Source organism: Schistocerca serialis, chromosome 6 (genome assembly GCF_023864345.2).
Source record: "Schistocerca serialis cubense isolate TAMUIC-IGC-003099 chromosome 6, iqSchSeri2.2, whole genome shotgun sequence".
NCBI classification, from domain to species: Eukaryota; Metazoa; Arthropoda; class Insecta; order Orthoptera; family Acrididae; genus Schistocerca; species Schistocerca serialis.
This window is the reverse complement of record NC_064643.1, coordinates 596217355-596289443: the sequence shown is the minus strand read 5'-3', so window position 1 is coordinate 596289443 and position 72089 is coordinate 596217355. Positions and strand designations below refer to the sequence as shown.

The following is a 72089-nucleotide window of genomic DNA, read 5'->3' as shown; positions in this document are numbered from 1 at the left end:
TGCGCTACTAACAAAACACATCACACTTTCTCACCTGTCAAGGTTTCCAGTAGCTGCCCGGTGGTTACAAGAAACATGCACTTTGCCGCCATATGTACTGTATGGATAAAAGTGAATTAATTGAAGAATTCAATGTTGCTAGCCAACACCCAACCGAACTGTCAGCTTTGAATCTGACTTAGTACTCAGTCTACACCACAGAATGGTATGCCACCACATCTATGAGTTCATGTTCAAATTTGTTTGCTGTGACAACTCACAACCTGTCACCTTCCGACCTATCCTATACATTGGGCTATGCTATAGATCAGTCTATCACCACAACCTACATTTCAAAAACTAATACAGACACAAATGCAGTTTGTCAATCTGTTCCCTTTTGTTGTGCGCGCATGGAGAGCTGCATCAAACCAGTCTCAGGACTGAAGACAACAACAACAACAACAAAAAACCTATGGTGGCACATCCAGAATGTCATTATGTTACGGGAAGAAAGCAACATAGGGTATCAGTAGGTTCAGCTGACCCGAAAAAGCCCTCTGGCTGGTGGTGTCCCTATTCTAGATTTTTAATAATGTGATCAGGCATCTGCCATTTTTCATTCTATATATTTTTGTATCAGAATGGTATGCAGTTACTGGAATCGAATTACCAGTAGTAGTCTCATTCAGATCATCTTCTCTTATTTAGAAATGTTAATAAAAGAAATAAGGTAGGTGTTGATCTCGCCCTGTGTTTAAGATTTTTATCTGATTATGAGTTGGTTTTGAAATCTCAGTGTTCAACTACCTTTAGGATGTATCGTCATGCACTTTCTTCTGGGCCTCAAATTTAGGTGTGTTTCTTGCTGTTGCCGTGTAGTTAAATGTATTCATTAACAGTAGTGTTCCTGTATGTGATTTGTCTGCGCAACTTTCAATGTTGAATTCACCAAAATTCAGGGTCAGACTCAACCCCATTTCAGACTATCTGAGCGACAAAGGAATGATGTTTTGAAACGCAGAGTAGTTAATATGAGTAAACTAGCTCTGCAGGAGTTGATGACTCGTGCTAGGTCATAGTGATTCCACAACCATTTGCCTCTCCGGTCAGTGTCACCACTTACTTTTGTGCCATGAGGTCTGTTGTTTTTTGCACAAAAAATTGGGGTCCCTTGCTGTACACTGAAGTATACAAAAAGAGATTCACACTCTTTGTATAAGATCATGCACTGCATAGAACAGAAAAGGAAACTGAATTAAAACTAAGGCTCCCTTTGAATGCAATAACTGGTTTGAGAGGCCCAGCCCCTTGCATTGCTAAAGGACCACTTATCTCGTGGCAACAAGAACCAAGTTTGTAAGAATGTGTTGTTTCTGGAGGATTATCTGACAGGTATAACACAGCAGCTGGTATTCCATGTTATGCTACAGATTCTTACATACAAGCTGTTTGATGTAACAGTGTCACATAAGTTTCTGGACACAAGTTAAAAAAAAAAAATTTTAAAACGATGATGTGACTTACCAAACGAAAGTGCTGGCAGGTCGATAGACACACAAACATACACACAAAATGTTTGTGTTTGTTTGTGTATCTATCGACCTGCCAGCACTTTCGATTGGTAAATCACATCATCTTTGTTTTTAGATATATTTTTCCCACGTGGAATGTTTCCCTCTATTATATTCAAAATATTTTATAATCAATTTAATCAGTAATGATCATCATCAGATCAAGTCCCTGATAGTGTAATTATATAAAAGCTGTCATTTCTATTAACACAGACTGATGTCAAGATGATCATTATAGACTGAAACACATTACCAAACAAAATTTAAAAAAACTTTTTCATGATCGGGCTGATGTAAGTACTATAATTTGAAGCATTTGTGTCACTGTATCTTCGTCATGATGATACCACAAATTTGCTTTCCTGTATGCAGTTCTGTAGCTATAGGGGTTGGACAAAAAAATAGAAACACTGCAAGAAATGCACATGTGAACGTAAATGCCAATGATAGCCAAGCCTCAGGTGGACATGTCATTTTTGACCACTGATTGCACTTGTGCAATGTCCCCAATATGTTGCAAGGGATAGTTGTGGTTAGAACACAGTGCTCTGTGTAGTTGTGAGTGCATAATGTTGGAGCTAAGTGAGTTTGAACATGGGCAGACTGTTAGTGCTCGAATGGTGGGTGCTTCCATAAACAAGATAGCTGAAGTATTTGGTATATCAAAGATTTATACAGCATATAGGGAAAGCACAAAAATATGATATGCTAACTCACAACGTGCACAAAAGTGTGTGATGAGAAATTGTGAAGGAAGGTCATTGAAGAAGATTGTGGTGAAAGATATAAGAGCATGACAGAAACAAAAATCACTTCAGAACTGAATGTCGCACTCGCGAACACTGTCAGCATGAAAACACACGAAGGGAGCTCTGTAAGCAGGAAACAGTAGGGTGAGCTACAATTCCAAAACCATTCATCATTGATGCAAATGCCCCTAACGACTAAACATAAAATCTGAAATGCGAAGAAATTTTGTCATATGAGTCTTGTTTCACAGTATTTCCAATTCCTGACCAAGTTTATGTCCCAAGAGTGAAACCTGGTGTGGGTACGGTTATGATTTAGGCAGCCATATTGTGGATTCCATGGGCCTGTAGTTACTCAGCAAGGATGCATTACTACCAATGATTATGTGGCCATTTTGGCTGGTCTGGTCCATCCTATAGTACAGTGTTTGTTCACAACAGTGATGCTGTGTTCCAAGATGATAGTGCCCCTGTTCTCACAGATCACATTGTCTGTGACTGGTCTTGCGAGCACCAGCATGAACTATTATATCTCCCTTGTCCACCAGTCAGTCACCAGAGCTCAATATTGTTGAGCCTTTGTGGTCTATCTTGGAGAGAAAGTGTGTGATCACTATCCACCCTCATCATCGTTACCTCAACTTGGCATTATGTTGCATGAAGAATTATGTAAGATTCTCTTGAAAACCATACAGGACCTGTGCTTATCCATTCCACAATGGCTGAAAGCTGTTTTGAATGCCATCACGATGTGTTGTGTTTTTGGTGTTCACATTTTTGTCCAATCCCTGTATTTAGCTACAATGTAGTTACTATATTGCAAAGAAAATTGAGGTTTAATAGTTGAACAAAAATTGCATGTACTTTGCTTTGATGGGAAATGTATAGTTATAATGTATGCCTCTAGATTTAGAGTTATTGTGAGTATGACACTTTACATTTGTTGAAATGTAGATCAGCACCATGTAAAATATGGATTCAACTAAAAGATGTTGCAAATGCCAAGTATCACATAAAAATCTGAGTACAAGCTTCTTTGTCTGATATGGTGTAAAAGAAACCACTGTACGATCTAATAAGAAAATGGCATCATACTGTCTAGCGGAAAGTCCATTCTGCATAGGTGGTTTTAGGATGAAACACAAAGAAGTTGTACAATGTTGAGATAGCGTTACTGCTGAGAATGAACACTATCCACAGTGTTCAATTTAAGTGTGACAAGAGTAAGGTGTATAACTGTAATGGTCATCAAGATTTTCAAATAAGATTTATGTAAGTAAAATTAGAGTCTCAAGTAAAATACAGTGACTGATAACAGATTTTCATTTCTTTTCAGACATGGCATTCAGTGGCAAAGTGGTTTTAATTACAGGTGCTAGTTCTGGAATTGGTGCAGCGACAGCAATACACTTATCACGGCTTGGAGCTTCTCTTTCTTTAACAGGCCGAAATGAGGAAAACCTGAAAAAAGTGGCAAAGTCCTGTGAGGTTCTTCCTGAGCATCCTCAACCATTTTTGCAGACTGGGGACATCACCAATGAAAATGATACAAAAAATATTGTAGAAGCAACATTAAAACATTACGGCAAACTTGATGTTTTAGTGAATAATGCTGGTATTATAGAGACTGGAAGTATTGAGAATACATCATTAGATCAATATGACCGAATCTTCAATACAAATGTTAGGTCTATGTACCACATTACTATGTTAGCAGTTCCCCATCTTATAAAAACAAAAGGCAGTATAGTCAATGTATCAAGTGTGAATGGTATACGATCATTTCCTGGAGTACTGGCATACAATATGTCTAAAGCTGCAGTGGATCAGTTTACAAGGTGTATTGCTTTGGAATTGGCAGCCAAACAGGTTCGTGTTAACAGTGTCAATCCTGGAGTGACACTAACAGAGCTGCAGAAACGGGGTGGTTTGGATGAAGAAGCTTACTCAAAATTTTTAGAACGTAGCAAAGAAACACATGCTCTTGGTCGTGTAGGGAAACCTGAGGAAGTGGCTGAAGCAATAGCTTTCCTAGCCGGTGATACTGCAAGCTTTATTACTGGTGCAAGTTTGCCCGTGGATGGAGGCCGTCATGCTATGGGTATACGATAAGCCCAAATTTTGTTGAAAGTATTCAAATACTTGAATGGGGCTTTCATGGTTTAATACTGCAGCCATTTATACTATACAATAGATGAAGTCATATTAGGGAACCTAAGCATTTATATATACATGTGATACTTACTGTAAAAATTATACTATGAATAAATGTAATTTTCACCAATGCAATTCACTTTAATCACCTTTCAACCAAATCTTTTGAACTTAAAAAATGCAGACAACACATAAATTAACAAATATTCTTTTAGTGAGGGAGAAATTTGCTTTGACCAATCAACAGTTTAAAGGCCACCAGTGGTAAATACCATAATTTTCATAAAGTAGGTAATATTAATGAAGTTATCCAGAATTAACTAGACATACATTATTTGTAGTGAGTTTGATGATAATTTTCTCTCCGATAGTAATGACTGAGGTCACTCAGAGTTGTCATCCAGCTTTGGGTTATTTCCCACAGTTCACCAGGAGATTTGTGGTCCATAGAGCATCAGCTACTAAAAACTTGTTCATACACTCAAATAATTCCAGTGATTTAAATGTAAAGTAACAGTAAATAGTTTTCTCTCAGCATGGTGGTCAAATATTGCCAATAAGACTTGCAAAGGTCACCTTCAGATTAGAAAAGAAAAATTGTGTATAACAGAAAAATAAGCAATTATTTTCATGATAAGGGTTAGAGAAAACTTACAGGAAGATCATTGGAGGGGGTGGGGTGGGGGAGGGAGAGAGGGGGAGAGAGAGAGAGAGAGAGAGAGAGAGAGAGAGAGAGAGAGAGAGAGAGAAAACCCTCAACAGTGTGTTAGTGTCTTGATGAAAAAAATTGACTTGTCGGGTGCAGCCGAGTTTCTTGCAACAATAACTTTATTTATTGGTAAAGTGAACAACTGCATCCAGCTCACTTATAGCAGTCAGGAGAAGCTCAGCAAAAAGAAAAGAATAAACACACTATTTCTGCAGTGTCATCTGTGGTGGCATGCACAATTTCACTTGACAAATATGCCAACAATACTCAGCAGGCAACAGTAGATGATGATGATGATGATTATGATGATGTTGCTACATCAGCCCCCATGTTAGAACAGTGTGTCATCTGTGAAACATGCAGGGAAGTGCACATGCCATCCAGAATGGTTCGTGTGTGTTGGTTGGGAACTGTGTCGGTTGGTTGTTGAGCTTGCAGGTGAGACTGAGTCTGAGGTCATGGTCGCAGTTCTGTCACATTAGCTGACGATATGTCATGACGTGTCTGACGTGGTCAACAGAGAGAGTGATGGTTATGCTGTTGACACAAATATCTAACGTCCATGAACCTCTTTGTAATATATGGCATAGGCCTGTGTGCAGAGCTTGTAGCGAAGGCTTCATGCCATCTCTGTGTAGCATCATGTTTGAACAGCTGACCAAGTCGTGATATATGTAATGGATGTGTGCCATGTCTAGAACCTTGACGATGGTGAAAAAAAAGCTATGTACTCATGCAAATGAGTAGAAAGTCTGGCTGATCTTGTCTGGTGGATGGCAGAGAGCTGGTGTCAACAAATTTGCCTGGAAGATGTATCACTTTGCCGAAAACCAGCTCTGCCAATGAAGCCTCTAGGTACAGTTTGTAGGTATTTTGTGAACCAAGTAACATGCTAAGCAGAGCAGTTGTCTGGTCATATCATGCCACATGAGAGCAGCTTTTAGTGAACAGCGCTACACACTATCAGATTGTTGCTTGCTGGGTGATAAATTGTGGTTTTATGATTGACATATCCACAGAAAATTGCAAGCTTGGTCAGTAATGCTGATTCAAATTGCCTGCCACAATCTGCTATGTCCAGTGGGCAACCAAATCTTGGTAATTTCATGGACACGAAGGTGGAGGTTAATATTTCCAGGCTGTGTCCAATGGTACTGCTTATGCCCAGCAAGTGAAACAATCTACAATAGTCAACTGGTATCGCAGAGCACCTGATGGAGGTAAAGGACCCATGATGTTGAGGTGTACATGTGCAAAATATGAGGTGTGTCAGGAATTTGTGCACTGATGAACGTATGTGGATAGACACTTTGCGGCACTGGCGTGGTGCACACGTGCAGGTCCACTCGTGGCAGTCCTCCTTCATTCCCGGCTGGACAAAGCGCTTGGACATCTAACAAAATGTCAGAAGGTCTCTGGGGTGAGACAAGTTGTTTAAGTTGCACAAAGGCTTGCTTGCAACATTGAGCAGGTAGGGTCCTTGCAGACGTCACCATATATTTTAGCACCTGTGCCAGGCACACTAACAAGTTGGTAGCTGATGATGGTGATAAACTGCATGATAAATTCCAGATGATTATATTGTCTTGTTGAACAGTTGTTACTATTCTGCCTGAATGGATACATTAATTGTTTATTGTCTGCATAGATACTGAAATCTCTCACATCTATCTGTGCCTGGAAATATTCAATGGCTTCATACAAGGCGAGAAGTTTTCCATCACAAGTGCTTCACTTGCATTGCAATGGTGACAGTTTATGAGAATAAAAGGCTAGTGGTTGCCACGAGTCATCTGTCCATTGTTGTAATACAGCACTTATAGCTGTTTGGCTTGCATGAGCACACTGCCTCTGGCCACTGCACTGGAGAGTTTTGGCTTTGATATTCGCAGAATAGCTTCAGCTTTGTTCGGTAGGGGAAGGGAGCCAGCAAAGGACAGACGTGGACTGCGAAAATTGACTTTGGGTCATCCACATATATATATTTAGCTGTGTTCAAAATGAAACTGTACTGTTCCAATTATGGACACAGTTCAGAGGAGTTGGTGTTCTTCTTTGGTCGTCAAAAAGATCAAGATATCATCAAGTTAGGCAAAGCAGAAGGGTAGGCCTTGTGGTAAAGAATCAAATCTTTGCCATTATTGGGCTGCATTACGTAAACCAAAGGTCATAAACATGATAGTGAACAACCTGAATGGTGTAATAAATGCAGTTTTTGCTGTATCTTCTTTTACCACCAGTATTTGAGTATAAGCCTCGGCACAACCCAGCATGCTAAAGGTCGTTGCACCATGTAAAGCATAATTAAAATCTTGCAGCAATGGAACTGGGTAACAGTCCGGTATGTTTCTTGCACTAAGTACTTTATAATCACCACATGGACACCATGCTCCACTCTTCTTAGAAACCAGATGCAGCAGAGACAATGAAGGACTATGTGATGGTCAGATAATGCCTTCTTTCAACAAGGTGGCAAACTCCGCCTTAGCTACTGCTGGGTGATCCAGTGCCAAACGTTGAGGCCCACATGTTACTGGAGAACTGTCCATGGTTGTAATAAAATGCACAGTTTTATGCTGCACATGTTTCGGAGCTCCAGGCGGCCTAGTCAGAGCAGGAAATCGGCATAATATAGAAGCATACTTATAGTCCTTCACTTACATTAGTTTGACACTGTGTACACTCATGCTATGGCAGAACCCAGTTGTAGTCAGGCCAGTCTCACAAGTTGGGAATTTGCCATGTCCAGCATCAGTCAGTAGTATGCCAGGAAATCTGTGCTGATGATTGGCTCAGCTATGTTGAAGTCCCGGATCAACGCATGGAATAGTCTGTAGTCCAGTTCCACACACCGAGTTCCATATGTTGATATTGTGGAATTGTTAGCAGCCAACAAGTAGAATGTGGTCAATGGCCAACAGCAGTGCACTGAGGTTGATGTCCATATGTTCAAATCAGAATGTGAATCCACTAGATATTTTAGCCTAGTCCTCTTGTCAATGGTAAACAGGCACTCTGATCCTGCCTAGTAGGTGGCTGCACCTTAGACTGACTACTGTTAGCATTTGGGAAAGAGCACAGACTTGTGCACTTACATGCCTTTTCACCAAACTCCTGATGATACCATCATATTGACTGTTATGAAGTAGAAGGTGAGGTGTTGTTCAAGGATCACCTCCTGGATCTGCAATGATAACATATTTTGTCTCATCGAGCTGTTTGCAAAGGGCATTTACTTTCACCATCGGTGAATCGTAATCAGTATGCGCAACAGCTGCTGCATAACTGCCACAGCACTAACTCTTGCAGCAGTGATAACCTGTTGTATGTGGTCTGCAAGTTTCATAACAGTGTCTAGTGACATTTCTGTTAAAGGCTCCACAATTGACATAAGTTGCGACTATTGAGCCATATCACAAGTAATGGGTTGTCATGAACAGTACCGTCACCTCGCTTCATAAGTGCCAGAGGTACTGGGACAGTTTACAATACCCAATGCCCCTTGGTGTGATCTTTTTGTGATATGGCTACTCTTCAGATGAGCTGTTTTTTATTTCCTGTAAGGCTATTTTTTTATTCCCTATAAGACTTCTGCCAGTGGCACAGTTATAATATCCTGTAATTCGCAGCATATTGATGGTCTAGCTGCTTACTGCCAACAAAAACATTGTTGAATCAGTGGGAATCCCTGCATAATTGAAACTCGCTTCCACTTGTGCAACCAGAGTATGGGATTAAGTGGCCAACGTCAGCTAATGATGATATTATGGCTTCTTCTTACATCTTGTAACATATTCTGGTGTGGTTCGTCGTCAAGGCTTTAATTGCGTCAGTGTCACCAGCTGTGGGGGTGCACCTGAGTTCAAGGCCACTAAACTTGTTAGGTGTATTCTTCCAAGGCTACTAGGGTGTATAGACGATACATTCTCCAAATTACACAGAACATTAACTTGATTTGTTGGTAAACCGAACAACACCATCCAAGTCATTTGTAACCGTGAGGAGATGTCTCAGATTGATGTAGAATTTTCCCTTACCACACTGAAACAGCTAACGATGAATAACTAGACAATCTAATACATAACTATGTACAATCACTAAGAGTCAGCAAAAAGCAAAGAATAAAAATATTGTCCCTGCAGCATCATCTGTGGCAGCATGTACAATTTGCATTGACAAATGTGCTGAAAATACACAACAGATGACAGTGACATGTTGCTACAAACACATCCATAATTACCTGTGACTTATATTCAGCTAGAGGTGAGGTACTATTAAAGGCAACAAAGTGTTATAACAGTTACCCATTGATAATTCTATATAAATATTTTCGTAGTTTCATGCTAACTAAACATTTTAGACTCTCACAAGCTGAGTGGGGAACAAAATGGCCAACTACATGGTGCTGCATATAAACAGTACACCCAACTCATCCTGGCGAACGCTGCTTCTTAATGCATAGTGTAGGTTACCATCACTGTTTTGAACACTGTTCCTAGCTGTGCTGTAGCCCTTTATGCCACATCACATTTTTGCCTTTGTTCAGGTCTCATTAGCTGTGGGCAACTTAAAACTCGGTATTTGATAAAGTATGTAGGCCAGAAATAATTTCAAGTAGAAAGCAGTAGGGTGTAAGTGATTTAAAGGGAAAAACTTTTATTTATGACACACTTTCTAAATAACTAATTATATTAGCCGAACTTGCTGTTGAAAATTACAGTTCTAACAAGCAGAAAAAGGAACACACCGAACTGAGGCGTGTTTGAGTACTATTGAAATATTTTCAGCAAAAACAGTCTCACTTTTTTTTTTTTTGGAATGCTTTAGATAGTGTAGAACTTACAGAATGAAATTTTTAGTCTACAGCAGAGTATGAGCTGATATGAAATTTCCTGACAAATTAAACCTGTGTCAGACCAAGACTCAAACTCTGGATCTTTGCCTTTCATGGGCAAGTGCTCTATTGGGGTAACTCAGTCAATACAGCACTTGCCGCCAAAAGGCAAAGGTCCCAAGTTTGAGTCTCAGTATGGCGTACAGTTTTGATCTGCCACGCAGTTCCAGTGCAGAACTTGGTTTGTAACGAACTGTTACCAGGTGATCATCTGCTGCAGATGTAACTGATAGCAGTAAAGTAGTGTGTATGAAATCAGTGCAGTAAGATGTGTTGACCTGGAGACATGCCAGAAGGGCTGAGAGGAGCTAATGCAATCTGACGTGGCCATGACCACACTGTGAGTGTAGTTAAAAGTTCGTTGTTGAATCAATGCAGACAGGCCAACGTATCAACAAGGAAGGGTGTACTTCTCACCGCTATGTGACACTGCATAAAATCAATGGCCATAAACAGTGACCAGAGAAGAGTCTTGTGCTGTAGGAGCTGAACACCGCAACGAAATTGAGTTCCAGAAGTGCTTCCAAGATTGGAAAAAGTGCTGACACAAGTGTATTAAATAAACTGGGGGGGATTGGGGGGGGGTCAGTTTGAAGGGGAGAAAGTTGTTGATGATGGATAGCAATACCTCCCTAATTTGGTAGTTTATCATCAATGAATGGCTTCAGTTGCCAACAAAATACTTGTGGGCCTTCCTTGCCAAATTATTATGAAGGTTATAAGGCAGTGTTGCACAGTATTAGCGTAATGTTTCCTGGGAGTGACAGTTAAAAACTGAACTAATTGGGCAACAAAAGAGTGGTGAGGTGAGTAATAGGAAGTGGGTTGGATGTGGGAGGAGGGAGGGGGGGGGGGTGAGAAAGGAGGGGGGAGAGGGAGAGATCAAACAGCTCACACAGATGGCCACTATCTCTAGCACCCAAGGCCAGACTGCGAGCGACAGTGCATGATTGGAGAAGCAATCTTGAGTGGTGGAGGCTGGGGCAGGGAGAGGGTGGGAGACCAGGTAAGGGTGGGGAATGGTAAAGTGCTGCTTGCGGGAGCATAAAGGGACGAGGCGGAGAGAGGGTAGGACAATTAGATGCAGTTGGGAGGCTAGATGGAGGGTATGGGGGGGGGAGGGGGGGTGCGAGGCAGAAAAAGAGAAGCAAAATGACTGTGGGTGTGCTTGTGGAATAGAAGGCTGTGTAATGTCAGAGTGGATACAGGGAAGGGCATATGTGGGTGAAGGACAATGACTAACGAATGTTGAGGCCAGGAGGGTTACGGGAACATCGAATATATTGCAGTGAAAGTTCCCACCTGCACAATTCTGAAAAGCTGATGTTGGTAGGAAGGATCCAGATGGTACAGGCTGTGAAGCAGTCTTTAAAATGAAGAATGTTGTGTTGCGAGTGTGCTCAGGAACTGAGTGGTCATTTTTTCGTGGCCACAATTTGTCAGTGGCCATTCATGTGGGTACAGATAGTTTGTTGGTTTTCATGCCCACGTAGAATGAAGCACAGTTTCTGAATTGTGCAGATGGGAACCCTCCCAGCAATACATCCTACATTTCTTAAAATCCTCCTTGCCTCAGTCTTCATTAGTTGTTGTCCTTCACAAACCTGTCCCCTTCCCTGATCCCACTCCAACACTACACAGCCTTTCATTCTGCAAGCACAGCCATAGTCTTGTTACTTTTCCCTTTTCTGCCCTCCGCCCAACACTCCGTCTAAACTCCCGACTGCCCTACCCTCTCTCCACCTGGCCCCTGTACAGTCGCACAGACAGCATTTTAACAATCACCCACATGCACCCTGCTCTCTCTCTCTCCCTCCTCCTTACCTTTACCCCATCACACAGACTGCTTCTCCCCCCATGTGCAAATTGCTCTCAGTCTGACTTCAGCAGACAGACTGTGAAAAGCTTACATGTTTATTAGTCTTTTTGTTGTACCTGTATAGGACTCAACATCTCTGCTATATGGCTCAGTAGCAATCCATCCGTTTCATAATATTGCCATTATTCCACCCTGGATTTTCTATTGTTTGAATTCATAGCAGTTGCACATATACTAGTTTCTGTAAGCAATTATTTGATAACATGATCAAAAGAATAATAGTTATCCTGCTTGTGACATTTAGGCACAACAAACAGGGATAGGAAATTTGAACTGGCCTCAACATAAGACAATAAATGGAGCACACAAAAACTACCGAAGTAATAAAACACAAGCAAAAAATTTTGCATAAGCAAATAATGTCTTCTCTTGATCTGCTAATCACATATCAACCTGTTCAATACTAAACCAACTTATTCTGTATTAATTTCAATGGCTTTCTCAAACTGGGAAAATGTAACTAGTGCTCACTTTGAATATTTAATAGTAAATTAGGAAAAAAAACACTAACATAAAAGGTTTTTGTGTGCCACATTTCTTAGCCTGTTTTCTCCCTTTATTCAGTGTCTAACCCTGGATATTGTGTTCTGTGACAAGTGAGGGTGGATATTATGGGCTAATAATCAAGCTACACAGTGCTTCAGTCATCTATTTCTCCCCATAAAAAGTAAAGTAATGTGATAACATTGAATGATCACACGAATGCAGATGTGGCATTATTGTGCACTGTCAGTACATCACATTTTGGTAGTAAATACTTCTTTATAAAATCTATTATGGCACCATGACTCCCTGAATAAAACTGTACTAACCACTGTAACTTCTGCTGCACCCTCTCCCCTTTCCACTGCATCTCCTCATCAATGCAATGCCTGGAAGTGTGAATATTATGTTGTTACATACTTGACAATTTGTTGAATTTTAAATCTGTTTTTGTTCTACAGTGCTGACCTCAGTTGAACCAAAATTTTTGCACATACGGTTCATTACTACAACAAAAGCATAGTAATTGCATGATGTGTACAAGCTGATATTCCTTGTATCTCAATGTGTATTATTCTACTACACAGATACACAAGTTTACAGCAAAACCATTCAGAAAACAATGAATTTATTGGTATTTAAGATTCATACATTACTAATTGGAAATTACAGTAATAGAAATTAAACCAATGAAAGACAATCAGATACCGTCACGTACCATATTTACATACTACCAGTCTATATTAAAAGCAACATCTTTAGAAAGATATGCCAACACTATAAATCAACAAGTCAATAATAATAATACATACAAGAAGCATACTTTTAATTTGTGCAAATTGAGGAACTAACACTACCATTAACTAAGGAGCACCTACGAGGAGCATTTGCTTGCACGTCACAGATGGGTCCTCTATATGGGTTAATGAACTACAATATGGTGTAGTTACTAATGGAATTAATAACATTTTAGGTACCATACTGGTAACTAAAGAGTTAACAGAATAAGCCTATTTGCAGTATCCTTAGGAGCACTGTAAAGTAGCAAATGGTTACAGTGTATCTTAAAAATAGGTCAGGAATGATAATACAATATGTTTTGTAAGTAAAACATTCAGTAACATTAGATAACATATGTCAGATGTGTTTACAAATCATTTTGGAAACTAAAATGATCAACTGCATAATAAAAGTACAGCATACAATTTTTTTTCTACAATAAGACCATACATTTACAAATATTTCAATCTCATAATTATTCTGGAAGCTCTACTTCTTAACAGGGAGCAGAACATCCAAAACTCTGTCAATATTTCCATCCTTGATTTGAATCAACTGTGTCAGCCAACCTCCTTCATTTGTGAATCCCATTGCTAGTAGCTGCCTCAGTGTTTTTGCTACTTTTGGATCTGTAAAGAAATATGAAGACATTAATTAGCAAAATGCTGATGCAAACAGTAACTATGTGAGAAAAATTTTTCAAAAATAATAGCAGCAGTGTGCTGGAATAAATTCATCAACGTATTTTTTTATACTCTGGAATAAATTCATCAGAACTGCTAGATACTTCAAAAATAAAATTTTTACATTTCTTACAATTCATACATAGGAGAAAGCAAGAGAGGAAACTTGCTGAGAATGACTGGTTTCATACAGAAGTCTATCAGATCATTTGAAATTCAGTTATGTATTCTGACATTTTTAGCAATCAGTATATGCAGGTCAGGGTATATTAATCAAAGGTGGTATATCTGAAATTACACTCGACAATGGAAGCAAGATATAACAAAAATTAAGACACGTTTGTAAGATTTACTGACCTCGAAAAAACATTCAGCGGTGTAAACTGGTGCAAGATGTTCGAATTCTCAGGAAAATAGGTGTAAACTATAGAGCAAGACAGTATGTACAACAACCAAGAGCGAATACTACGTATAGAAGACCAGGAATGAGTTATTGGATTAGAAGGGGTGTATTACAAGTTCTAGTGTTTCATCCCAACTGTTCAATATACACAAAGAAGCAGCAATCACAGAAATAAAAAGAAAGTTCAGGGGTGGGGTTAAAATTCAGGGTGGAAGGGTATTGATGATAAGGTTTGCTGGTGACATTGTTATCCTCCGTGAAAGTGTGGGATGAACTGCAGGACCGGTTGAATGCAACGAACACACCAGGGACTGAGAGTAAACAGAACAAGTGCCCCCGTCTTGCCGAAGCTTAAGATTACATAATGAGTTGTTACTTTTATTGTTTCTATTCAACCAAGGACTTTCCATTGCATTTTCATTGCCACACAGCAACATTTTGAATGCTTTGTATCTGTTGTGGGAACACCTGAAATTTGGAGGTAGATACCCAAAAAGGTCAGACCTAAATTGAGCAATTTGAACGTCCAAGCCCATGGAATGTCTGACATACAGGATGTAGGTTACCCAGCCAGATCTAAATTCCAGCCAGTTTGAATGTTTAAGCAAACAGTTCCCTAGTCAACCATTCTTCTATTTGCAAGCAACACAAGGTTCAGGTTTGAAGTCAAGAACCAACAGATAATTTTAAAGTTAGGCAAATGCAAAATAATATATTCTTTTGTGGCATCTTATGAGATGTAAATGAATGAGATATAAACAATTTAAGACTTCCTGGCAGATTAAGAACTATGTGCTGGACAGAGTCTCGAATTTGGGACCTCTGCCTTTCGCAGGCATGGTTCTGAATTGGAGTTTCGGTCTGGCACATAGTTTTAATGTGCCAGGAAGTTTCACATCAGTGCACACTCTGGTGCAGAGTGAAAATATCATTCTGTAAATAAATTTATTTCATATTCTTTTTTAAAACCACACCCTGTGTTGTGCATCTCTCAAAGGATTCAGTTTGTATTTAGAACTCCTGAATGCTAACTAACAGCATGCTGTAGCAGTGTGACAGGTACCTGTAATGGACTGAAGTTCTAATTCACGTGTTCTGGCAATCACATCATCCACTCTAGGGTATATTGGAGAATAATAAGGTTCCTCAAGAGTCTTTAGTAATTCGTCAACAGCTTTACTGGCTACAGGATTTGGAGATCCAACATTATCTGAAAGCATAGCACAATGTTTATTGAAACATACCCTCATAATCTGTATCCATAATAAAATTGAACAATGGAATCAAAAGGTTTTCAACAAGAAAATTGTAATACTGTAAACACACGAGACTACCCAATTTTGTAGAGAATGGTGGCATTTGTGATAGTGCACAGGACTACTCAAAATTATATGCAATTCCTTTGTAAACTTTGTTGATGTTTCAGCCTGCATTTTGTATAGTTTGAATATCTTCCAGTACATTGTCTTATCATCCACATATCTTGAAGCTAATATTTTTCTATGAGGTGTATCATCGGAGCGTGCGCACACGTGTGTGTGTAGACATAGTAATAAGCACGTGATTTTGCTTTACACCTTGAGTTCTGCCTTTCTTCAAAAGATTCACCTGTATATGTTACCTATTCAATCTTCTTTATAATTTAAAATTCGTCATTTCTGCTACATCATAGAAATGTGCTTCAAAGGCACATTGAATATAATTTAAGAAATTTACCACTGGTCAGTATTCTATAAATTACATCTGCATAACAAAACATACTATTCACTCTAACCCAGAATTGTTTATTTTTTCCTTTGTTCTGTTTGTGGATGGGGGATGGGAAGACCAACTGCATGTACCTCTGTACTAGCTATGATTAGTAATAGCTAAAGCCTTACAATTCATATGTGATTTGTTTGTAGGAAAGATGAAGAAATATTCAAGTTCCTTGGTATTAAAGGACTTAAAATTTTTTAAGAAAACTTTCACACAAGAATTTGTCTAGAGTCTTCTCAATTCTGCACGTGCTAAATCTGGTAGGTCTACAATACACATTTTTTTCTACAGGAACATTTAGCTATTGATTCTGTCCTCATTCACAATGTATTTAATAGTTTGTTGACATAGGTATTTTCTTATCTAAAGGAAACACTCCATTTTCTGTTATTAATCCTCATGATTATTTCCAGCCGGCCGCGGTGGTCTAGCGGTTCTAGGCGCGCAGTCCGGAACCGCGCGACTGCTACGGTCGCAGGTTCGAATCCTGCCTGGGGCATGGATGTGTGTGATGTCCTTAGGTTAGTTAGGTTTAAGTAGTTCTAAGTTCTAGGGGACTGATGACCACAGCTGTGACGTCCCATAGTGCTCAGAGCCATTTTTTTGATTATTTCCATGACAACATTCTACAACATTTACCCGTTCACATGCAGTTAACAGGCTTGTCAAACACTCAAGTTAGCTTCTGCTACTTTCCAATTTTCAAAGTTTAAAGAATGATTTACCATTAAAACATTTTCTCCACTTTATTTTAGCTGTCAAAATATGCATACCAGCTTATGCTTCATGATACCTTTTTGCTGCTACATTTATCCCTCTGTCTTTTGCTGGATCTCTAATGATTTCAATGTTCAGAAGACATTCAACCTTTTTGTTGGAATATTTAATTCCTTGTTTTTCTACATTTTGTCATTTTTATGACGAGTGAATGGCTGAATATCTCAAGCATTTTTTCTTCGATGTTTGAAATCTCTTTAACACATGTAACGGACACACTGGAAGGAGATAGAGGTTTATAATTGACCTAATAACTTTTTCCCAAGTAATTAATTTTCCACTATGTCCCTGTCCCATATTTATTTTATTATTGCACAGCATCTATCCATGCTCTCCACAAGTTTTCCAGTTTCCCCTAATGACAAGCCTCATCAGCTCCCAGCCATTATTATTTATTTTTACCTTTGTTGTGTCCTACATCCCAGATCATTAACACAGGAGCCATATTTCTCATTCTGATTACTGTTAACAGCAGATTGGTGAACTTGCCAGAGCTTAGAGAACGATTACTCAATTGCAGTACGGAAAATGTGATGAATACCTATGACAAATTTTTGCCTTGGAAGGTCTGTACATGAGATAAGCAAAAAAAGTTCCTTGCCATATTTCACATGATTTACTAGAATCTTGAGTAATCTTTGTTAAAGTGCCAATCATCGTAGCTTTGCACTTTATTCAGTCATTTATTTTTATTTATTTTATAATTCTATTATTACGACACACAACAGGCTACATGAACCCTGAGTCATGAAAATTGCAACATAACCGATATTTTTCTAAAGCTATGTTTATGACATGAAATGCTTCTAATTATACAAATTGCAGGTTTGCACTTTGTGTAACGTCTCAGTGCATCTAACTTTTTCTTAAGCACATTTTACACCTCCATATACATGCATTCTTCCTTCTCTCTTAAAAAAGAAACTACATTCAGACACACAAGTGGGCTCTTTGGACTTTATAAAAATTGCTGAATGTGTTTGGAACTGCTGTTACAGTTACAAAAGATGTGTACGCAAATTCAGAAATAAGAACTTATAATTATTTTTGTTAGTTCAAAAACTGCAAAAAAACTAAATTAATAGCCATATAGTATCAACTAAAGGAAACATAACAATATGCCAACAAAATCCCTCTTCTGACTGCCAATGAAGAAAGTTATAAAAACATTATTATCTATTTCTAACATATTGTGGGCGAATTATAAATACTAATACAATACCCATCAGGAATGCTGACATGTCGTTAGCAAATAGCAATATTCAACTTAAAATTTAAATCAACCAAAGTACAATAATTTGCTAACTGAAGACCATTTTTATCTGAGTAAGTCAGCCTGCAAGAGAAAAATACCACAAGAAACTTACTGTATTATTTGTGTAATGAACACAATGTTGTAGGAAAGCAATGAGTGGCTTTGAGAGAGCAGATTACATTGTCCTATAGAAGCACTACAGGATTTCTTAGATTGTAATAAAATCAGATACACACGAGTTGCTGTGACACCTCACAATTATTATTTTTTTTTCCATTTAGCCTTATTAAAAATTTTTTTTACATAAAATGTGTTAGGCTTAAATATAAAAGGAAGAACTTTATATGTTAACAAAGGAATTAAAGGACATTTAAACTAGCCCAATATCTCAATGGTTAAGTTCCATACTACAATCTAAAGTTTTGGGGTTATAGCCAGATCAGTATAACAAAGTGATTGACAGTTACTTGTTTTCAGTACACCTACCAAAGTCACAGCTGACCACAGAATGAGCCAAGTAGCATCTTTTGTTCTGTGCATGGTTGTCCTATCACTCTGTTGCCTCACATGCCCGTAACCACACTCAGCTGCATACAACAACTGCAGCTTCTAACTAAACTGTTGTAGTTTGTCTCAGTCCAGTGTTCTGTTTCCCGATACTGATTTAATTTTGGTTTATGATAAAGAATATCCAGATCTTGCAGCACAAGTGAGTAAGAAGTGAGAGCTGTTATGATATTGCCAAGTGAACTCTATACTACATGTTAAAGGAAATGTGAACAGACTGAGAACTGATTCTCACAGCTGTTGCTGCCAAAGCAATATTACATGTGCACGCAACAGCAAACTGACAAGTCCGCACCTGTCAATCACTTTGTTATGCTGAGTCAGTTATAGACCTATAGCTTCTACCTGCCACTCAACATTTCATGACACAATACGATTCGGAGTCCACTTTTAACTGTAGGTCTCTTTATAATGGCTAAGTAGTCAGTTCAAAGGTTGAAGGAAGACAAGAGAACACTACTTCCAACACAACCACACCTTGAAAGCACTGTGATGTCCAAATCAAGCAACAGGTTGATGACGGCCTCTTACCTACACTAACCAAACACCAAAATAGCAAAATAGTAACATGAATTATGAAGAGGCTAGAGAGAGAGAGAGAATAAAAGGAAATGAAACATAAATTAGAGACAAAGTGTTTCAACACTGAAAGTGTTGTTGTTGGCTGACAAATCACTCAAACAAGAATGAACTTTGCTGAGACTGTTTTACCTGGTATGAGGACAGTCCACTCTTCTGATTCACTAGAATGTTGTTCTGGTGGGGCTGATGGAGTCTCTGGACTCACTTCCATAGGCTCTGACACTGAAGCCGCCTCTGCCATTTCTGCCACCCCAGACTGGACATTCTTCTCTGCTTCCTTGGCCTGTGCAGTTTTCTCCGCTTCCTTGGCCTGAGCTGCACCCTGGGGTGTATCCTGCTTTTCACCTGTCTGCTTCTGGTTCTTGTCCTTAACCTGGATCTCAACGTCTATTCCTGTTCAAAAACAAGGAAATCAACAAACTAAATTATAGATTTTTGATATATTTTGTTGTGCATTAAGTTTAAAGATTATTACAATCAAATTCTGTATGAATAGAGGTTTTAACATCTATTCCTGTTCAAAAACAAGGAAATCAACAAACTAAATTATAGATTTTTTATATATTTTGTTGTGCATTAAGTTTAAAGATTATTACAATCAAATTCTGTATGAATAGAGGTTTACTACGCACAGCTTTGTTGGACTTGGTTAGCACTTTCCTGATTCTCCAGGAATGAAGACCACACCAAAATTCGAGTACCTTGGACAAACCATGGTAAAAAGTAATTTCAAGTAACTGCATCTATAGTAACGATTTAACTGAGTTATAAAATTATTGGATACAATGTCCACTTGTCATAATTTGAACTGCAAGCATTGCAAATGCAAGAACAGCAAGTCCAAATGAGGAATTTTAAAACCTAGCTGCCCTGCTTATTTTTAGTTCAGTAAGATTAAAATCACAATGAAATGCGATCAAACTTGAATTTTGTAGTACAGAAAATAAGATATCAATCTGTACAGTTTTCACAACCCCATCACAAAAACAAGCTTCCTTACAAAACTGAGAAAGGACCCAAAAATAGAAAACTACATTGATTCTTTTACATGTGTATTACAGAAATCGATACTGTTAACTGTTACTGTACATGTCATTTTGCTTACAATAATTCCTCCTCAGATACTACTTTCTCATTCAACAGGGCTACATTCAATTGGGGAGGTGCTATAGAAGTATAGATAATAGAAATGACAGGATACAATGCCTCAGAGCAATCTTTTAGACTTCTTGACATGAAGATGCAGACCTTGATGATAATGCTGGCAAAGGAAAGCCCTGTGGATTACCACTTCAGCAATGTTGGGAATTTAGAATGGATAACAGCAAAGAAGACACTTTCCACATTCTTACACCACACACGGTAGCAAATGGGTAAACGTTCCATACTTACTCTCATTCTCATTTACTTAGAACAACTGAATTACCATAATGTTAAATGTAATTCCTTCAAGGTTATGATGACAGAAAGAACTAAAGCTAAAATCGTTAGAAAAGATAAGATGGGAGTGAAGTAATTTACAGAAAACTGTAAGAGTGGATATAGAGGAATTTCACATCCAGTCCTCTCTCATTCCATTCATTTACAAACATGGTTTGGTTCTTTGCAATGAATTTTTGCAAACCACCATAATTTTTTGCTGTTGCCTTTCTAACTGCAGCTCTCTTATCCACTTTAATACCACACAACATATGGAAGCAAGCTAGATCCCTCTCTGTACTGTGCTGCAATAGTTCATGGACACTGCCACTAGATTTGAACACTGCCTACTGACACTACTGCTGCTTATCTGTTCAGTCAAGCACCTGTTTCGGTAACTTTCTTTGCAGAGCCACTACTAGAAGAGGTCATCCCATTCTGACCACTGTTAGATTTCACTGGTGTGTGCAAAATATGGGAGCAGAAATAAATGATCAACAATAGAACAAGAAGTTGGTACTGATTAACTAAATAAAAGACTGGGTGAGAACAATTTTTACTCATGATCAATGTTAACATCAAACTGATTGCACAAGAAGGGAGAGTGAACTGATTGGGTTCTTTCCAAAATAGAATCTCCTGGAATTAACCCAAAAAAATTGCAGCAGCCACAGAAAATCCAAACTGAGATCACTATAAGGGAATGGGAACACTTGCTTTATGCAAGGAACGTGATGGTTTCTAGTCTCTCATCACAGAAAAACTCGCTGAAGCATGGACAGTAAGTATTAGTGAATTGGCAGAGCTTATCACTGTCAGCTTAACATCTCTGGCTCACACCAATATCTGGTAAAAACTGGATTACTGCAGAAAGGGAAACATCACTGATCAAAGAATTCAACATGAATTTGGTAAAAGAAATCTGAATGATACAATAACTAATATTATGTGATGGCAGGAGGGAACACTTATAAAGTTATTGAGATCTGAAAGCCTTTAGAGCCAGTGACTCCTTCTCATGGCAGAAGGATTGAAGGGGAAGGAAGAGGAGAAATTCTCACCCATTTATTACCCCTTGTTAAGTCTGTTCGCATGATTCTCGTATGAATTTTTCTGATCTCACCGCTCTTTTTATCATGTTTTTCTTACTCCCCCCCCCCCCAGCTTCTTTTTTGCCTTTCCCACCATCCCTTAACACTACAAACCATCCTCTCTTGTCACAACAAATCTCATCACATATTACATTTGGTCCTTTCAAAAACAGCAACAAAACTAAGGTCCTATATTCTGTTTCTTGAAACCTGCTTGTCCATGGGAGTTAACCCCAAAGGCCTAACACTGAAGGTCCCTGTTTCTGGATGCAATCCTACTTTAAACCCTTTTACAGCCTCAAATACAGCAATCTTTTGCACTTCCCCACCTAATCTGTGACCCATGTGGCTCGTCAACCAATTTCCACTTCACAAAATCCTGCAGTTATCTGACTCATGTTTCCTTGGATGGTATCACCCACCAAGCCAACTTCAAACTGCAACGACAGACCGGACTTCACCTTCTTCTAAACCACAACAACAATTGTTTTCCCCTTCCAGTCCCTCTCCAGCTATCTAAACAGCCACACCATCAACCACCACTCCTCTCCTACGAACCAGTTTGACCAACCCTCTTAACATCCTCCAGCTTTTACCACTGCCTCCCAGAGCAATAACAACTCAATACCACAAGAACAAGTCACAACAGTACAGTGTTCTCAACCCTCCTATCTGTATTATCCAAGGGTCTTTCAGCTCTAAATCTGCATTTAAACATGCAGCTTTGGTGAAGGACCTATTTTCCTTCACACACAATGTCAAGTGGAAATATATGTTTTGTGACCCAGTAACAATACCTTTCCAACAGCAAACCTAACACTGAACCCTGTCTGGAACAGTTCCAACCACATTCCCAACATGCAGCATTGCTTCAGAGTCCTTCCCTGGTCCCTACAATATGACCCTAATGTCCTCAGCAGAACTCCCAGCTTTTCATTCCATAAAAACTAGGATGAATAGGCATAGGCAGAGGATGTATACTGGCAGCGCACAAAACTGTGTTGCAGAAAATGCTCTACAACATGACTGTCATAATCTCACACCTATTTCACCACAGACACACACACACACACCATCTGAATTCTTCCCCCCAGTCACCAGTTTCTCAGAACCTCGCAGGTAGGAACTGGCACTACAACATGTTCTTCAGTCTCGCCCTAAACCTGGCCTTAATTTACTTAAGTTTTTTCATTCCCTTTAGTTTTCTATAGTAGCTTTCATTTTCTAACTTGTCTATTTTTTCCCTGCTCCCCAATTCTGACAGAAAGAGCCACTGGCTCCAAAAGCTTGCAAATTTCAGTACAAATCTCTAACATAATGCAGCACTTCAGCAACCGTGAATTGTTCAGACAATAAGAAATTCAGCCTTCAATTGCAAGGTAATTTTTTTTTTTAGTTTACCTAGGTTTCCATGCCAATAATGGTATCTTCTTCAGAACAGATTTGTGACATGGCCAATGTTTGGCCCTCAAAATAATTTAATTTTTGTTCTGAAGAAGATACCATTATTGGCATCAAAACCTACGTAAACTAAAGAAATTTTACCTTCCAATTGAAGGCTGAATTTCTTCTTGACTGAAATTTCAGTTCCTTTGTACGAGTCTCCTCCTGCTGCCAATTGGTGAGTAGATTTTCTATCTATCCCATTACGTTTTCAAAAACTGATTATTTGCACTTATACAACTAATATTAATTCAACTGTGCTAGAAAGAAGTGTAAGCCAAGCAAAAATATTACTACATAAGTACGGAAAAATTGTTTTTCAATGTTTTATTATAGTGTTAAATATTTTTGTGTGAGTTTACATAATTTTCAAAACTAGTCTCACCAATAACTACATCACATTGGAACAAAGAAATTATGCTTCCAATACTCTATCTATTGCTCATCATTACTACTTCAATGCTGCTGTTTGTGTTTTCATAACACATTCTTATACTTTATTGCACATTTGATAGTGAACTGATATTTTCCCTATTATATGGTTAGAAAATATACAATCAAGGAAAACAATATAAACTCACCCAGTGGACTAAGCAGTGCTGCAACAGTCTCACCCACATTCTGTAAATAAGTTGTATCTCTCTGCTGATTAGAATTCCTTTGTGTTGCTGTTCCCTGCGGACCTTCTGTGCACTCTGCTGCACTTGAAGTTGAAGGTTTTGGTGTAGTATTTTCAGTGGTAGTAGCAGTATTGCCTGCCTTTGGAGGAATTTCAACCTCTCCTGGAAGATTGACCCATTCACCTAGCTGGCTGCAGAGATATTCCAACCAACCAGGATGTTCACTGTAGGACCTTCTGTATGGGCACTGCACATTGCTTTCATTAACACCTTTCACATTGTTTGTGCGACGCTGGTGGTGATGCCTATGAGTTTCAGACTGGCGAGACCACTTGGCCATATGATGTGCCAAACGTCGGCTGTAAGTTGAACGCTGGAACACATACAAAAGAACTTTGCATGAGAAATTAGCGTACTATTTTATTTTATAAATGAATGTTTGACATTTCTACATTTGTTTGCTCCCACCACAATACCTAAAAATCTTCAAATTTTCTTCAATGCAATATATGAAAGTTGACAAATACCTGACACCATTAAGAGTCATCAGTGTGTGGATCACAAGTCTGTTACCTCTAAATACACTGTTTTACAGCAAGGCATGAAGACATTTACTATAGACTATAACTTATATGAGACCCCCCTCCCATGCAAACACACAAAAAGAAACACAATCATAAAAGCAATTATACAATCTCACATACCCACTTAATTGGTTTTGAAATACGTATCATGAAATGTTCATCGTGCATTCCAAAGCCTTCACATGTAGAGCAGAGGTCAAAATCAGGACAAACAGCACACTTGTATCTGAAACCAACAATCAGCTTGTTGCAGCCATCGCAGGTCACTCCCTCGTGAACTGCAGGACCTTAAAACAAAAGCAACACTGTGTCATTATGGATAATAATTATAACTGCAAACATCAATTTGAAAAGAAAAAGAGAGAAAGATAGAGATCTGACAAGATCTTACCATCTATTGGTCGTCCCATTTCAGGCATTTCTGCATCGGGAGCTAAAGTTTCTTCAGGTTTGACAGCAACATACAACTTTCTTACGTCTGTATTCATCTCACTCAGTGCTAATGTGAGTTCCTCATCAGATGATATTGTAATTATGTCACCTTCCTGATCTGTTGGGTAAAAACCAACCCTATTAATATGTTGTTTTAAGGTTTCTAATGAAGTATTAATTAAAAATTCAAACTTTAATAGAAGTGAGGAATTTGTGATTTTACCTTTCCAGGAAACATAAAAGTTCCTATTCTGCAGTGATGGGAATACTTTCTGGAGTTTCTCTCTTAGGAAATTGAACTTGAAAGCAAGACTGCGATCAATCCCAAAACGTCGTACTTCGGTAGTGTCTGTACCATCTTCCAGATACACTTTGTACGATATGCTCATTGATTCTGCCATCTTTGCTTCTCTCTGATAAAAGTCTGCTTACTGCAAAAGCATTTAATAATAGTGTCAGTTTGCATGTTATCCACACATGAGCTGCATCAGAATAATTCTAACCTAAGATCTCAAATACTATACAATGAATATACATCTATTTCTCTATAATCTTATATTAAATGGTGAAATCTGTGTGTATATAGATGGATAGGTTCACCAGAGATTGCTAACCACATTCAAGTTCTCCAATTTAACGACCACGCTACTGCTACGCTGTCTCATACCAACAGTCTCTTCTTGTTTTTAAAATCATTATTCATTTACTCTAGCAGGCACTGTCATCTGCTTTGCCATGTAAAATGGGATATCTGAATGCAGCCAACATGTCTGGGTGAATGTTGTGTGGGAATAATTTGTGTGCATTCAGAATGAATTATCACTCTGCAACAGAGCATGTACTGATTAGAAATTTTCTGGCAGATTAAAACTGTGTGCCAGACCAGGACTTGAACACAGTACCTTTGTCTCTCACAGTTAGCTGCTCTACCAGTTGAGCTATCCATGCACGACTCATGAACTGTCACCATAGCTCTCACTGTCAGAAGTAAAGCTGTGGGTTGTACATGGCTAGTCAGTCGGTAGAGCAATATCCCGCAACGGGCAAAGGTTCTGGTTTCAAGTTCTAGTCCAGCTCACAAACTTTTAATCTACAAGGAAGTTTTAAATCCATGTGGGTGTTGGAGAAATACTATAGTTCTTGTTCATATGGAGAAAGGACTTCAAAAGGGCGAAATGGAACTAAAAATTAAATTATATACATAAGAAGAAGAAAAGGGAGAGGAGGGGGGGGGGAGAGAGAGAGAGAGAGAGAGAGAGAGAGAGAGAGATATATATATATATATATATGCAGGATTTGACAGTCCCATGTCCCATACTACTTTACAGTACAGCTGATTACTGACAATCAAGAGGAAAAGTAAAATAGATAAAAAGCTACTGGGTGAAAAAAAAGTAGATTATGAGAATTTATGTAATGGCACAGAGGTATGCCAGATTACATTACGTAACAAGTTTACAGAGTTAATAAAATAAAGACTATAGGCTACAGACATGAATAAATCGAACAAAACTTAACAAATGTATCACAACTGCTTACTATGCTGCAGGCACACTGTAAACCATAGAAAAGAAAGTTTCAAATGCAACGTGACAAGTATTGCAGATAAGCAAACGTTAGTAGCAAATTGTAGTAGGTGCACAAAATAATATGCAGAACTAAACTGTAGCTAACAAAGTAAAGAAAATTGCAACAGTATTTTAAGACTTCTTACAGACCAAACTCACAGATGTTCAATTGAGAAAATAATGATATTCAGGAAGTGTTGCTAATAAGATTTAAGTTATTCCCTACCCTCCAACTCTTTGCATTACTGTTAGTTCACATATTTATTCATTTATCAGGTTCCAAGGGGCCATGTGAGCTACAGCTACTTGTCAGTATTTAGTTTACAAAATGAAGGTTAGAAAATTTATAAACAAAAGAACAAAGCATAAAAATTGTGAGTATGCAAATAAACAACACAGTACAGAGAAAATTTTCTCAGTTACTGTAAGAAACTCCTGAATAGAATGGGAGGCATCAGCAATGAGGAAATGTTTGAAATTAGCATTTTCTACTTTATTTTGATGTTTATTTCATTTATGTACAATCCATCTGAAGACAATACTGTCTAGAAATTGATTACACAAATGTGAAATAAATGTCAAAATCAAATATAGCTAAAAGGAAATTAATTTTCATTGCAATAAATAAATAACAGCTGTAAGTGACTAAACAGAAAACTTCTGAACTGTATCTGAATATTTGAAGATGACTGCTCTACTCTGGCAGCCTACCGAAAAGGAAATCTGCTGAAAAAAGCACACCTTCCTAATCAATACTTACAAAAGTGTTATCGAAGTGTGTATTGAATCTACATCTAGTGTTCACTGAATGAATGTCACAGTTTCTCCTGAATGAGTCAATATTGTCAACAACAAACCCTTGGAATATATTTACACAGATGATATAGTACAAATTCTGAGACACCTGAGAAATGGCCTCCACAATGATCATGAATTGACTCTGCCGACCACAATGCCTGTCCTTTACTGAGCTAAAATACTCTTGGTGCGTGTACAGAGCTGCTCTAAAATATGACACCTTATGAGATAATAGAGTTAAAGTGAGCAAAGTAAAAAAGCATATGATCTTTAATGCAATACTTACAAGAAAGATTTTCATCTGTTCTCGGTTTTAAGAATTTAAAATGGTTGACTTCTTTACTAACTGATCACATTGGGACAATAATGATGCCAGTGTCAGAAACAGTTTACATTGTGTTTTGTTGCACTTTAGTATGAACCTGTTCTCTGAAACCCATATGTTGTTGCTGCGAGCCTATTAGCTATATCACCATGTCTCAAAGACAATAAATACGGCAGGAAAATGATTTAGGGATATTGTGTTGACCATAAATAAGGAAAAAACAGTATGGATGAATATCAGTAATACTGAAAGCAAAGCTATAATGTAACTGGAGAGATAGTGGCCAGTGGCTCTTTCTTCCAGCAGAAGAAAGCTCCGAAAGCTTACACATGTGAAACCTTTTTTCTATGTTTGTTCCCCTGCTGCCACTTGGTGAGTAGATTTTTTTTTTCTCAAACTGATTATATTCTATTGTCAAGAAGTAAAGACATAAAGAGCATACAAGCTGAGTTAGGTAAGTGTGTTATTGCACCAGCTTGCTCCACAAAATTTCTAGGCAGATGGATTGATGAGCACTTACTTGGCTGAAGCATCTACAATATCTGAATAAAAAACTAAGTAAATGCTGTTACATTCTAAGAATGCTTTGGAACTGCTGCAGCTGTTGTGTGCCTAATATGCTTGTATGCACAGCTTGCTTAGATATGGTGTGACCTTTAGGCAAATACAGGGGTGGCAAAACCAACTTTCAAACTCCACAAAAGGGCTGTCAGAATAATGAAAGAAGTTCACAGCAGAGAGCCATGCAGCGAAATATTTAAGGAATTTAAAGTAAAGACACTTTCTGGCTTACACATTTATGAATGTGTGTGCTTTCTGAAAGCTCAACAGCAATATTCATCAGGTTCATAACTACAAAACAAGAAACAGAGATGACTTCCACAGAGGCACCCACAAAAAAGCACTTTACAAAGAAGTGTACATTATCAACCAAAAATACTTTTTAGCACAATGCCTATTAAAATAAAGAAAATTAAAGAATATCATAAATCTGAGGTAGAACTAAAACAATTTTAATAATGCATAGCTTTTATAAAAGCTGTATCTGAATATGACAAAGTAAAATTATTTACATATACTGATGTAACATGACTGTATTTCTATGTAAGATAGTAAACAACTTAAATACAAGAAATTTTATTGTAATGAGCCTTGGCTATGAATTGACTACATCCATACAACACGTATTGTTAACGCATGTAAAAAGAAACTGAATTGAATTATGTTTCACATCTTTCAAAATTATCACAATAACACTATACCACCTGTAGGGAGAAAATTTCATCACCTGTCATGTTTAGTGAAACATCATTCATATAGGCCTATATCAAGAACAATGGGCCCACAGCAAAACCCTGTGCTCCCACCCAAATTTACCAGACCTCAGTCCGAACCAAATCTCTTTGGTTCATGCTGGAGGATAACATCCTGCTTCCTATTTTCCAGATACGATGTGAATGGCTGTCCAATTTTTCCCTAATCCCATTATGTTACATAGATTGCTTGGTACACACATTAATTACTTTTGTTAAATCAAAGAAAATACCTACTGTTGTCTACTTATAGTAAAGCCGTATCAGTGCTCCACTCTCTCTCTCTCTCTCTTTCTCTCTCTCTCTCTCTCTCTCTCTCTCTCTCTCTCACACACACACACACACACACACACAAAAGAATACATTGTGTCATAAGTGGATGCTACACTCTCAAAGCTGAAATATGAGTCTGGAAGCAAATTGTGTACACTACCCTCCACTACACTGCTAGATCATCAAAAACTTCTGAAAACACTGGTACCAAAGAAAATTTCCTGTCACTGTTTACATTATCTCTTTTTACTATTCTTATAAAGTGGTTTCACTACAGAGTATTTTCTTTTGTCTGGGAACAGAGCAAATCTGTGCAGGTGACTAGAGCATAGAAGTTCTACTATCTGTGCACTGCTCTACATAACCCAGCTTGACATTTCATTATACCCACAGGGGTATTCACTCTTTAATAATAATAATTATTATTATTATTACTGTTACTATTATTATTGTTTACATTGTCATTTTATATTATTAAATAAATGGTTAAATGAATATAACTTAACACATAGTATAAAAATCAAACACTCAAAAAATTTGAAAATCAAATTATTTGTTTCAGATTTCTCTATTAAATAACACAGTTTTTCTGCATTTAGGCCTACTTTGCAGTTTTACTTTTTTATGCGAAGTGTGTTAAATATGGAGCAAATATAGGTTTTGGTATAGGCTATTTTAAAAGTCAATCTGTTTCTGCAACCTCCCTTCGCCAATTCAAAACCAACTACACTACAGGCCTGCCACTACAATCAAGCTCTTGAGGGTAGACACTATCACACTGCAACTGAGAATGCCGAATGAGGTGTATGAAGCCATTCAAGATGTACAGACAGAAAATTACCTTGAGACAGTGTTTCAATAAAAGTAGTTACATTTTAGGGCAAAGTAAAAGTAAAGTACCTTACAAAATAATTTATAATGTGTGTGCATTCCTCGAACAATGTTGTAACCTCCACTTCTCAAGAAAGAAAACAGCCAAGACAAAAAGAATTACAGACAATGTTATCATTGAGTGTACAGAAAAGAAACTTGGATCTTAATCAACCAAAGTAACAAAGTGGCATTAGAAGCCAGCACAGGAAAATGAATAATTTGCAAATCATGAACAAAATAAGTGAACAGAGCAATATTGGGTTAAGTCACTGATCACTAATGCAACCTCCACACACACACACACACACACACACACACACACACACACACACACAGTGCAGCTAAACTCACAGACTTTGGGTGTAAGCTTGAAAGTAGGCCTGGAAAATCAAACTCAATTGAACTAACAATCTATAGGCAGCACACTGAAAAGAAAAAAGGACAAATTATAAAGAATTCATGGAATGTATTTACGAGTTTTTGTATTTAGGTTAGTTTAAGGCAATGACTGAATGGCCAGAACAAGAAAATGAGTAAATATGGTCTTGTTTGTTTTTGGTAAACTAAACAAGTTTTCAAAACACCACTTCTGATGTGTCCAAAAAGAGTTCACCAGGTCTGACTTAAAGAAACAATTCTGGAGTAGACATTGGAAAAATATATGTTAGTGATTACTACGACAGGCAAGGAAAGAAACGAAACAAGGAATACTTTGAAGTGGAAAAAGCAATTACGAGTACAATGAAACCGAAATGTAAGTGCCAAGGTCGCGTAGAGGAAGTAGCGCTAGTTCTTCACAGGATTTCGGGGGAGGTGCAGACCAAGAAAGCGACGAAATTGATGTGGTTACGTGACAACAGAAAATCTGTGGGAACCGCATGACTGCGTGAAGTTAAATACTGTAATGTATGGTAAAGCAGACGTCATCTTCCAGTGGCAGATGTCAAATGACTGACGATGGTTGTGGAAGTTTCATTGGGTGTATGAAGACAAATATCATGTAATTTGCAATTATTCTCGTCCCTCTTTATTCCCTGAAAGATAACACATATTTTATCTTCTAAATGCGATTAGAAAATTCTTAAAACTCTAATATCCTGTAGGTATCGTTTGGGCAACTTTCAGCAACTATTAACCCTTACTAAAGTTACAGTCAGGGCTTTACATCAACGTCGTGACGTTGTACGATACATTTCAATCTACCGAACATTATGCATTCTTTCATTCTACTGAAATTGGTTTGTTTAGAATTCAATAACTTGTAGTTATGACACAGTTAAGAAAAAGTTTTCAGTGATGCAGGAAAATACTACAGTTCCAGTCTTGGATCACAATTTTTATTTGTAATCAGGTTATTAATTTTGGCCGGTAATGACCATCTTCAGATCTGAGTAGAAACATGTTGCTCTACACGTATCAGGCCTTACATGTGATACTGCAGTAAAATCATCAGCCATTTCGGATTCGTCAAACAAATAAAACTATGGTATGTAAAGTGCACCACTGGAGCGTACATACTGTTCATGAACAGAGGCTCAGCAGCTCTCCTTGACGTATAGTATATGTATAAACTGCGTGAACTAATGCAACAAGGTTTTACTTAGGTCTGAAGATGGTCGTTACCTAACGAAATTACTAACCTGATTACAAACAAACATTGTGATCCAAGACTTAAAATATGATAAAGTCAATAATTCGTGGCTGCCCAACAATTACATTTCTCGTAGACCCAACAGACGCGCATTACACGTTGTCATTAGAATATATTGTAATATTAATTTAAAAAAAGTGCAGTGAAGTTGTGAGGAAAGACGATTCTGATCTTAAGGCACAAATGCGAGTTTCTCATGACACGAAAACTACGAACTATTACGACTCTGTTTTCTGAAACGTCAGAAGAAATCATTGATTTACAAATTTTAACTGCTGTTGCACTTTACTTACGTTAGTAGCGACAGCAAGAACGCAGCGTTACGAAGTAATCTTCTGCGCACAGGTTACAACTAAACAGATACAGCCACTGCGTCTGCGAAGCTTTATATACCTCACACGCCGTCAGCAATTCTGATGCAACTACGCAACACACAGGACCAACCCACCATGATACTTTAAAATCGAAGATTACGATTGCCAACGTGATACATTCGAACTTCTGCTATACACAGAGGCCTTTTGAGCTAAATGTACTGGAGTATGTTGGCTGCACTGTAAGCTACTTGACAGCTACACGTCACGTGAACTGCTTCAGTACTAAAACCAACTAATTTCACTTTTATTGTCATCTGCGTTATGACTGAACTTCCGAATTTTCAGTTAAGAAACTCTGAAATAATATTTTATTGACTTACATTCACAGCGAAGTGTTCTGACACCCACTTCTATTTGTAATGCAATTTATGTCGGCTTGCGTCATTGTGATTTGATGTGCGCGAACTGTGCAAATACATGCAAAATATTTCAAGGTGTGCACAGTAAGGATTATTTCGTTAACTAGTTAAATATGTTTGAGAACGTTTTGCGCAGAACCGCTGTATGGGTAGATCTTCGTGCTTGGTTCCCACTGGAGCTAGAAACATGGGCTAATAAGTTTTTGGTTTAGCCCGGACCAGCGGCCATTCGAACGTGTGTCTACAGTACTTTAACCCAGGCAAACTTGAAAATCAGTTAATTTCTTTTGCGAATGATGTTAACGAGGCTGAAATTAACACTCAGCTAATGGCATCATTTGTATGTACACTGTTCGAATGTTACATGCAAAAAATACTTTTTTTCTGGGAGGTTTTTGAACCGCGCCACTTCTATACTTTAAACTTGTCGTAATTAGTTCAAACTTTGCGCTAAGATAGATAAATGGATACACTCAAAACTTTTTTTTTTATCCAATACTCTTTTCCCGTTGTCGAGATACGACGGTTTGAAGTCGAGGTAAACTGTTGCGCGTGAAATTCACACTTACATGAACCGAATGCGTGGGAACGGTTTAAAGTGATTCAGATAAATAAAAAATGCTTTCTTACGATAAAACTGAGAACTTGCTTTCGAAAATCTAGCTTCGTTCGGATTTTATGTGTAAATACCACATGTTTTGTGAGGTTTTTTTTTTACGCTGGCCACTTCTATCTTTCAAGTTTGTGAGAATCGGTTCAATAAGACGGTAGGCAAATACTTGTAGTTAATGGTCGTTCTGCTGTTTTGCGAAATGTATATCAGTTGCCATGATACAAGCAATGTGCTTCGAAAGACAATAAAAAAACCTATCCCAGATCAATGGTCCCCCGAGTCAGCAAAAATCTACTTCGGTTGCCAAGCTATCGCGGCCCAACGTGAAAATTATGGTAGAGCAAAAGTTGGGAACCAGAATGAAAAATGCTCCATCATAGCACATAAAAGCGAATATGCCTGGGGCAGAATGAGCGATGTAAAAGAAGGAAACTAGGTTTTAGACTTATCTGGAAATTTCGAAGACATTTGGATCAAAACATCTTGACATATTCGTGCTTTTTTTACGAGTTAATCCCTATTCTCCAAGCGTAGTCACCTCTCCCTAGCAGCAAGATGATGGCGCACACTGCATCTTGCAATTTGTGGACTCAAGTCCGTGATCCTGTGCCCAAAATCCAAACGAATCGCCCGCCGTAGTAAACAAGATATTATATCATATGGCTGAAGACCATACATGTGATAGTTAAGAAAAAAAATTGGGGGGGGGGGGGATAAAGTTTCTGGAGGTGGAATTGTTCCTGAGGGGGCGAGGGTCGGTAAGACAGCATGCAGCTTGATACTCTGCTTCACACGATGTATTACATTTCATGATGTGCATACTAATAATAACAAATAAAAGTGTGCAAATACGTGAAGATATTGTGATTTAAATGCCTCTGAAGCTGCCAGAAAAGTCGGAAATCTATTTCCCTTCTTTTACATACATTCATCACTCTGCCAAAGACATATTCGCCTTCTTTATGCAATGAGAGGACCATTTTTCATTGTGTTCCTGCTATATGTAGCACCAAAATCCGCTGCACATTTTTCAAAATGAGATACAGAGCTCTCTGTTAAGGTGTTCCCAACACTAAATGAAAGTGTGATGAAATAGTTTGTTATATTTGAGGTCTGTTTCCCAGTTCACTTAGTTTCGTATCAATTACTTTAAAGCACTGTAGCTCAAATAGTTTTACTCCAGGCCTCAGTTGGCAAAAATCGGAATAAATCAGTCAAACAGCATATTTGCTTCAACACACGATCGCCACCCTTTAATATCCCACATTACTGCAGCGAAGTACCAGCAAAAAATCCATTGTCGAAAATAAGCTAACTGTGTATGCGGCAGTTATAAGAACAAAGCGCACTATTGACACACAGCCCAGCTGTTCAGAAGTAGTTATTTCTTCATGAAATTACACTGTGTGTGGCAACAGCATGAGTAGTAGGGTGATGGCGGTACTGGGACAATTTATATCAAATTGACATCACATTAATTATGCAAATTAATTAAACTGATCAATTAATTACCCCCCACCCCCTGATGACATCATGGATTGTGCCCAGCCGGCACATGGGTCCTTCCTCCATCCCTCTGGAAAATACAGACCTCTCACCCACCCCTTCCTCCTACCCCACTCCCACTCCCCTCCCCACTGTCCAGAAAAATGGCAGGAAACTTGCTCAGTCTGTATTGAGCTACTGGACTGAGAGGATCAATATAGTATTTATTTAAACCATTTCACCCTGTTTATTTATTTACTTCAACAATTTTAGGGACAGTTTTCACACTCACTATCAAGTATTGCTGGAATATCTTTATGTTCTCATAATACTGATGTTTCTTTAAACTATTTGTGGGAATATTCTTTACTTATAAAATTATGAAACACGATACCTTGGGAACCCCTCTTTGAGTGCACCTCAAACAGGTTTCGACATGCATACTTGAATACAACTCTACTATTGGCTAAAATAGAATTGGTGAAGGTACTTAAACCACTACCAAACCATTATCGATCTCAGTTATCGCTTGTGGTTGTGTTCGCTTGTGTCAGCAAGTCTCATGTATCCTCTGCCTGTGTCTCGTTGCCAGTTTTCTGAGAAAAAATGAAACATAGCAGCAGCAGTATCAACGAGAGCAGTGCCAACAAATGGTGTGGAGAGTCGAAAGACACTGGGTTACCCTGTAAGGAGTCATTCAAAAGTGACTTTCGTAACATGTGTTCATAAATGACTTTCATAGTATGTGCTAATTTTTTTCGTTGTTGCAGCATTTTTGCACAAGATCTTAGCTGACTTCGATCAACATCTGGAGGCTGAAAGACAGCAGAGGCAGTCTCCAGCAGTAGCTGAGGCAGCAGCACATCAAGAACACAAGTACATATATTTTTTTCGTGCTTTTTTGCTGTTGAACATAGTTTATAATTTGATCATTTACTTAGTATGTTCTTGTCTGAGCTATATATTGTATGCTATAGATGAACCTATGAAGCAACATCAAATGATCTGGGAAGGGTGCGTGCTGAGGATGAGGGCCAGGAGCCAACACATCCATCTTGTAAGTAGTGAGTTTATACATTTTTTCGTACATTTGTGTATAAGTTTTAAAATCATTATTTTGTTGTTGTAATGATTCTATAGATTTTGTTCATAGATTATTGTATAAGTTTTAAAACCAATGTCTTGCTGTAGGCGATTTCAGAAAGTTAGATCGATGGGTCCATGTTGATTCTGATGAGGATGAGACACCAGAATGGGTCAGGGGAATGGCGGTGGACCTGGTGCTGTTAGAGGAGGAGGAGAACATACCTGAGGGGGTGGGAGATATTCTTCATGAAATGGATGAAGTGCTCCTGCCATGCATCCAGAGCAGGAAAGGTCATACACAAAATCTGTATTCTTTTTGAAACTTCCTGGTACATTAAAACTGTGTGCCAGACTGAAACTCGAATTTGGGACCTATGCCTCGACAGTTCAAGTCTTGGTCCAGCACACAGCTTCAATCTGTCAGGAAGTTTCATATCAGTGCACACTCTGCTGCAGAGTGAAGATTTCCTTCTGTATTCTTCTTCTTCTTCTCTCTGGAAGGCTGCACTTAATTTTCGTTATTCTCTCTCTCTGCCAAGCGGTGCCACAGCTCGCATTGACTAGGGTTGCAGGGATGATGGTGGGCAAACCAATGGCTGTGAAGTGCTGCCTGAAGAAGCATGTGTAGCCGTGCAAGGCACCTGTAGTCCCAGAGCAGGAAGCTGGTGTAGTTATGGCTGCGGCTGCAGCTGCCACTCAGCCCACTCCCAGTGCTGACCCAGCGCCACCTCCACTCTGGCATTCCTGGACAGGTCATCAGGAAGAGCAACAGCCATCCACCTCTCAGGCTAGTGGGTCAGGTCTGCAACAACAGCAGCAGCAAGAACTGTCACCACTGCCAAGCTGCTCTCACTGGCTTGACCCAGTAGTGTCACCTCCTCCTCCATTATAGCATCCCCACCAGGGTTGGCATCAACAAAAGGTATGTGTGCACTTAGTGCATACCCCTTTACTCCTCATTGGTTTCATCATCAACAGGATTGACATCCACACCTTCTAGTAGCAGTACTAGTAGTAATGATAATACTATGGCTAGTAGTAATTCTCTCTCCCATCCTTTTAGTGGAGGACATTAGGTCAGTGGCGTCATTTCGCCATTAGAATACTGCGCAGTTGCTAAGGCCTTTAAGGGCCGAACCTCTTTCACAAGAACTGAGAAACTAGCAGGAGGGCACCGAGAGCCAGCCAGGTTTCTGGAAGTGTGCCTTCCTGTGCTGGAAGTAGAGCTCCTTCAAGTCCTCAGTTATCTGTGGTATCCCACCATCATATCCCCCTCCCCCCCCCCCCCTCCCACCAAACAGCAAGGTGACACTGAGGAAAAAAGTCTTCATTACATTTTGGGGATAATGGCGTCATATTGCGGAGCACATGGCGTGATATTGCGGAGCACATCAATTGTCAAGTGGTTTCATGAGTCCATCATGAGAGCTAAACTGGCCTGATTTTCCGAGATGGAATTAAGGGGAGCAGGTAAAGCACTCAGCCAAATGCTACACCTCGACATCCATATACATGCCTGTGATCCAGTAAATGGAGTATCTAGCTATATAGAGCTACCTAAAGATAGAGCTGATCAGAATACATGTTAATGTTCAAAATAAAGACGATGAGGCTTGTTTTGCATGGTCAATCCTGGCTTGTGAGAGAAATTATACGGTGCATTCAGAGCACAAATCTCTATTCAGTAAATACCTTGATATTCATAGGTGTTATAACTTTGATGGTATCGAGTTCCCCATTGAACTCCAGGACATACCTAAATTTGAGGCACAGAATACCGGTACATTGGTTCATGCTCGCAAGTCTGATGAGCATAACAAGCGTACATTCATCAGCTACCTCCATTTCTCAAAATTTGCTGGTGAGTATTAGATGCATGTAAACACGCTCTTATTCTCCAATGAGAACAATAAAGACAAAGGCAATTACGATTATTTTGGATCAAACGCTTCTATTCTCCCACTTGAGTAAACATGAACGTAAAAGCATATTTGCCTAAGGTGCCTCAATGCCTTTTCAACAAGTGAGTTATTCACAAAGCATCTAGAAGATTGCGTTTCCAGGGACCCAGTATATGTTATTATGTCTACTGAGGAAGACAAATTCATAAAGTTTAAAAATGCTTACCATCAGAAGCGATGCTCTTTTGTGGTGTATGCCGACTTTGAATGCCTCCTCACCCCTGTGACCCTCTGTGAAGGTGACCCTACGTCTTCACATACCACCTTTACAGAAAAACACGTACCATATCCGACTGCTTCCCTAATTATATCATCCTATGTTCAAGTTTTAATAGCTGTTGGGGATAATCCTGCGGTTTGGCTTGTCACTGAGCTTGAAAAACTTTCATGGGAGGTTGATAAGCATTACAGTGACAATGTTCCCATGACCAAATCTAAGGAGAATGAAGATTTGTGCAATAACGTGGTTGACTGCCGTATTTGTGGACTTCTGATATATAGGAAAGTGGGAACTCCTCTTAGGAATCCCTCTCATCTCACAGGGAAGTTATATGGCGCAGGTGCCACCCACAGGTGGATTAAGAGTGTGTGTCATGTGGCATTGAGAGCCCCCTCTATCGATGATTATTTACAGTGTCTGTGCAGCAGTGTCCACAGTTCTCTGCCACAATCATAACACATGATGCTGCAGACTAGAACTTGTCCAATAGGACACAAGGTGTACACTGTGCTGCAATCTAAAGTCGGCTTGTAATCTCATGACAATAACAAGATCATTTGTGATGATGGGATTGAAACTCTCCTTTGCTCGCACTATGCACTTGTTGAGAAAGCTTGGAGGGGGGAGAGGGGCCTCTGATTGAGTGAGAGGGAGAGAATGAAAGAGAGTGAGAATGAGAGAGAGTGTATGTGAAAAATAGTATGACCCTTACATCATAGTGAAAATAATTGTGTGTGTGTGTGTGTGTGTGTGTGTGTGTGTGTGTGTGTGTGTGTGTTTGTGGGTGGGAGGGGTGGGGGGAGGTTCGGCGGGTGGTTGGGTGGGCATGGGTGAGTGATGTAAATATTTATTTATTTATGCACACAATATGTGTGTGCTGGGAAAAACGCTAAAAAGTTATAGAAAGGCATAAAGAGAAGTATTTCAGTATCTCTGTTGCTTGTCGTCTAAATATTTATACATACTTTGTGTACTGTGTACGTGTACAAATGTATCTCTGCATAATGTGGATTATGTAAATAGAATAGTTTTTAAGTTACACCTACCACTAGCCATCCAGTCCAATTAGTTTTTAAGTGTAGATGTCTATAGATCCACCCATTTCATTGTAAATTATTTCGTCTGTTTGGGAGGGGGGGGGGGGAGGAATGTACAGATCGATTTCATTTCATTTGTAAATTTTTTATTACTTTGTCTGTTTGTGTGGAAAAGTGAATATCTATCCAGTTCATTTGAAAACAAAAAGGAAAGCAAAATTCATGTCTTTTGTTGGATCTTCCCAGTCCATCGTGAAAATTTACTACTGCATCTGTTTGGGTGGACCTGTAGGTCCATCCAGTTCATTGTAAATTGGATGAATTTCTTTAGTATTGGTATTAGTGTAAGAAGAAAGTACCTCTGCATTAATTATAGTCCTTTGTATCTGTGATGTGAACCTAAATGTTTCAAACAGTATCACTTTGAATCTCTGATGTGTATCAAAATATTTCAGTCTGTGATACTCTGAATCTGTGATGTGTACCAAAAGAACTCTGCCTGTAAAATATTTCAAACATCTGTGATCTGAACCAAAAATCTGTCTGTAAAATATTTCAAATAGCTGTGATGTGAACCAAAAGAACTATCAAAAAAACTTTTGCATCAACCACAGTCCCCAGAACTCCTAAAGATAGACGTTGACTGTGGATATTGCATCACAGACATAGTCGCTAAACCCGCCCAAAGATGTAAACAAGCTTACATGAGCAGTACCTAAAAGACGGAGGGTGTCCGACAGCCGATCAGTTCCAGTCATTCCACCACAAAGGAGGTACACATGTTGTCTGTAGTTCAACCACGCCTAGACAGTCAATATCGCGGTTCGATCGCGTCTGCATTGTTACTTTGTGGTAGGAAGGGTTCTCAACAAGGGAAGTGTCCAGGCGTCTCAGAGTGAACCAAAGTGATGTTGTTCAGACATGGAGGAGATACAGAGAGACAGGAACTGTCAATGACATGCCTCACTCAGGCCGCCCAATGGCTACTACTAGAGTGGATGACCGCTACCTACGGATTATGGCTCAGAGGAACCCTCACAGCAACGCCACCATGTTGAATAATGCTTTTTGTGCAGCCACAGGACGTCGTGTTATGACTCAAACTGTGCGCAATAGGCTGCATGATGTGCAGCCACCATGCAGTGTGGTACAGATGGACCCAACAACATGCCAAATGGACTGCTCAGGATTGGCATCACGTTCTCTTCACCAATGAGTGTAGCATATACCTTCAATCAGACACGCCTTAGGCACAGTGTCCAGCAAGTGCAGCAAGGTGGAGGTTCCCTGCTGTTTTGGGGTGGCATTATGTGGGCCGACATATGCCATGGTCATGGAAGGCGCCGTAATGGCTGTATGATACATGAATGCCATCCTCCAGCCAATAGTGCAACCATATCAGCAGCATATTGGCGAGGAATTCGTCTTCATGGACGACAATTAGCGCCCCCATCGTGCACATCTTGTGAATGACTTCCTTCAGGATAACGACATCGCTCGACTAGAGTGGCCAGCATGTTCTCCTGACATGAACCCTATCGAATATGCCTGGGATAGATTGAAAAGGGCTGTCTATGGACGACGTGACCCACCAACCACTCTGAGGGATCTATGCCAAATCGCCATTGAGGAGCAGAACTATCTGGACCAACAGTGCCTTGAAGAACTTGTGGATAGTATGTCATGATGAATGCAGGTATGCATCAATGCAAAAGGACGTGCTGCTGGGTATTAAAGTACTGGTGTGTACAGAAATCTATACCACCACCTCTGAAGGTCTCGCTGTATGGTGGCACAACATGCAATGTATGATTTTCATGGGCAATACAAACGGTGGATATGATATTTATGTTGATCTCTATTCCAATTTTCTGTACAGGTTCCAGAACTCTCGGAACCGAGGAGATGCAAAACTTTTTTTGATGTGTGTATGTATACATCTATCAAAAAACATCAATATATATATATATATATATATATATATATATATATATATATGAGAATAAAATTAATTACTATATGTCTTTGCTGGTATTTCACAAATCCCTACCCCCACAAATGTATATAAAGGCAGTACAAGACACACAAGCTATTAGTCTGAAGCAAGAGGGAGGTGATGTTTAAGATGGAGAAAAACAAAATCTATAAAATGGTGATGTGGGACTTTGCCTATTGTGCTGCCCATATAGGGTTATGAGAGCAGACAAAATGTAACCATGTCTGTTTCCAAAGATGTATAGGAAATATTGTCAGTGCTTGAGGAAAATCACAGGTACAGTGTCTGGACTAAATAACATGGGTCAGGGTGAGAAAAAATGATACTACATGAAATGAGTGAGAGAGAAACCCAATTCATTTGCTTTTCTTCATTCAACTAAACAGTACTTTTACATTTTCATATGTAGACACAAGACTGTTTTGTTCATATTCACACATCATCTTCTTGAGCCAATGGTGATCAGGACACTCACAGAATTCCCAGTCTTGAATAGCAGCATACTTGTAGATTCCACACATCCATGTGATTTTCTATTCTCCTTTAATGTAGTCAACGGTACCTGTGCCTGTCACCTCATCTTTGTAGGGTGAATCAGGCTCAGTCCAGTGAAATCTTTGGGAGAAACATGTTAACAACTTCTCCTTATTTTAGCACAAAAATGGTTCAAATTTCTCTGAGCACTATGGGACTTGATATCTGAGGTCATCAGTCTCCTAGAACTTAGAACTACTTAAACCTAACTAACCTAAGGACATCACACACATCCATGTCTGAAGCAGGATTCGAACCTGCGACCGTAGCGGTCGCGCGGTTCCAGACTGAAGCACCTAGAACCGCTCGTCCATAGCGGCCGGCCTATTTTAGCACAGTTCACGTCCTTGAAAGGTTTTTGCGATGCAGTGGTCGCTGAATACGTCTCTACTATATCATACTGTTATGAGAATACTATGAAAGCAATATCTTTAAGTACGAATTGTTTCAAGTCAGCTTGAAAGCCTTGAACGTCTGCAATGATGTTCACACGTTGAGATACCCTTCTGAAACTTGCAGACTCAGTTACAACATTTGTTCATTTATGCAGCTCGCTGCACAACACCAGTGAGTTGTATATAGTTAATCGCACAGTCATGTAGAGCTAGAGCACATGCTGCAGTGTGTTGTGGGAAAATTTCTGAAGATTCAAATTCAATTCACACAGCTACCAGTCCTGATTTAATTATTTCGTCCTGTTTAGAGCAGTTTGTTACGATGACCCGTGGGAGTTCCTTGAATTCCCATGGACTGAGTGGACATCCTTCTTCTCCTTCATAGTAAGAGGCACAGGACCCTGCATACATGTCAGATGCTATGCTGTATACATTTTCATCCCACTGCAGCAGTAAATTGTCAATGGATAGAATTCTGAATTCAAGTAGACTCTGGCATTAGTTAACTTGCAGTTGTGAAATATTGTGGAATCAACTGTTAATATTCCCCCCTTCTATTTGCCTGAAATGCAAATATGATCAGTTTGGGGGTTTCTAATCGACTTGTAGTTTTAGTAGCCCACATTTGTCTGCTTGGTGTTCGTAGCAATGGGTATTCAAAAAGCTCCCATGAACAGAAACTTAATGGCAAATATGGACCAGTATTCAGAACTTTTAAAAGCGTCAAACACTCCTTGTCCTAAGTGTTGATGTGAGGCATTTTCCATATAATTTTGTTGACGAATATCTCATTCTCCTCTGGAGGTGTACCTTGTGTGTAAGAGTTGTTATCCGTTGCACTCTGTACCAGAATAAGTTCTTGTTTAGCATTCATAATAATTCGCTCCATGTTCTCAAAGTTTTTAGAGGATGCATGCTATAAATCGTTTGTACTCGTCCACCTTTCTATTTTCTGGCTCCTATCTGAACCATACTGCATTTTCTAAACTGTTCAAATCAAAGGCGGTGCAGAGACATAAGTTTCAATGGTTGAGGCTATACCCATACTATGTGTGAGGTCAATCTCAGCACTGTTAAACTCATATCGTATCTCTTGAAACAGAAATGTGAAAGCATTACGTGTAAGCTTCCATGCACCTGTTGGTGTGCCATCCTTTTGCTTAAAGGACCCATTGAGATATATATAACTCTTGCATGGAAGGGTTAAAGCATTTTGATGCTGAATGACAATCCTAATTTCATCGGTTTTGTTAAATGTGGTTGAAGCATAAGGTTTATGCGAGAAGTATTCCTGATGCATGGTTCGCTCATCATTTTCTACAGGCTCCATTATAACGAGCGACGTCTTTGCAGGGCTTCAGGCCTACTGATGTAAGAAACTTGTGTTCACACATATGATCACCTTGCGACTCTGCTGCAAAGTACCATGATGTGGACGGTGTGCATTGGTTTTATAACTTATGCCCATCCGGCCTTAGATGCAGCCGTATAATGATTTCCTCACCACAAAAGTTAACAAGCTGATTATTCTGATCTACAATATGCAGTTCCATTTAGTCCAATGTGTGAACTGTCGTTGGAAGGTTTACTGTATTGGTGCGAATCTCAGTAATCTTATACCCTGTTCCTATTGAGGGGAAGAATCCATAGTTGTATGAATCAAGCCATCGTTGAGATAGGAGTTCGTTGCAATGTTGCATTCAACATGGATTGTGCTGACAGGTAGTATATCAGCAGTCTGATGAGACTTGTAAATTTTACTAGAATCTTTGTTCAAAACCAGAGTCTTTGTGAAACTCAGTAGTCGTCCTATTGAACCTTTCTGGCTGAAGTCAATCGTTGCATTTACGGTCCTTATTTCAGATTTAAGTGTACTGATGTTTGCACATAGCTCAATCCCTGTTTTAAAACTTCGTTTAAGTCGTCAGTATCTTACGTGCCAGCTTCTATTTTCACAATTTCTTTGACACCATTAATTTCCAGATGCAGTTTATTATTTAGTCCAGTCAAATAGCAGATGTACCTTGCAAAAGGTGGGGTAGAAGAGTTTATTTTTTCAACTCGTTCGTATGGTTGGAAAGATTAAGAAACCGAGTTTTGCCAACAAAATTTCGCTTGGGAAAACTTTCTGCAGCCAATAAACTTGGATAATTTCGGCCTCTTTTTAGTTTTTTTGCTCCTATCGCTTTAACGTATATTGTCTTTTTTAAAGAGCACAAAATTCTCTAAAAATTTACTTCTTGCCATTTTTTTTCTACTCCCAATATCTAAGGCGCTACAGCTCCTCAAAAAATACCAATTTTTCAAATTTAAAGCATAGTGTTAGCTCAATGTGATCCCACACTTGACAGGCCAAAGCAAGGTGACACAAGAAATGCGCTCGCACAGCCCTGGATTATGCATGTCCTGACAAAATCTTTTCAACGCTGTTTTCAGCGAGTATAACACCAAATAAGTCCTTTAATCCATTTCCACCCATGATCATTCCGATACATCCCATGAACGACATAATTAAATGGAAACCTCCAAGTCGGACCTACACATTCTGAAATTCAGGAAGGTCAATCTCCACAATATCCATTGCCTTCCAATACAGAGGCTGATCAAATGTGACAAAGTATGTAGTCTGATTATGTCTTTTACATGCATCTCTAGCTATCATCAGAGCAGTATATATGGTGTCATAATGGGGTGGTGATGAATTAAGAAATGGAAGACACTCTATTTTAGAACTTTCATATTCTTTGCCTGCCATCAAGCGTTCCATGTAACCATTCCATCCTGAAACAACTGCATTCTGAGACCATTTACAATATAACCACGTAATTTCCGCTGTTGAGATGACGATCTCACCTTTTGCAGGAGCAATTACGTCCAAATCTTCAATTTTTATAGCCTTCAGCCCTCCAATTTGTGTTCTGTGGAATGTCTGTATGTCATTTTTTCCGGCTTCACTAACAAGTTGAGCTAAGGGACGATGATTCAACTTTTTAATATTTTTCTGAGGAAGCAGTGCGTCATGAGGAGTAACACACATTATGCCTCCCATTGCATGAAAAGTACCAGTTCCATCTAGGGTGTTTACATTGAAATCTGCATTATCAAACACAAATTGGCAAAATGCGTCACTTCGTTGTCTTTCGTTGTCAAGCTGAAGGTTTGAACTTACAGATTCTGGTATGACAGACTCTACATCACATAAAAATTATCAGAGGTAGGGTACTGTTTTACATCGTACACTACTGATCTTATATAGTCTAATATGATATTTGCAGCTGCTTTGACGATTCGTAGTCTTTCTTGCTGAGGATCTGAATTTCTTTTGGTGTACCAATTTTCACTGAGTAGTTGGTGCCCAACTTTCTTGAAACATACGACTGCTGGCTTTGAAGCTGTTTCAACTATCACCACATCGTCACCATATTTCTGGAAAAGGCGAACCTTGACGGTTCAAATATCAGGACGAGGTGATGTGTGTATTTGCTCTAACAGATCGTCCATAGAAAACTGACATTCTTCCGTATTGGTTTCCAGGTAGGCAAATATAGCCTCCATGCCTGAGGATGTCGAAGGCTAGCTGCTATCAGTCTCTCATTAATGTAGCATGCTTCATGCACCATCACTTCACTGAGCGTTTTCAAAAAACGGGTGTGAGCAGACTCCCTGCGTTTAGCACTACAATCGATAAGTGTGCTCAGTCCTTTCTTTTTCACATTGCGTCCACCAGTCACCACAGTTTTTTCGCAAATGAAACACAAATTCATGTCAGACATACTCGTTTTCAGCACCACAACATATACTGAATGGAAGCGACTCCAAACTGTAGACCCTTATTGTTGTGTGCTAACAGCTGTCAGCGCGCTGTGAACGATCACCAGAGATAATCGCCTTCCGCCCGCCAAAGAATAAATACGCTTTTGTCCGCTAAAGAACTATTCCTACATACTTTTTCTTATAACTGATCATTAACGTCAATGAACTGTAGAAAAAATACGGCACCTGCATGCAATCGTATCGTATTGTAACACAAATAAACTTCACGCAATCCGACGTGAATGTGTTCATAGTTACTGAATATGATGCTGTTTGTTCTGGCCCTGCAGCAGAGTGAGATGGTAAATTCCAATGAATAACATAATGAGTAATATGTTTATACTACACAAATAGAAACTGAAATAACAGTGTTAAAAAATTAGGTAATTGGCCACTTTGCTCGAAATTTGAAAAGTTGGTATTTTTTGAAGCGCTATAGCGCCTTAGATACTGGGAGTAGAAAAAAATGGGGTAAGAATCAAATTTGTTGAGAATTTTGTGCTCTTTAAAAAAGAAAATAGACGTCAAAGCGATAGGAGCAAATGAAACTGAGATATTTTGAAAAAAACTGAAAAAAGGCCGAAATTTTCGAAGTTTTTTGACTGCAGAAAGTTTTCCCAAGAGAAATTTTGTTGGCAAAACTTGGTTTCTAACCTTTCCAACAATATGAACGAGTTAAAAAAATAAAATCTTCCACCCCACCTTTTGCAAGGTACAGGCTTTTTTTCTGACAGTTTCACTGGACTAATTAGCCACTGTGATATTTGGAATGCTATTGTACACCACCAACCAAATCAGCGCTGTACTCCATTCACTCATGCTTAAATCAATTGGTGGAAAGTAATTCACACATAATACTGACAAACGGTCTTTTAAAGTCATAGTGTATGACATTGCATCTGAACCTTAACTGATGAATGGATGTTTGATGCATCTCCTTATATATATCCTTCTCCTTCTTCGTGAATGTCAGGAGGAACATGACGCACAGATGATCACACAGGTGTGTATTAAAGTCTTAGTAGCGTTGAAAATTGTAGAACACTCGTTTATGCTGGTGAAGTAATGTTACAATTCTTCCAGAGGCTACAGGTCACCAAATGAGTCGAAATAGTAGACGTTATTTGCATTTGTTTTAACATAAGCTCACCAGTGGGCCCAGATATTCTAGCAACATCTAAATTCATAATTCCAAAATATCTGGATTTCCACATAGTCTTCAGTAATGTATTACCCATTAACACACCTCAGAATCTTGGAATGAACAATTTTTTTCTGACAAACTTGAGCAGATCAGTATTTGTGAGTGCTCTATCTGGTACGAGTACTAAGAGGCTTTTTTACTTTTTTTAATTTATGAAGAGATGAAGTCCTTTATTGTATGGTTTCAAGTATAGTCATTCTCCAATGGTCAGTGCTTCCATCATGTGGTTATGTCTTCTTGCTTCTTCTAGTTGTTCCCGAGAATTCTGTGCATACTTGATTGTTTGGGCAATAGCGGCAACCCCACCAGCGAGTGAACCCACAGCTGAGAGCAATGTGCCATTTGTGCTTTTACCAGTGGGGGGGATGTCTTATGGGGTTAGTATAATTATATATGTTACTAGCTTCGACCGTGGCGTTACCCATGGTTAAACAGTTATTTATAAACAGATGTTAATGCAGAAACTCACTATTCACGCGTATGCACTATCAGAAAAGCCATCCCTTGTTGTATCTTTAAAAGTACATTATAGGTAAAGCTTATTTACAAAATCATCTACATACAGGTATACGAGGGGAATTCAAAAAGTAGAGGCACATTTGTGAAAAGTTGTGCTTATTCTGATGACAGAAAACTGAAACATGCGTTATTTTTCTACGTAACCTCCCTGGACTTCAATGCAGTTTTCCCGATGTTTTACAAGGTTTTTTTTATTTAATCAGAAAATACGTTTATCGGTTGCATCTGTAACCAATTTTGCACCGCAGCAATGACGTCTTCATCACTTTCAAATCTTCTTCCCTGTAGTGCTTCCGTTAAGGGTCCAAACACGTGAAAATCGTTTGGAGCCAGGTCTGGACTGTTTGGTGGATGTTCCAGCACCTCGAATCTCAACTCCTTTATTGCGTCGGCTGTCCGTTTGGCAGAATGTGGGTGAGCGTTAGCTTGCTGCAGGATGACACCTCTTCACAGTTTTCCACGACGTTTAGATCTGATTGCAGGTTTTAGTTTCGTACGCAACACATCACATCCACCATACAATACAGACCTGGCTGTAAAGCCTCGTTTACGCTGGGGCGACGTCTTGCAACATTGTGGCATGCTATGGAAGTGTGGCGTACATTGTCCTGTCATTTAGTTGTAAATGTTTTGAAATGCTTAACTATTACATAACACTTTTTCAAAATTAATAAGCAAACATATTAATAGTATTAATAGTAAGCTTTCAGTGTTCGGCTCCACAAACTTAAATTATATGTAAAGTCTTACTCCAGTGCGTGGGAAATAAACATCCCAGGTTGGGATACATAAACTTAAACCAGAGGAGGGGATTGTCTGATGCAGAGGGGGGGGGGGGGGGAAATCCCCCACATCCCCCCCCCCCCCTGCAAATCGCACACTGGCTGAGAGACTGGAGAGTGCAGAGATGAGGAATAGTACAATTCTGCTTGACGCCCTGGGTAGTGGCAGTACCCTGGGTGCATTAACCGATCCTCTCTTCTTCTGCTTCTTCAGAGCACCTTTAATGCCATACATCACTGCCAGGATACGGGTTTCTAAGCATCCCTGCTTCGTCATCATCTTCTTCTTCTTGTTCTCTGCATGACATGTGGCATTCATGACTTGCTTGAAATTCATCACCCTTAAGCCCAACTTAATTTTACCGTGCATGATTTTGTCAACTGCAAATGCTGCAATGCGTTGACCTACACCAGTACCCTTTCTTTTGCATATCGCCTTAGCCTTATCAGCAAAAAATTCGATCTGCAATGTGACGACTTGAGAGATCTTTATTTGCAGTTTATGTGATGTCGTGTTCCTAACGTAGTTCCTCGAACAGACCAATTCCTTATCACCCTGTGCCAAATGCTTTTGAAGCTTTGTTCTTGGCCCACCATAATTATATCCCGGAATGTGTAATTCCACAGATATTTTGCCGAGAACACCACTGTCTCCTCGAATGCACCTCCTTTCATGCATGTTGTGCTACTGTGGCGGTTGTGGTCTCCGCACCCCATTATACATCAGATCGTAAGAGTCAATCCAACTGTTTTGTGTTGCTGGAAAACAAAGCCATTTGAGTGTTCTATTTCCTCGATGTATTCGACACTCACCACGAAAAACACATCTGGTTCTGAGCTTTTTGTAACCCTGCTGTGTAAAAGTCTCATGCTGTTACTTCATGTTTACGTTTTCTTTAATATATGCATTATAGGACCGAGCGAGGTGGCGCAGTGGTTAGACACTGGACTCGCATTCGGGAGGACGATGGTTCAATCCCGCGTCCGGCCATCCTGATTTAGGTTTTCCGTGATTTCCCTAAATCACTCCAGGCAAATGCCGGGATGGTTCCTCTGAAAGGGCACGGCCGACTTCCTTCCCCATCCTTCCCTAATCCGATGAGACCGGTGACCACGCTATCTGGTCTCCTTCCCCAAACCAACCTACCAACCATCATAGGATTCGTTCTTTGCACCTTGGAGACAGTGAATATTTCACTTGACCAGCTTGAAGTGTATGATTTCTCAAAGGTTGTCTTATACTCTGAATTACGAAATAAAGCACCCACATTTAACTTTTGTTTCCATAGGTCTGCCATTTTAATATGATTGTATACTGTATTTAGAAGTTCGGTATCACAATCAATAGATCTCATTTTTACTGTATGATGTTTAGTTCAGTTGTATTGATAAGTTATTTCTGGGAGAATATCTGTCCATATGTATGATCCACAAAGATTAAAACACATCCACAATTGACTTTTTATTGTTTGGTTCTGCTATTCAGATATACTTTCTTTCAAGTGGTGTATTCCATACCGCTCACTGTCTTGCAGTATCTATTGTAGAACTCCCCACCATGATCTGTTTGAAGACTGTCAGGGCATCAATAGTTTCCCATCGGTAGCAATTGTTCAAACATCTATCCCAGTTTTCGTTTTCTACATCTACATCTACATCTATACTCCGCGAGCCACCTTACGGTGTGTGGCGGAGGGTACTTATTGTACCACTATCTGATCCCCCCTTCCCTGTTCCATTCACGAATTGTGCGTGGGAAGAACGACTGCTTGTAAGTCTCCGTATTTGCTCTAATTTCTCGGATCTTTTCGTTGTGATCATTACGCGAGATATATGTGGGCGGTAGTAATATGTTGCCCATCTCTTCCCGGAATGTGCTCTCTCGTAATTTCGATAATAAACCTCTCCGTATTGCGTAACGCCTTTCTTGAAGTGTCCGCCACTGGAGCTTGTTCAGCATCTCCGTAACGCTCTCGCGCTGACTAAATGTCCCCATGACGAATCGCGCTGCTTTTCGCTGGATCATGTCTATCTCTTCTATTAATCCAACCTGGTAAGGGTCCCATACTGATGAGCAATACTCAAGAATCGGACGAACAAGCGTTTTGTAAGCTACTTCTTTCGTCGATGAGTCACATTTTCTTAGAATTCTTCCTATGAATCTCAACCTGGCGCCTGCTTTTCCCACTATTTGTTTTATGTGATCATTCCACTTCAGATCGCTCCGGATAGTAACTCCTAAGTATTTTACGGTCGTTACCGCTTCCAATGATTTACCACCTATGGCATAATCGTACTGGAATGGATTTCTGCCCCTATGTATGCGCATTATATTACATTTATCTACGTTTAGGGAAAGCTGCCAGCTGTCGCACCATGCATTAATCCTCTGCAGGTCCTCCTGGAGTACGTACGAGTCTTCTGATGTTTCTACTTTCTTGTAGACAACCGTGTCATCTGCAAATAGCCTCACGGAGCTACCGATGTTGTCAACTAAGTCATTTATGTATATTGTAAACAATAAAGGTCCTATCACGCTTCCCTGTGGTACTCCCGAAATTACCTCTACATCTGCAGATTTTGAACCGTTAAGAATGACATGTTGTGTTCTTTCTTCTAGGAAATCCTGAATCCAATCACAAACCTGGTCCGATATTCCGTATGCTCGTATTTTTTTCACTAAACGTAAGTGCGGAACCGTATCAAATGCCTTCCTGAAGTCCAGGAATACGGCATCAATCTGCTCACCAGTGTCTACGGCACTGTGAATTTCTTGGGCAAATAGGGCGAGCTGAGTTTCACATGATCTCTGTTTGCGGAATCCATGTTGGTTATGATGAAGGAGATTTGTATTATCTAAGAACGTCATAATACGAGAACACAAAACATGTTCCATTATTCTACAACAGATTGACGTAAGCGAAATAGGCCTATAATTATTCGCATCTGATTTATGACCCTTCTTGAAAATGGGAACGACCTGCGCTTTCTTCCAGTCGCTAGGTACTTTACGTTCTTCCAGCGATCTACGATAAATTGCTGATAGAAAGGGGGCAAGTTCTTTAGCATAATCACTGTAGAATCTTAAGGGTATCTCGTCTGGTCCGGATGCTTTTCCGCTACTAAGTGATAGCAGTTGTTTTTCAATTCCGATATCGTTTATTTCAATATTTTCCATTTTGGCGTCCGTGCGACGGCTGAAGTCAGGGACCGTGTTACGATTTTCCGCAGTGAAACAGTTTCGGAACACTGAATTCAGTATTTCTGCCTTTCTTCGGTCGTCCTCTGTTTCGGTGCCATCGTGGTCAACGAGTGACTGAATAGGGGATTTAGATCCGCTTACCGATTTTACATATGACCAAAACTTTTTAGGGTTCTTGTTTAGATTGTTTGCCAATGATTTATGTTCGAATTCGTTGAATGCTTCTCTCATTGCTCTCTTTACGCTCTTTTTCGCTTCGTTCAGCTTTTCCTTATCAGCTATGATTCGACTACTCTTAAACCTATGATGAAGCTTTCTTTGTTTCCGTAGTACCTTTCGTACATGATTGTTATACCACGGTGGATCTTTCCCCTCGCTTTGGACCTTAGTCGGTACGAACTTATCTAAGGCGTACTGGACGATGTTTCTGAATTTTTTCCATTTTTGTTCCACATCCTCTTCCTCAGAAATGAACGTTTGATGGTGGTCACTCAGATATTCTGCGATTTGTGCCCTATCACTCTTGTTAAGCAAATATATTTTCCTTCCTTTCTTGGCATTTCTTATTACACTTGTAGTCATTGATGCAACCACTGACTTATGATCACTGATACCCTCTTCTACATTCACGGAGTCGAAAAGTTCCGGTCTATTTGTTGCTATGAGGTCTAAAACGTTAGCTTCACGAGTTGGTTCTCTAACTATCTGCTCGAAGTAATTCTCGGACAAGGCAGTCAGGATAATGTCACAAGAGTCTCTGTCCCTGGCTCCAGTTCTGATTGTGTGACTATCCCATTCTATACCTGGTAGATTGAAGTCTCCCCCTATTACAATAGTATGATCACGAAACTTCTTCACGACGTTCTGCAGGTTCTCTCTGAGGCGCTCAACTACTACGGTTGCTGATGCAGGTGGTCTATAGAAGCATCCGACTATCATATCTGACCCACCTTTGATACTTAACTTAACCCAGATTATTTCACATTCGCATTCGCTAATAACTTCACTGGATATTATTGAATTCTTTACTGCTATAAATACTCCTCCACCATTGGCGTTTATCCTATCCTTGCGGTATATATTCCATTCTGTGTCTAGGATTTCGTTACTGTTCACTTCCGGTTTTAACCAACTTTCCGTTCCTAATACTATATGCGCACTATTTTCTTCAATAAGAGATACTAATTCAGGAACCTTGCCCTGGATACCCCTGCAGTTTACCAATATTACGTTAACTTTTCCTGTTTTTGGTCTCTGAGGACGGACGTTCTTTATCAACGATGATAATGTCCTCTCTGGTAAGCCGTCAGGTATTTTATCGTTTCGCCCAAGGGGGGGTCCCTCTAACCTAAAAAACCCCCGTGTGCACGCCACACGTACTCTGCTACCCTAGTAGCTGCTTCCGGTGTGTAGTGCACGCCTGACCTGTCTAGGGGGGCCCTACAGTTCTCCACCCAATAACGGAGGTCGATGAATTTGCAACCATTATAGTCGCAGAGTCGTCTGAGCCTCTGGTTTAGACCCTCCACACGGCTCCAAACCAGAGGACCGCGATCGACTCTGGGCACTATGCTGCAGATATTAAGCTCAGCTTGCACTCCGCGTGCGATGCTGGTTGTCTTCACCAAATCAGCCAGCTGCCGGAAGGAACCAAGGATGGCCTCATTTCACAGGCAATGCCCAGGCAAATTTAAGTATGTATCAATGATCATTATAATATACTTGAAACCATTATTAGCATGTGAATATGTGTCTACAACATCTGCCTGCCATAAGTCAGCCAAACCTTTAATCATAACATGCTTGCAAGGGCAGTTTTTTGTGCTGATTTGTGTAGGTCTCAAACCACAGCCTCCATGCTTATTCGATGATACCTCTCTCTCTAAGCTCAGAAATTATTGAAACAACCTCATTTGAATGAGCTGTATTACCAACAGCAGCTGATGCCATAAGCAGTTGTAGCCAGTTTATTAGCTTGTTGGAGTCGTCATAATATATAAACTGAGGCAGTCGATTATTCGATTGTTCGCCCTCTTACACTCAATGTCAATACCTTCACTACTAGTATTTCATCATGTAGTAAAGATTTTATAATGGTACCATACATTTTCAGATCTTTAGGTGTATAATTTACAGTTCTTGTGGGTCATAGGAAAATGAGGTTCAGTAGACCTGGTGTTCATCGAAACTGTTTTTCACTGATCTGTATTGTGTTATCGGTTAAACTTATTAGCTGTATGCCCACCATGTATGGTTGTACCCTGCTGACACCGAATATTCGATCTATCATAGCATCACTGTGATGGTTAATGAAAACATCAATGTCATCATTGTTGTCATCATCACATAATTTCACAGAGAGTTGCCTGAGAGATTCAGTAACTGAGTTAATGGTTTCTCCTAGTGTTTGCACTCAGTCGAAACGCCCTGACCTTAGCTGCTGTAATTTCTCCCTAACGGACTCACATTCTTCCATGACTTTATGCTTAGTTGTCAATGTGGTGATGCATGCTGAACTGAGTATGAGGTTATATGTGACTTACATATTTGTATAAACCTGCTTCACTATCTTCATTGCTCGAACAATGCTGATATTTATTCTATGCCCTGTTTCTTCTAATTCATGGAGTGTTTTATTTACCTCATTTCTGTGCTTCAAAAGGGTATTACTGAAAGGCATATCTTGTTCATCATTGATTGAGATTCTTTCACTAATGATAATGATCTGCTCAGTATGATTTCTAAGAACTTCATTGAGTATTTGTACATTTTTAGCAATTTTTTCAGATTCATGTTGAGAGGTTGAATTCTATCGTTTTTTTTTTTTCGCATCCACATTTGGACGAATGTTCTGACAATGTACACCCATATAATCAGGATGAGTGCTTGATGTACAGTCGAATTTATCCATGGCACTACATATACTGATGTACTCACCTCTTTGCTGAGCTGTATATGTAGGAACTCATGGAAGTGTTGTTTGTACCTACCGTCATTCAGTTTTCTTGTTTTGTCAATAGTGTGCATGATTCCAGCAATCCCCATATACTTTTACAAATTGTTTGAATGACCTGCCTGTTCCCACATGTGCTGGGTAAATGTACTTTAACTTCAGATTGTCTTGTTTGAAGGCTGTAATGAGCTTTGCATTATCCCTAATCAACTGTTTTGGAATTCTGGAATATGTCTGACTTAAGTAAAATACGTCAACATACAAATGGCGACCAAAACAGAAATACCTTCTAATTTGATTTTGGTTTTCCACAGTACCATCGTCAAATATGAACACTATGATTTGGCTTTACTTTTCCTGGTGGAGAGATATCGCTGTTTTCACTGTATGTCACACCATCTACATCCTGCAATATCTCTTGCAATAGTTCACATTTTGCTTGAAACAGAATTTTTGGAAATACACATACACGTTCAAAGCGGGGTCGATCTGGACGTAACAGAAGCCACAGGATTTCATCTGTTTTACCACTCTTGGACAGACCTTACGTTATCAGGAAGAAGTATATAATTCTTCTTTCTCTTCTTCTAGTCATCATCTCCACAGTACCAGTGGCTTACAACAAGTGTTTCACCCACCATGACTTGATACTGACTACGTAAAGGCATTGGCAAGCAATGGGCTTCCATAAAAAAAAGACACACACTTAATCTACTGTGAATTTAGCTAGTTCTTCTTCATTCAGTTTTCTGCTGCTATAGTGAAAATATTTGTGATATCATGAATAAGAAATAAAAACACAAACACAGTTTGAAATTATTTGAACATACTTATTCAAAAATCAAGCACTGGATGCACTATATCTGAAAAACCAATGGGTTCATTTTTCATCTTCACTCCTGTACAGAATTTAGCAAATAAAGTTTTCATGTATGCATGGAAATTAGCTTAGATTTCTCTCAAACTTATTGGTTGTCATTTAGTTTCTTTTGGCACTGTATTGATACACTGATGTAAGTCATCAGCATTCACACTATTCACTCAGTGACAGGCCACAATGTCTTTATAGACAGTTTAACAAATGCAACCATCTGTTCAGTGTTTCCAACACACAGGATAATGCCATACTTAGTCCACGCAAGTTTGTAACGGTGAAGCATGGTAGCTAAACAGATGTTTCCCCTAATTTCACACAGAGTGCTGAGCCATCATACACCACAGATAATATCCTGGGGAGAACGAGCAGGATAATACTCGGTGTTCATCTGCTGATTCATATAGGCTTCAGCACGTTCCATTTCATCCCATTTGTGCTCAGCAATGTGCACTTTAACATTTTTAGATACATTCTCAATTTCTAACAAAACACATCAGTCATCATCTTCTACAGCAGGTAGTATACTGACACTTAAACGTTTTAAACCAGTTGATGTTAAATTGTATGTTGAAGCAAAAAGCATTAGAGCACTAGATGGAACTGCTTTTCATTTTCAATATCTACACCTCGTTTTTCTTGCAGTGGCACTAGAATCTTCTGGGATGGCTCGCATGTTGGCAACCAGTACTGGCATGCACCGTGTTTGGGTAAGACCACCATTTGCAAAATTATTCTTCTCAGGAACAGGCTGAGTGCCTTTGTTGCTGAAATTGATGAGCAGAACAGATAAATGTGGCTGAACAAAGGAAATGAGAAGCATCCACAGACAAAGACATGCTACAGACAAAACACCCAGCCTTATATCCCTCGGTGGCAGGGGAATACTGTATTCCTATTGGTCCTCCAAGAAGTAGCAGGAGAATACTGCATTACTATTGGTCCACCAGGATGCAGTGGTGAGGGGAAGACATAGCGCGTTCTGTGACGGTTTTGTGAACTAACTGAGTTAAGAGCCATACATCAAGGTGAGCAGTCACCCTGTGTTGAGTATTGGAATAGGACGAAATTGTCTCTGACAATGAGGATTGACTGTCCATTTCAAAAAAAAAAAAAGAAAGAAAAAGGAAACCACAAACAGCTCCAGCAGAGACAGTAGTTTCTGAGTTACAAATTACATCTTCAGTCGATCCCTCTGCATCATCATTATTTGCTGGAAAGTATCACACTTACACTCATACATTAGGACTTCCTTCCATTCCTAATGTAGGTGGTTATAACATAGTTCTCCACTGTATACTCACAGATAAAGAAATGTTAAAATTCTCTCTGCTAAACACCAGCATTTCATCTATTGAGCAGTTTTCCCCGCCAAAAATATATAAAGACGTCCTTCCTTGGAGGCAGGCAGCTCAGTGCGCACTGAGCAGTTCCCACCAATTTCCAGGAGGGAGAGAGTGAGGGTGGTTTCCAGGAGGGGTGAAGGTAGCTTTCCTTTTCTCTACTGGTGATGTCGTAGCACAATTGGCTTAACTTTCTTAAAAAATCCCACAAAACCCGAAATTTCCGCCATTTTTTGAATTTACCGCCAAAATTTTAAATACTCACCTTTTTATCCAGGTTGGGGGTCTGGATTTCCCAGAAGTTTGGGGTAAGGGATCCATATGCTGGATGGGCAAAACACATAACATCATCAGAGGGGTAATTAATTGATCAATTTAGTTAATTAGCATAATTAAATTGATATCAATTTGATATAAATTGTTCCAGTGCCACTGTTACCCTATTACAGGAGTGCATTTATAGTTCCAGGCTGACAGAAAGCCTACTCCTCACAGGCAGAAGGTAGGAACACAACAGATAACAAAACCGACATAGCAGTACATCTCCCAGTCAATTCTCATAAATTTTTTTGGTCGTTTTTCGTGGCCCCTCTGTGCAGAGGCTAATCCCACCATGGTTCAGTGTGGCCGTGGACTACCACCATGGCGCGAAGGTGATGTATCGATTTTGAATGTCAACACAGCGCTTGTACAGACAGATCTCGTTCAAAACTAGTTAGATTTAATTCTCTAGATTTGTAGATGTGTTACAGATTCGCATGTGATACCTAGAATGAACATGGTATGTAGTTTCAATGAGGTAAATGCAAATGTAACTTGTTTCCGACCACACAGATCAGGTCAGATGACGCAGCTCACGTCAGATGTTGCTATATTTCTTTTGGGAAAAGAAAAGCCACAATAAGTTTCGTACAGTACATGATAGTGTTGCCCAGTGTCTGTTTCATTAAATTATGGTGGTGGCTATGATGTATAGTTTTGAAACTGAGCAGAGTAAACATCGAATTCGGAACTATGATATACTGCAAATTAGCGAGTTACATTTGTTCATAATTCTTATCTATTTTATTTATTAATTTTTCCCGTTTATAACAGACAAGCCCAATACATATTATGAGGGCATGTTGAAAAGTAATGGCTTCGAGTACTTGAAGCTTTATAAATAGAACAAACGTTGTTAGCGTTCTACATCTGTATTCTTCGTGTCTACATATGAGATGTCTAATAGAAAACCAGCCAGATTACAAAACTTTCAAAAATGAGTTACAGTTATCACTTTAAACTAGTAGATGTAGATCACTATCAGGTGAAACAAGAATATGTTTCACAATCTTCCTGTCACAGAGCACTGAATTCTTGGTTGTGCAACAGAATGGGCTTAGTCTTGCAGGCAGGGAATTCATAACCCACCATGTCAAGGAACGAGCAACAATTTCCCTGTCGCAGAGTTTTTGTGTGGAGTCTTGTGTTATTATATTATGGAACAATGTAACCATATAAGGAGAAAAATCTGTTCCTTATATTGTATTTTCTTTGAAGTCATAATATTTCATTTGTATGTCAGTAACATCAATCTTTTACACTAATTCATACCATAATTGGCGGGAAGACAATCTTGTTTCCTATGCGCTTTTATTCTGTCATTATTGCGTACTGTAATGTGAATATTGTTCTGAGTGATGTACTGAAAAACTAACTTTCATATCTTGCGCTACATAGCGGAAACATCAGTAGATGTAGCCCTCAGATCAAATGCAAGAAAGTGAACAAGAAGCAGGCCAAAGTGGAAATTATTAATATACTTGAATATTTGCAGAGCATTTTGTTTTTTATTGTATTTGGTATCTAAGAGGACTACAAACTTTCAATGAGTGAAATCCTATTTTGTATTCTACTCAATTTTCTGATTTTGTTCTTGTTATATTAGGATCCAATTTATGTTTAAGAGTTGTTTTTATTGCTACACAGAAAAGTCATTATATCACTTTATTTTCATTTAGTGCTTTTTGCACAAGATTTTGGAATTTAAAACGAGTACAATTTTATAAAAAATTATTAATACAAAATTACATAAAATTGCAACAAAAATGGCCAAGTCAACACTAACTAACAAAACAATTAGTTCATTATCCGAATCCACAAAAGGATAGAACTTAAATATTAAACTATTAACGATGAAACTACGATAGAAAAACGTTTGTGGCCATCATTGTTTTGTTTCTAGAGGTTTTTCATCCACACTCAGAATAAGTCTTCAGTCACTTGTCTGGTTTTGATACTATGTGCCGCACACTTACTTCGCAACAAAGTCATTGTGCTAACGAATACATTTCTCCCAACAAGAGACCAGTTTGTTGATACCATTTGTTGACTTTGTTGACAGGGCCACAGCCTCACCTCTGCTTGCACTGCTTCATCACTATTAAACCAAAATCCTCAAAGGTGTTATTTAAGTTTTGGAAATAGATGAAAATTGTGTAGCGCCTAGTCGGGACTTTATGGAGGATAATCGGTTATGGTGAACCCGAAATCTCAAATTGTTGCAACGTCACAGTGCTCGTGCATGATCTGGCATTATCGTGCTGAAGGAGGCAGTGCTCCATGTGTGGGCAACGTCTTCGAAGTCGAAACTCGACTACAGCACACTGTTTTTCACACAACGACATAGTTGCACACCACCATATTACATACTACATTGCAGAGCTCTCTGGTTGCAGAGGGCTGAAAGGATATAATTTATTTAATTTCTATGATAATGAGTGAGGTCACCCACGAGTTTTATTTTTTACAATTGTCAACACCTTAGACTCACACTGACACAGATTCAGATTCATTTATTTTAAGGCGATTCCTGGTCGTAAGAACCAAAGGCTTCGAAGACAGGTAATACGATTTACCCGCATCTCTGTTGTAGACCTCTGCCATCTGAAATGTCCGATAAGCAATGACATTACAAGTGTTAAAACTTTCTAGCCCTGCAACTTTATCGACTTTAGGTCCATTACTAGAGCAACGGTGACCCAGCCATTACCGTGCTGATTGCCAACATTGTTGCTAAGGGTTAATTTAAGAACTCCACCACAGAACACTGATGGACCATGCAGGATGACTTGTGCACCTTACATATATTTCCTTATTTAAGCCATTTGAGTATGAAATATGCATTAACATTGTCCATATTATCTAATCCATAGTCTTCTGGCTGCACGTACTCCAGTATAATTTGTTCTAGAATATTTAGAATAGCCAGACGGAGTGGGTTGCTTGAATAATCCAATTTCCTGCAACCATCATTCTACGTTAACAGCGTCTTAACGGTAGACTGCACTATGTTGAAAGATGCTTCGGTGTTGAGGGCTTGCAGTATACACTTGCAGACTGTGTGTAAATTAACGACTAACACCATTACCCTCTTCTTATCGCTTTTACTGTCTGGTATCATGACATATTCATTGTATGTCATGCGATGAACCGACTGTGGTGCTCTATGTAAGGTACATCTTACATGCCAGAAACCATGCAAGATACACATGCAGTTTTTCCATGGAGGTATAAAAATGGGAGATGGCGCTATGGACTTACACCATACATTATTTTGAAGCCAGAGTGGGCGAGGCCTGTCGCCATCTTAAACAGCAGACTGTTCTTTACAATTTCTTCTTGTTCATTATTTCTGTCATGTGCATGCAACAGCTCTTTTAAATGCTAAAAATTGCATTGCTTACATGAGTAACACAGCGTCAGGAAGGCAATTTCGAATGTTTTTCTTTTCTTGAATGGGTACTTGCTCTAGTAACGACACATTTGGCCTCGTTAATGTTACATGTTTTTGTTGATATATTTCGAATAATCAAGAAGAGAAGGATGCGATGAGAAAAGTCTGCTTTCATAATCCATGTAATCCCACTTTTATTGTGTTTGTACTGGTTCGATTCATTTTCATTTAGTATCCACAACATTTTTAATGCTCACATTTGCAAGAAATGTACACGCAAGTTCTACTTTTAGCCCATAAACTGTACAGTGAGGTAAGAGGCACGGCATGCCGTCGTGTCTTGTGCTTGTCAACAAAGTGAACTATTATTGAAATGTTTATTTTTTTCATGAAACAACTACGTCTCCACACAATCGAAGCACCAGATGTCAATTGGGATATGACCACGAAAGTAGTCACAGCCATGGGCACGTCAGAATGACGTCACAGGGAAGTATCACTGTGGAGAACTGTGGAGGTATAAATGCGGCGAACCTAATGTTTTGGGCTACATAAGATGGCGGACGGCGGTTTCATGTTTGTGTCGTAATGATAATTACTTTCTTGTTTACCTCCATGAGTTTTTCGCTTTCTTGTTTCATACATTGTTGCAAATGTTATACAGGGTGATTATAATTGAAGTTACACTTTCAAAACGCTGTAGAAATAACACCACTGGCCAGTTGTTGTTGTTGTGGTCCTCAGTCCTGAGACTGGTTAGATGCAGCTCTCCATGCTACCCAACCCTGTGCAAGTTTCTTCAATTCCCAGTACCTACTGCAACCTACATCCTTCTGAATCTGCTTAGTGTATTCATCTCTTAGTCTCCCTCTACGATTTTTACCCTCCACACTGCCCTCCAATGCTAAATTTGTGATCCCTTGATGACTCAGAACATGTCCTACCAACCGTTCCCTTCTTCTCGTCAAGTTGTGCCACAAACTCCCCCTCTCCCCAATTCTATTCAATACCTCCTCATTAGTTATGTGATCTACCCATCTAATCTTCAGCATTCTTCTGTAGCACCACATTTCGAAGGCTTCTATTCTCTTCCCGTCCAAACTATTTATCGTCTATGTTTCACTTCCATACATGGCTACACTCCATACAAATACTTTCAGAAACGACTTCCTGACATTTAAATCTATACTCGATGTTAACAAATTTTTCTTCTTCAGAAACGCTTTCCTTGCCATTGCCAGTCTACATTTTATATCCTCTCTACTTCGACCATCATCAGTTATTTTGCTCCCCAAATAGCAAAACTCATTTACTACTTCAAGTGTCTCATTTCCTAATCTAATTCCCTCAGCATCACCCGACTTAATTCGACTACATTCCATTATCCTCGTTTTGCTTTTGTTGATGTTCATCTTATACCCTCCTTTCAAGACACTGTCCATTCCGTTCAACTGCTCTTCCAAGTCCTTTGCTGTCTCTGACAGAATTACAATGTCATCAGCGAACCTCAAAGTTTTTATTTCTTCTCCATGGATTTTAATACCTACTCCGAACTTTTCTTTTGTTTCCTTTATTGCTTGCTCAATATACAGATTGAATAACATCGGGGAGAGGCTACAACCCTGTCTCACTCCCTTCCCAACCACTGCTTCCCTTTCATACCCCTCGACTCTTATAACTGCCATCTGATTTCTGTACAAATTGTAAATAGCCTTTCGCTCCCTGTATTTTACCCCTGCCACCTTCAGAATTTGAAAGAGAGTATTCCAATCAACATTGTCAAAAGCTTTCTCTAAGTCTACAAATGCTAGAAACGTAGGTTTGTCTTTCCTTAATCTTTCTTCTAAGATAAGTCGTAAGGTCAGTATTGCCTCACGTGTTCCCATATTTCTACGGAATCCAAACTGATCTTCCCTGAGGTCGGCTTCTACCAGTTTTTCCATTCGTCCGTAAAGAATTCGTGTTAGTATTTTGCAGCTGTGACTTATTAAACTGATAGTTCGGTAATTTTCACATCTGTCAACACCTGCTTTCTTTGCGATTGGAATTATTATATTCTTCTTGAAGTCTGACGGTATTTCGCCTGTCTCAAACACTCTGCTCAGCAGATGGTAGAGTTTTGTCAGGACTGGCTCTCCCAAGGCCGTCAGTAGTTCTAATGGAATGTTGTCTACTCCGGGGGCCTTGTTTCGACTTAGGTGTTTCAGTGTTCTGTCAAACTCTTCAAGCAGTATCATATCTCCCATTTCATCTTCATTTACATTTTCTTCCATTTCCATAATATTGTCCTCAAGTACATCGCCGTTGTATAGACCGTCTATATACTCCTTCCACCTTTCTGCTTTCCCTTCTTTGCTTAGAACTGGGTTTCTATCTGAGCTATTGATATTCATACAAGTGGTTCTCTTTTCTCCAAAGGTCTCTTTAATTTTCCTGTAGGCAGTATCTATCTTACCCCTAGTGAGATAAGCCTCTACATCCTTACATTTGTCCTCTAGCCATCCTTGCTTAGCCATTTTGCACTTCCTGTCGATCTCATTTTTGAGACGTTTGTATTCCTTTTTGCCTGCTTCATTTACTGCATTTTTGTATTTTCTCCTTTCATCAATTAAATTCAATATTTCTTCTGTTACCCAAGGGTTTCTACCAGCCCTCGTCTTTTTACTTATTTGATCCTCTGCTGTCTTCACTATTTCACCCCTCAAAGCTACCCATTCTTCTTCTACTGTATTTCTTTCCCCCATTCCTGTCAATTGTTCCCTTATGCTCTCCCTGAAACTCTGTACAACCTCTGGTTCTTTCAGTTTATCCAGGTCCCATCTCCTTAATTTCCCAACCTTTTGCAGTTTCTTCAGTTTTAATCTACAGTTCATAACCAATAGATTGTGGTCAGAGTCCACATCAGCCCCTGGAAATGTCTTACAATTTAAAACCTGGTTCAATAAACCTCTGTCTTACCATTATATAATCTATCTGATATCTTTCAGTATCTCCAGGGTTCTTCCATGTATACAACCTTTCATGATTCTTAAACCAAGTATTAGCTATGGTTAAGTTATGCTCTACGCGAAGTTCTACCAGACGGCTTCCTCTTTCATTTCTTAGCCCCAATCCATATTCACCTACTATGTTTCCTTCTCTCCCATTTCCTACTCTCGAATTCCAGTCACCCATGACTATTAAATTTTCGTCTCCCTTCACTACCTGAATAATTTCTTTGATTTCATCATACATTTCTTCAATTTCTTCGTCATCTGCAGCGGTAGTTGGCATATAAACTTGCTCTACTGTAGTAGGCGTGGGCTTCGTGTCTATCTTGGCCACAATAATGCGTTCACTATGCTGTTTATAGTAGCTTACCCGCATTCCTATTTTTTATTCATTATTACACCTACTCCTGGATTACCCCTATTTGATTTTGTATTTATAACCCTATAATCACCTGACCAAAAGTCTTGTTCCTCCTGCCACCGAACTTTACTAATTCCCACTATATCTACCTTTAAACTATTCACTTCCCTTTTTTAATTTTCTGACCTACCTGCTCGATTAAGGGATCTGACATTCCACGCTCCGATCCGTAGAACGTCACTGGCCAGAATGACGTCAAATTGCAAGAGGAATATTCTCGGAGAGGGGGAAAAACGTAAGGCAGAAGAAAGAAAAGTAGTGTGAAAATTGATCACTAGAATGTATCAGAATACGTAAATGAAAACACCTGTCCATGCGCACGACCCATTGAAGTTGGTATAAACACGCCGGGTACACGGCTTTTCCTCCTTTCGCGTCTGCGACGTTTACCATGACTATCTCACTGCACGATAGTGGTCTGCCTGTAAAGCTGTATTACAAGAATGGTGACTCTGCACACGTCGCTCTGCAAAAGTTCCAGACACTGAAGGATTTAGTTCAAATGGTTCGAATGGCTCTAAGCTCTTTGGGACGACCGAAGCAGCAGCGCGGTTCCTGACTGAACCTGGAGAAAATGATTCGGAATTTCGAACAGACGGGTTCTTTTGGTGTGCTGCCTGGTAGAGGGAGAAAACAAATTGATTAAACGTCAATGGAAGCAATGGCCACAGTAATGCAGGAGGAGACGAGTGGTGGTGTGCAAACGTATAGTGCACGGCGAAATGCCCGAACAGTGGACATACCCATGAGCACAGTGCGTAAAATCCTACGAAACATCCTTCTTTGATATCCATTAAAGATTACCCATGTGCATGAGTTGCTTCCTGTTGACCTGCCAGCAAGAGAGACCTTTGCTTTAGAATTTTTTGCACGCATGGCAGTGGACAATGATTAGTTGTGGAATATTTTGTAGACAGACGAAGCCCACTTCCATCTGACAGGATATTTCAATACACAGAATTGTCGAATATTAGCAACGGAAAATCCACGCGCAAATGAACCAGTACCAATTCATCCTGAAAAGGTCACTGGATGGTGTGGGTTTACGGTATCATTTATTATAGGGCCATATGTGGATGTGTTGATGGGATCATTTTTATGCAAGATGGCGCACCTCCGCACATTGCAAATCCAGCTAAGCAGCTGCTGAAACCCCATTTCGGAAATGCTAGATTTATCAGCCGCCATTTCCCAATTGCCTGGCCGTCCCGATCACCTGATCTTCATCCATGTGACTCTGACCGTGGGGCTATCTGAAAGACGTTGTGTTCAGCATTCCGATTGCAAATTTAGCCGCATTGATGGCATGCATTGCGCAACACATTCTGAACATGAGCCAAAAAAAAAATGGTTCAAATGGCTCTGAGCACTATGGGACTTAACATCTATGGTCATCAGTCCCCTAGAACTTAGAACTACGTAAACCTAACTAACCTAAGGACAGCACACAACACCCAGCCATCACGAGGCAGAGAAAATCCCTGACCCCGCCGGGAATCGAACCCGGGAACCCGGGCGTGGGAAGCGAGAACGCTACCGCACGACCACGAGATGCGGGCGAACATGAGCACGGAAACACTTTGAGCAGTTATGGAACATGCTGTTTCTCGATTTCAACTGGTTGCAGAGAACGATGGACAACATATTGAACATGTTTTGCACCAGTCACAGTGAAATTAATAATCCGCTTTGGTTTTGATCGATGTCGTTAATATAGATCAGGAACAACAGAGGGCCTACAACAATTCCTTTGGGAAAGCCGGATATTATTTCTGTTTTGCTCGATGACTTTCCGTCTGTTACTACGAACTGTGACCTTTCTGAGAGGAAATCACGAATCCAGTCGCAGAACTGACGTGATATTCCATAGGCACGCAATTTGGTTAAAAGACACTTGTGAGGAACGGTGTCAAAAGCCTTCAGGAAATCTAAAAATAGGGAATCAATTTGACATCCCCTGTCGATAGCACTCATTACTTCATGAGTATAAAGGGCTGGTTGTGTTTCGCAAGAACGATATTTTCTGAATCCGTACTGACTTTGTGTCAATAAATCGTTTTCATCGAGGTACTTCGTAATGTTCGTATACAGTATATGTTCCACAACCCTACTGAAAATCGACGTTAGTGATACGGGTCTGTAATTCAACGGATGAATCCTACTTCTCTTTTTGGGTATTGGTGTGACTTAAGCAATTTTGCAGTCTTTAGGTGCGGATCTTTTCTGTATATAATTGCTAAATGTGGAGCTATTGTATCAGCATACTCTGAGAGGAACCTGACTGGCATACAATCTGGACCTGAAGCTTTGCTTTTATTAAGTGATTTAAGCTGCTTTGCGACACCTAGGATATCTATTTCTATAGTTTCCTCTTGCTTTCTGTCATCCACAGTACCACCATAGTGAGGCCGTATAATCTAATATTTCAAGGCCAGATCAATCACTCATTCATACTGTTGCCCCTGCAACTACTGAAAGCGCCATTGCACCTCTTCAGAAACGATAGGTTAGTCTGTATTTCTTCAGACACCTCTTGGAGGGGTTTACAACTATAATACCCACAAACAAAATATGCTCCATTCCTGATTAATAAATCCCTAATGAATCTAAGGGAAGCTGCACATAGGAATTCACACACGAGTCACTATTCTCTAAAACCAAAACTTACATAAATGAATAATCAATCGCTTTAGTCAGGCAGTGCAGGAGAGTAAAATCAGTTACTTCCCTTCTAATGTCTTTAAGGGTATTAAACTAAGGCATTTCTGAAAAAAAGACAATGCATAGACCCAGTATGTGAAAAACGAAATATGCTGCTATACATTGATACTAATAAACTAATCAGCTATTTTATCACAGTACGAACTGTAATTGATCCAGGGGCGAAGAACGATTGATCTCCGCCACTAATGCAAATGACACATAGATCAGAATTTAGTTTTTGAAGTTGTAACCGCCCCGTTAAACTGTTAAAAACTTAGTCAGCCGGTATCGCAATTTTGAAATGAGAGTTAGCATGAACTTCGCGTAGTAAATATTTCGCGTGAAGCGCCGTTGCGACAGTTGCCAGGGTCAATTGTGGAAACTGTACCACTCAATATTAAAAGTAACGTTATTAAGGAATACACCCGACTGAGTAAACAAAATAAGAGGGCACGTACATTCGCGAGTGATTAGTTCAAAATAAGTATTAATACTATAAGGGAAATGGGTCGTATGCAATTACGTCGGTACACAGTTGTATGCGAACGTACGATCGGAATAGAGTACGTACGTTCTAAGTACTATCATTCCTCGTGACCTGGGTAAAAAGAATTGTGGTTAAAATGCATTTATTCATTTGAAAAAGAAAATAATCGGGCTTAGTAATTAAATGAAAAGAAAGATTGCAGATTCTGAATGTCGCGGCAAATGACCTAAATACTGCAATTGACATTGGCGGCCACGAAGGGAAAGAGATGAACACATTCACGTACCTCTATTGTTGAGCAGCGCCGTCTTGAAGATCGTCGCCCCCATCTAAATTCTCCATACAAAATTAAAATAATAATAATCTTCCAAAGTTACAAGAGCTGGGATCCGTGGTATCGTAATTGAGAAAATTGTTTAGTTTCAGAAGTTGCTTTCATTATTTAGCACAATTTCACTTGAAATTACAGAGTACTTTGTTTAAACGTCTTATCACCAGGACATGAGAGCAACCAAAGGTAACAAACTATTACAAAAACTAATAAACGAAGAGCGTAAATCTTCTTTTGTCTGTCAGTATTAAATACTTTTCAAATGAATCTTTGGTATGAGATTCGAATAATTAACTATACATTTATCAATAAGGAAAAATTTCTTTACAACGTATCGTAGTCCACTCAGTGAAAATGGTCTTATCTGCTGCAGATCAAACAGACTGCAGAAAATATGGTAATAATACAAGGTCAGTCTCCGGAATCCTTGTCGCTGCCCAGAAGTTGTATGCATTATATTTTACGGGTCACCAACACTCTATGACGAATGGAATGCAAAATATACAATGGAGAGACACAACATCCGATCCCTCTCATGGATTAGTAAAAGACCCTGTTGTATTCAGATTATATTTTTGCGTATCCTTCTGAAGAATCTTTCTAAATAAGATAAAAACTTTTTTCAGTTCCTCAGCAAGAGTGTGAGATGCCCGATACCTCAGTTTCATAAATTCACGATTGCGTACTGTAGTATCACACGGATATCGCCGTCCAAACTGCATGCCACCTTGAGTTTGAATCTATCACCTGTTATAATGTGCGGTCATGAGCAGGTATTCCAGCGATAAACTCCACAAAAATAGGAACTCCAATTTGACGTATCGTCGTCATTCCAAACAGCACTTGCATTTTATTCCCAGTCTGGCTGATACCAGATAGGTTTATATTCACCAGGAGTATCGTGAGAGATAAGAGCAACTAATTATATTCTTACGACTTTAAGAAACATTGATAAATTTCATGCACATTTGTGCCACACTCTTTTCTTTATTACAATGGGATTATGGGATGATTTATACAGTGAAATGAAAGAGAAACAGATACAGTCATTGCCTTGTTATTAGTTTCCACGCGGTTTCTTTTTCAACGTTATGTTATCAGGAAGAATGTGGGCTTTACTGGGAGCCAGCAACGATAAGCGAGAGGCGTGACGCAGGTATGAGGAAAAAGTACAGCGGTACACGTCGTGAATGAGATTGCCGTACGAAATTAGGGTCATTTCAACGTTTTCCGTTGCGACTGAAATTGGCGGAAGAAATATTTTCCTTGCTATTTTGGATATCACTGGTTTCTTTGTTCTCAGCCCTTCATGAACATAAACATAAATCTGTTAAATAGGTTCAAGAATACTGTAGTCCACGCTAATGTATTTTGAGACTCACCATTTCTTTTAACGAATCTGTTACAAAAACGTGAGAGCGCCTGTCATTGCGTCTGTCCAGCTTCAAACCTCCCAGGAGAGGACAAATAACATCTGCCTTCCCTCGTTTCATTTATTTCAAGACAGCTGAAAATGAGACGTCAGTGGAGACATAATTGCTCAAGTGAGGGCTTAATCATAATACACGATATTTGCCCACGAAAGTAAAAATGAAAACGTTTCATGAAAGTACAAAATTAAAGGTAAAACTTTAGGCCGCAACCGCGGAAGGTGTAATACACTACAGCAGCTTCTCTGACGTGGATTTACGTAGCGTCCTTACACGGCAGGCGCGGAGTTGCCTGAGTCTGGTATCCGCAGCCTTCACCGAATCAAATCTGTAACACATAAACGGAGTGTGAGCCTACGACAATGATCCCATAAGTAGGTTCATCTTTAATTATGTTTCTTTACTTTTTTCACTTTCCATTCCCTCCTGTTAAGGAAAGGGGAGACTGCTTTACTGATGATGCTCTTTTCAGCCAAGAGGAAATATTTTTATTCTGTTGTGAGCCAGTGTATCATTTGTTAAATGACATGCAAGGAGGTGGGTAGCTTATATCTTCCAATAGGGAATTTATTCGGAGGAAATTTTGGGTGTGGTTCGGTTCCGAAATTTGCCTTACAGTAAAGGAAAACCTTCAAAACCTTAAGCGTCTGAGAGACTCACACGATATGCTACCCATTTACAGGCAAAGACAATCAATAATTATGATAATTATTTGAAAAAAAAAGGATTTTGTAATATAAAAATTTTTACTGCCTAGAACGCAATTTTAATGATACAAGTAAAGCATGAAGACAATGGTCCGTGACAGTTTTTATGGCACCTGGACAGGGGGTGCGCAATAGACAGCTGCATACTTTGGCAATCAGCGGTCAATCTGTTTCCGCGTTCCGAACCGTGTGAACTTCCGTCGTATTTGAGCCTTCTAACGTGTTTTACTTGAGTGAAACTACGGTTGACAGATTTCTGAGGTATTCTGTGAGCTTTCGCGTAATGGCTGAAACACCCAGAAGGAGCCAAGTGTTTCACAAACAGGCAAGGGATCTTATTCTTTGAGTGTACTCGGCCGGCCAGTGTAGCCGAGCCGTTCTAGGCGCTTCAGTCAGGAACAGCGCGACCGCTACGGTCGCAGGTTCGAATCCTGCCTCGGGCATGGATGTGTGTGATGTCCTTAGGTTAGTTAGGTTTAAGTAGTTCTAAGTTCTAGGGGACTGATGACCTCAGATGTTAAGTCCCATAGTGCTCAGAGCCATTTGCACCATTTGGAGTGTACTCGTTCTTCAGATGGGAGGCAGATTCAGGTGAGCCGGTCTGCGACTTTGCCAAGGTGCGGGAGCGCACTGCAGGGGCCGGTGGCGGTATTGGTATACGAACTGTCAGACCAATTGAGCAGGAGACCAAGCTGTCTCAGCAGGCAACGGGAAATGTGGAATTTCGGTCTCCAGGAAAGAAACATAGCATACCAAAGTGGATAACAGGAATCGACGACTTCGATCAAGGTGTTATTCGTCGGAAGGTTTTCGGATTTTATAAAGGAGGAGAGTTCCCCACGTCAGTGAAATTACTCATTGTAATGCTTGAAGCTACTGGACTTAAAGCCGAGCGGTCTAGTGCGCTGCAGTCATGGACTGTGCGGCTGGTCGCGGCGGGGGTTCGAGTCCTCCCTCGGGCATGGGTGTTTGTGTTTGTCCTTAGGATAATTTAGGTTAAGTAGTGTGTAAGCTTAGGGACTGATACCGTTAGCAGTTAAGTCCCATGAGATTTCCCACACATTTGAACATTTTTACTGGACTTAAAGGAAGTGCGCGGTCAATCCGAAGATATTGAAGTACATGGGTTTTAAACATGTACAATCTACATCTACGTCTACATCCATACTCCGCAAGCCACCTGACGGTGTGTGGCGGAGGGTACCCTGAGTACCTCTATCGGTTCTCCCTTCTATTTCAGTCTCGTATTGTTCGTGGAAAGAAGGATTGTCGGTATGCTTCTGTGTGGGCTCTAATCTCCCTGATTTTATCTTCATGGTCTCTTCGCGAGATATACGTAGGAGGGAGCAATATACTGCTTGACTCTTCGGTGAAGGTATGTTCTCGAAGCTTTAACAAAAGCCCGTACCGAGCAGCTACTGAGCGTCTCTCCTGCAGAGTCTTCCACTGGAGTTTATCTATCATCTCCGTAACGCTTTCGCGATTGCTAAATGATCCTGTAACGAAGCGCGCTGCTCTCCGTCGGATCTTTTCTATCTCTTCTATCAACCCTACCTGGTACGGATCCCACACTGCTGAGCAGTATTCAAGCAGTGGGCGAACAAGCGTACTGTAACCTACCTCCTTTGTTTTCGGATTGCATTTCCTTAGGATTCTTCCAATGAATCTCAGTCTGGCATCTGCTTTACCGACGATCAACTTTATATGATCATTCCATTTTAAATCACTTCTAATGCGTACTCCCAGATAATTTATGGAATTAACTTGTTCCAGTTGCTGACCTCCTATTTTGTAGCTAAATGACAAGGGATCTATCTTTCTATGTATTCACAGCACATTACACTTTTCTACATTGAGACTGAATTGCCGTTCCCTGCATCATGCGTCAATTCACTGCAGATCCTCCTGCATTTCAGTACAATTTTCCAGTGTTACAATCTCTCGATACACCACAGCATCATCTGCAAAAAGCCTCAGTGAACTTCCGATGTCATCCACCAGGTCATTTATGTATATTGTGAATAGCAACGGTCCTACGACACTCCCCTGCGGGACACCTGAAATCACTCTTACTTCGGAAGACTTCTCTCCATTGAGAATGACATGCTGCGTTCTGTTATCTAGGAACTCTTCAATCCAATCACACAATTGCGAAAGTCAGGAAACACGGCATCTACCTGTGATCCCGTGTCTATGGCCCTCTGAGTCTCGTAGACGAATACCGCGAGCTGGGTTTCACACGACCGACAGAAATTTTTTAACACGAAACCAGCAGGAATAGCTTGTTTTGGGTTTCTCAAATCTTCTAGTGTCTATTTCGTATGGATATGAAAAATTTGAAAAAAAAGGGATATTAGTATCTGCAGGACGAGCGCCAGTGAGTGACACAAAACGGGACTCCCTTGGATGACGTCTCGTGTCTCCCACTTCGTCAAAGCAAGAAATAAGAAAAAAATTAATGTTTTCCTGGGTCAAATACTATGTAGTCAGTTCAGCACACATCTGAAACATAGCAAATGAATAAATTAATCTCTGTTCGATGATCAACACCGACAACTATGTGTTACAAAGTACGACTTACCTCCCTGTCCAATATTTTTCCGTATTGACCTAGGTCGAGCAGCATGGTGGGAGGTATTTTAAAGAGTTATAACTGAGTTTTTCATCGATAAACCTCAAGAATGAGTTTATTTTCTACTTCGCACATCTCATGCAGACCATTTGTACCCATCTGAAACACAAGCATGGATAGGATTAGTTTTAACAGCATGAGCATCATGATTTTGTACTACATGACAGTTATTTCCTTTGAAGTAGGACCTACCTACGAGCCCAATACATTTTGTGTCATTAATCTGCCTCGTAATGTGCTGGGTAGTATTTTAACTGGTTTAAATCCGTTTTCAATCAACAAAATAGCAGAAATTTGTTCTTCT

At 39.6% G+C, this 72089-nt stretch overlaps 2 protein-coding genes across 5 annotated transcripts in view; one reads left to right on the top strand and one right to left on the bottom strand.

Annotated features, from left to right (window-relative positions):
• The window catches only part of LOC126484398 (3-oxoacyl-[acyl-carrier-protein] reductase FabG-like), a 10814-nt gene extending 6228 nt beyond the window's left edge, over positions 1-4586 (top strand). For all 3 annotated transcript variants that reach the window (XM_050107899.1, XM_050107898.1, XM_050107897.1), the window contains exon 2: positions 3639-4586. In XM_050107899.1, the coding sequence (XP_049963856.1) occupies positions 3641-4414 (774 nt within the window). In that variant the 5' untranslated portion in view covers positions 3639-3640 and the 3' untranslated portion in view covers positions 4415-4586. The remainder of the gene's footprint in view (positions 1-3638) is intronic.
• Positions 4587-13032: 8446 nt separating this feature from the next.
• On the bottom strand, positions 13033-32080 carry LOC126483735 (sequestosome-1). Of its 2 annotated transcripts, XM_050106850.1 has the most exons (8): positions 31910-32078; positions 25039-25246; positions 24775-24933; positions 24504-24670; positions 23761-24172; positions 19356-19619; positions 15351-15497; positions 13033-13830 (listed from the first exon to the last, which is right to left on the bottom strand). In XM_050106850.1, the coding sequence occupies exons 2-8, from the start codon at positions 25214-25216 to the stop codon at positions 13691-13693; spliced, it is 1467 nt and encodes a 488-aa protein (XP_049962807.1). In that variant the 5' UTR covers positions 25217-25246; positions 31910-32078; the 3' UTR covers positions 13033-13690. The 2 variants fall into 2 exon arrangements, with proteins under 2 accessions (XP_049962807.1, XP_049962808.1); XM_050106851.1 differs by lacking the exon at positions 15351-15497 and having other exon boundaries at positions 31910-32080.
• Between the last annotated feature and the right edge of the window lie 40009 nt (positions 32081-72089).

What these genes read in the sequence shown, in the direction of transcription:
- LOC126483735 (XM_050106850.1), bottom strand. Translation starts at nt 25,216, where the DNA reads ATGGCAGAATCAATGAGCATATCGTACAAAGTGTATCTGGAAGATGGT. An exon ending in AGCACTGCTTAGTCCACTGG is followed by an intron (nt 19,620 to 23,760) that starts GTGAGTTTATAT and finishes GTTTTTGAACAG; the next exon opens with GAATAGACGTTGAGATCCAG. An exon ending in AGAACTTCAGTCCATTACAG is followed by an intron (nt 13,831 to 15,350) that starts GTACCTGTCACA and finishes ATTTCTTTACAG; the next exon opens with ATCCAAAAGTAGCAAAAACA.